This window comes from Ranitomeya variabilis, chromosome 1, assembly GCF_051348905.1.
Source record: "Ranitomeya variabilis isolate aRanVar5 chromosome 1, aRanVar5.hap1, whole genome shotgun sequence".
NCBI lineage: Eukaryota > Metazoa > Chordata > Amphibia > Anura > Dendrobatidae > Ranitomeya > Ranitomeya variabilis.
The window spans coordinates 320,116,945-320,189,033 of record NC_135232.1 but is presented as its reverse complement, the minus strand read 5'-3'; the positions used below and the strand labels follow the sequence as shown (position 1 = coordinate 320,189,033).

The 72,089-nt window shown below is 42.9% G+C and overlaps 3 protein-coding genes across 3 annotated transcripts; 1 reads left to right on the top strand and 2 right to left on the bottom strand.

Moving 5' to 3' along the window:
• Positions 1-28,635: 28,635 nt before the first annotated feature.
• LOC143794976 (olfactory receptor 5V1-like) lies at positions 28,636-29,574 on the bottom strand. The gene has a single exon (XM_077280988.1). The coding sequence runs from the start codon at positions 29,572-29,574 to the stop codon at positions 28,636-28,638; it is 939 nt and encodes a 312-aa protein (XP_077137103.1).
• A 22,569-nt stretch (positions 29,575-52,143) lies between these two features.
• LOC143816925 (uncharacterized) lies at positions 52,144-54,767 on the top strand. The gene is made up of 2 exons (XM_077297918.1): positions 52,144-53,243; positions 53,783-54,767. The coding sequence occupies exons 1-2, from the start codon at positions 53,041-53,043 to the stop codon at positions 54,765-54,767; spliced, it is 1,188 nt and encodes a 395-aa protein (XP_077154033.1). The 5' UTR covers positions 52,144-53,040.
• Positions 54,768-61,655: 6,888 nt separating this feature from the next.
• LOC143794960 (olfactory receptor 5V1-like) lies at positions 61,656-62,594 on the bottom strand. Its single transcript, XM_077280987.1, has one exon. It carries the CDS (start codon positions 62,592-62,594, stop codon positions 61,656-61,658), a length of 939 nt encoding a protein of 312 aa, XP_077137102.1.
• Between the last annotated feature and the right edge of the window lie 9,495 nt (positions 62,595-72,089).

The following is a 72,089-nucleotide window of genomic DNA, read 5'->3' as shown; positions in this document are numbered from 1 at the left end:
CGCCGTAATAAGCATGAGCATCCCCCTAATGCGTCTGCTGATGCAAAGTTTGACGCACATAAAGGAGCAGGCGTCTGCACCAGAGGAAGAGGAAAGCCTTGATGACAGTCAGCCATTGTCTGGTCAGGGCAGTGTACAGGACGAGGTAGCGGGCGAAGAGGAGGTGGAGGACGAGGAGGATGATGGGGATGAGTATATTTTTAATGCCGAACCTTTCCCGGGGGCACAGGAATTTGGTTGCGTGTCACGGCCGGGTTCTGGTTTTTTGAGGGACACAAGTGACGTAGATTTGCCTGCAACTGCCCCTCAACCAATCACAACCGGAGATTTGACAACTGGAACTTTGGCCCACATGGCGGATTATGCCTTACGTATCCTAAAAAGGGACACACGCATTACGAAAATGATGAACGATGACGATTACTGGTTGGCCTGCCTCCTTGATCCACGCTATAAAGGCAAATTGCAAAATATTATGCCACATGAGAACTTGGAACTAATATTAGCAACCAAACAATCAACTCTTGTTGACCGTTTGCTTCAGGCATTCCCAGCACACAGCGCACGTGATCGTTCTCACACGAGCTCCAGGGGGCAGCAGACTAGGAGTGTTAGGGGTGCACACATCAGAAGTGGCATTGGACAGAGGGGTTTTCTGACCAGGTTGTGGAGTGATTTTGCTATGACCGCAGACAGGACAGGTACTGCTGCATCAATTGAAAGTGACAGGAGACAACATTTGTCCAGTATGGTTACTAACTATTTTTCATCCCTTATCGATGTTCTCCCTCAACCGTCATTCCCATTTGATTACTGGGCCTCCAAATTAGACACCTGGCCAGAATTGGCAGAATATGCATTGCAGGAGCTTGCTTGCCCGGCAGCAAGTGTCCTATCAGAAAGAGTATTCAGTGCTGCAGGTTCAATATTAACCGAAAAAAGGACTCGTCTGGCTACCCAAAATGTTGACGATCTAACATTCATTAAAATGAACCACAACTGGATTTCGAAATCTTTTGCCCCACCTTGCCCGGCCGACACCTAGCTTTCCTATGAAAAGCTCTTGCCTGTGAATTACTTTTCTAATGTCTAATTTGCTGCAGCTGATTGTACAGCATACGACATGTTTACACCTCCCTAAATGGCAAAACTCCCCACACGGGGCCGTGGTATCGCGACTTGGCGCAAGCACCCGTGAGACTGCTGTTTGTCTGAAGAGGTGGGTGTGCTCGCTTTTGGTTGACGGCATTGCTACTGGGTCCCTCATAGTACAATGTAGTGTCTCTGGCGGTGGTGGTGCGCACCCAACGTCAGACACACCGTTGTAACATGAGGGGCCCTGGGGCGGTCCCGCCGGCCTCAAGAGAGTTCCCCCCTACCCCAGCTCAAAATGTGCTCTACCACGTGCAAAATTATGTCGCACAGCTCCACCAATCTTTAGTCTATTCGCTGACATCATTCAATGTCTGGCACTGACAATACAAATTTGTAGACATCTATGATGCAACTTAAAGTAGTCTGTGTCTGTGTCCTATATTGGCACCATTAAATAGTTACTGCCAAATTACTATGTCAGAAACTCAGTAGATGAGCCCACCCCTGTACCTAAGTATGCCACCTTTTTTTTTTGTTTTGGTTGTTTTGCGAGACATTAACATCTATTTATATTTTGGGAGTACTGGGACAGACACTCCTTGCACTACTCCTCCACTCACCACCAAGCTGCCTGTGTATCCATGTAACCGCTGTAAAACTGCCATGAGCCTATTGTTTGTTATTTTAGGCCTTTGATAGCCTGTCTGCGGCCCCTACTTGCAATACTCCTCCACTGACCACCAAGCTGCCTGCCCGTGTATCCATGTAACCGCTGTGAAACTGCCATGAGCCTATTGTTTGTTATTTTAGGCCTTTGATAGCCTGTCTGCGGTCCCTACTTTAAATACTCCTCCACTGACCAGACCACTGCTGCCCGTGTACCCCTGGAACCAATTATAAAGTGCCTACAGCCAGCCCATTTTTTTATGTTAGGCCTTTGAAGCCTGTCTGCGGTCCCTACTTGCAATACTCCTCCACTGACCACAATGCTGCCTGGAGTGCCTGCCTGTGTATCCATGTAACCGATGTAAAACTGCCATGACTGCCTACTGTTTGTTATTTTAGGCCTTTGATAGCCTGTCTGCAGCCCCTACTTGCAATACTCCTCCACTGACCACCAAGCTGCCTGCCCGTGTATCCATGTAACCGCTGTGAAACTGCCATGAGCCTATTGTTTGTTATGTTAGGCCTTTGATAGCCTGTCTGCGGTCCCTACTTTAAATACTCCTCCACTGACCAGACCACTGCTGCCCGTGTACCCCTGGAACCAATTATAAAGTGCCTACAGCCAGCCCATTTTCTTATGTTAGGCCTTTGAAGCCTGTCTGCGGTCCCTACTTTAAATACTCCTCCACTGACCACCAAGCTGCCTGCCCGTGTATCCATGTAACCGCTGTAAAACTGCCATGAGCCTATTGTTTGTTATTTTAGGCCTTTGATAGCCTGTCTGCGGCCCCTACTTGCAATACTCCTCCACTGACCACAATGCTGCCTGGAGTGCCTGCCTGTGTATCCATGTAACCGATGTAAAACTGCCATGACTGCCTACTGTTTGTTATTTTAGGCCTTTGATAGCCTGTCTGCAGCCCCTACTTGCAATACTCCTCCACTGACCACCAAGCTGCCTGCCCGTGTATCCATGTAACCGCTGTGAAACTGCCATGAGCCTATTGTTTGTTATGTTAGGCCTTTGATAGCCTGTCTGCGGTCCCTACTTTAAATACTCCTCCACTGACCAGACCACTGCTGCCCGTGTACCCCTGGAACCAATTATAAAGTGCCTACAGCCAGCCCATTTTCTTATGTTAGGCCTTTGAAGCCTGTCTGCGGTCCCTACTTTAAATACTCCTCCACTGACCACACCAATGCTGCCCGTGTACCCCTGGAACCTATTTAAAAGTTCATAGAGCCTAGTTATATATTTTATTTACTATTAATAAGGCCATGATGGACTACGCTGTACCACGCTACAAGCTAACCAGTCGACACTTCTTTTGCGAGAAAAGCCATCCCAACCCTCCACCAGCATGTAGAAGACCGCATTGTCCATGCACTCTGGCAATCTGTGAGTACAAAGGTGCACCTGACAACAGACGCATGGACCTGTAGGCATGGCCACGGAAGATTACGTGTCCATTACGGCGCAATGGGTTAATGTGGTGGATGCATGGTCCACAGGGGACAGCCTACTAAGTCTGTCTGCAGTCCCTAATTCAAATTGTCCTCCACTGTCTAAATCGGAACTTCCACCTTCTGGCTTTCGGCCTATAGTATCAGAAATTAAACTGCATTTGGCCTTCAACTTTGGTTAGGGCCTACTAACGGCTTCTGCCCCTCCCTGGTGTTGCCCTCAACTAAATAAAGCTGAGCTTCAACCTTCCGGCTCTCATTATGTGGTTTAAAAAAAAAAAATGGTGGTTAGGGCCTACTAACGGCTTCTGCCCCTCCCTGGTGTTGCCCTCAACTAAATAAAGCTGAGCTTCAACCTTCCGGCTCTCATTATGTGGTTTAAAAAAAAAAAATGGTGGTTAGGGCCTACTAACGGCTTCTGCCCCTCCCTGGTGTTGCCCTCAACTAAATAAAGCTGAGCTTCAACCTTCTGCTCCAAATTACCATTTTAAAAAATGCAATAGGCTTTTCAGGCCTACTAAAGGTGTCTGTCTGTGTGCCCCTCCCTGGTGTTGTCCTCAACTAAATAAAGCTGAGCTTCAACCTTCCGGCTCTCATTATGTGGTTTTAAAAAAAAAATGGTGGTTAGGGCCTACTAACGGCTTCTGCCCCTCCCTGGTGTTGCCCTCAACTAAATAAAGCTGAGCTTCAACCTTCTGCTCCAAATTACCATTTTGAAAAATGCAATAGGCTTTTCAGGCCTACTAAAGGTGTCTGTCTGTGTGCCCCTCCCTGGTGTTGTCCTCAACTAAATAAAGCTGAGCTTCAACCTTCCGGCTCTCATTATGTGGTTTTAAAAAAAAAAATGGTGGTTAGGGCCTACTAACGGCTTCTGCCCCTCCCTGGTGTTGTCCTCAACTAAATAAAGCTGAGCTTCAACCTTCCGGCTCTCATTATGTGGTTTTAAAAAAAAAAATGGTGGTTAGGGCCTACTAACGGCTTCTGCCCCTCCCTGGTGTTGTCCTCAACTAAATAAAGCTGAGCTTCAACCTTCCGGCTCTCATTATGTGGTTTTAAAAAAAAAATGGTGGTTAGGGCCTACTAACGGCTTCTGCCCCTCCCTGGTGTTGTCCTCAACTAAATAAAGCTGAGCTTCAACCTTCCGGCTCTCATTATGTGGTTTTAAAAAAAAAAATGGTGGTTAGGGCCTACTAACGGCTTCTGCCCCTCCCTGGTGTTGTCCTCAACTAAATAAAGCTGAGCTTCAACCTTCCGGCTCTCATTATGTGGTTTTAAAAAAAAAAATGGTGGTTAGGGCCTACTAACGGCTTCTGCCCCTCCCTGGTGTTGTCCTCAACTAAATAAAGCTGAGCTTCAACCTTCCGGCTCTCATTATGTGGTTTTAAAAAAAAAATGGTGGTTAGGGCCTACTAACGGCTTCTGCCCCTCCCTGGTGTTGTCCTCAACTAAATAAAGCTGAGCTTCAACCTTCCGGCTCTCATTATGTGGTTTTAAAAAAAAAAATGGTGGTTAGGGCCTACTAACGGCTTCTGCCCCTCCCTGGTGTTGTCCTCAACTAAATAAAGCTGAGCTTCAACCTTCCGGCTCTCATTATGTGGTTTTAAAAAAAAAATGGTGGTTAGGGCCTACTAACGGCTTCTGCCCCTCCCTGGTGTTGCCCTCAACTAAATAAAGCTGAGCTTCAACCTTCTGCTCCAAATTACCATTTTGAAAAATGCAATAGGCTTTTCAGGCCTACAAAAGGTGTCTGTCTGTGTGCCCCTCCCTGGTGTTGTCCTCAACTAAATAAAGCTGAGCTTCAACCTTCCGGCTCTCATTATGTGGTTTTAAAAAAAAAATGGTGGTTAGGGCCTACTAACGGCTTCTGCCCCTCCCTGGTGTTGCCCTCAACTAAATAAAGCTGAGCTTCAACCTTCTGCTCCAAATTACCATTTTGAAAAATGCAATAGGCTTTTCAGGCCTACAAAAGGTGTCTGTCTGTGTGCCCCTCCCTGGTGTTGTCCTCAACTAAATAAAGCTGAGCTTCAACCTTCCGGCTCTCATTATGTGGTTTTAAAAAAAAAAATGGTGGTTAGGGCCTACTAACGGCTTCTGCCCCTCCCTGGTGTTGTCCTCAACTAAATAAAGCTGAGCTTCAACCTTCCGGCTCTCATTATGTGGTTTTAAAAAAAAAAATGGTGGTTAGGGCCTACTAACGGCTTCTGCCCCTCCCTGGTGTTGTCCTCAACTAAATAAAGCTGAGCTTCAACCTTCCGGCTCTCATTATGTGGTTTTAAAAAAAAAATGGTGGTTAGGGCCTACTAACGGCTTCTGCCCCTCCCTGGTGTTGCCCTCAACTAAATAAAGCTGAGCTTCAACCTTCTGCTCCAAATTACCATTTTGAAAAATGCAATAGGCTTTTCAGGCCTACTAAAGGTGTCTGTCTGTGTGCCCCTCCCTGGTGTTGTCCTCAACTAAATAAAGCTGAGCTTCAACCTTCCGGCTCTCATTATGTGGTTTAAAAAAAAAAAATGGTGGTTAGGGCCTACTAACGGCTTCTGCCCCTCCCTGGTGTTGTCCTCAACTAAATAAAGCTGAGCTTCAACCTTCCGGCTCTCATTATGTGGTTTTAAAAAAAAAATGGTGGTTAGGGCCTACTAACGGCTTCTGCCCCTCCCTGGTGTTGCCCTCAACTAAATAAAGCTGAGCTTCAACCTTCTGCTCCAAATTACCATTTTGAAAAATGCAATAGGCTTTTCAGGCCTACTAAAGGTGTCTGTCTGTGTGCCCCTCCCTGGTGTTGTCCTCAACTAAATAAAGCTGAGCTTCAACCTTCCGGCTCTCATTATGTGGTTTAAAAAAAAAAAATGGTGGTTAGGGCCTACTAACGGCTTCTGCCCCTCCCTGGTGTTGTCCTCAACTAAATAAAGCTGAGCTTCAACCTTCCGGCTCTCATTATGTGGTTTTAAAAAAAAAATGGTGGTTAGGGCCTACTAACGGCTTCTGCCCCTCCCTGGTGTTGCCCTCAACTAAATAAAGCTGAGCTTCAACCTTCTGCTCCAAATTACCATTTTGAAAAATGCAATAGGCTTTTCAGGCCTACTAAAGGTGTCTGTCTGTGTGCCCCTCCCTGGTGTTGTCCTCAACTAAATAAAGCTGAGCTTCAACCTTCCGGCTCTCATTATGTGGTTTAAAAAAAAAAAATGGTGGTTAGGGCCTACTAACGGCTTCTGCCCCTCCCTGGTGTTGCCCTCAAGTAAATAAAGCTGAGCTTCAACCTTCTGCTCCAAATTACCATTTTAAAAAATGCAATAGGCTTTTCCGGCCTACTAAAGGTGTCTGCCCCTCCCTGGTGTTGTCCTCAACTGAACAAAGCTGAGCTTCCACATTCTGGCTTTCGCCCTATACTATCAGATATTAAACTGCATTTGGCCTACTAGTGTGGTTAGGCCCTTGAAACAGTGTCTGCTGCTCTTGGGTTTGCTACTCCACTGAACAAAGCAATGCCGCCTGTTTAGTCCTGTTACCAATTTTGAACTGCATGTAGCCTACTTTATTCTTTGGCCCTATATCTGTTTCCTCCTCATCCTGCCCATTGCCCAGCCACTGCTAAATGAGTCTGCTGGTACATTGACCTAGACCACTACATTCCCCTTGTACTCTACACAGCCAGAATCTGTCCCTGCTGAAAGTAAGGTTCCCCTTCCCGCATGTTATACCACCTTACACAGGGACAAAGAGGAAGGTGCAGATGAAAGTGCAGGTTCCTTCATCAGGTGGGGGGGCATACTCGTTGGCGACGTCACTGGCACAGGGCCCCTCAGAGTACGCAAAAGTGTCGCTGCTGGTGGGAGGCGCCCCCGCCATGCAAACACACCGCCGTACTTTGAGGGGCCCTGTGCCAGTGGCAATGCGAACGAGTGGGCCCCCCCCCTGCTTGCTCAGGATCACAGCACTTGCAACTTTTAAATACTTACCTTTCCCTGCAACACCGCCGTGACGTAGTCCGCATTTCCTGGGCCCACGAAAAACTTGAGCCAGCCCTACTCCCCCCACAACTTTCACCCAATTCCCTATGCCCAACTATTATTATACAGTTAATTAAGATTGGCAAGCTTCAGAAACAAGAATGGATGTTTTTGGCATTAAAATGGGCACTGTAGGTGTTTTCCTGGCCTCCACTCACTGCCGACTATGCTTCCCCATTGACTTGCATTGGGTTTCGTGTTTCGGTCGATCCCCGACTTTTAGCGATAATCGGCCGACTGCACTCGACTCGACTCTGGACAAAATCGGGTTTCCCAAAACCCTACTCGATCTTAAAAAAATGAAAGTCGCTCAACCCTACTAGTCACTACACCTTTTGATAAATTCCCAAAGGGGTATAATTTACAAAATGGGGTCACTTGGGAGGGGATTCTGCTTTTTTAGCACTTAGGGGCTGTTTATATGGAGTCATCAAACTATTCTAGGAAAATCTGTGCTCCGAGAGGCAAATAGGGCTCTGACCCTCCCGAGTCTCCTCGAGTCTTGCCATGTGGCTAAGCAGTACTGAACATCCACAAATGGACAGCAAAAATTGCGTGAAAAATTTTGGTGCTATTTTTACCCATTTTCCAGTGTGAAAATGTAAAACTTGGGGCTAACACACAATGCTGGTAGTAAAAATGGTAATTATTTTTTCTTCACTGCCTAATGGCATAAAATTTAGTGACACACCTGTGGTGTCAGTATGAGCATTGGACCCATATATGAATTCATTGAGAGGTTTAGTTTGTAAAGTGGGGTCACTTATGGGAGTTTCTGCTGTTTTGGCACATCACATCAGGGATTCTGCCAATGTAACATGGCACCATCAAACCAGCGAAGCAAACTCAGCCCTGTAATAAGGTGCTCCTTCCCTTCAGAGCTTGGCATTGTGCCTCAAAAGAAGTTTTTGCCCACATATGGGGTATCAGTGAACTCAGGAGAAGTTGCATAACAAATTTTGGGGTTCATTTTTTCCTACTATTCTTGAGAAAATAAAAAATTTGGAGCTAAAAACATTTTTGTGCTAAAAATGTGATTTTTTTATTTTCATGACTCATAGTTATAAACTTCTGTGACTCACCTTGGTGTTCAAGGTGTTCAATACACATCTAGATAAGTTCCCAACGGGGCCTAAGGGGCTTTCCAAGCACAACATTGTGTCCACTAATTATGTTAGCAAATTATACATTCAAAAAGTGAAATGGCACTTCCCTTATGAGCCCTGCTGTAAGCCAAAAGTGGTTTTCCCCCACTTATCGGCATGCTCAAGAGCAGAGGTGTCAAACTGCATTCCTCGAGGGCCGCCAACAGGTCATGTTTTCAGGATTTCCTTAGCATTCCACAAGGTGCTGGAATCATTCTGATTAAATTATCACCTGTGCAATACAAGGAAATCCTGAAAACATGACCTGTTGGCGGCCCTCGAGGAATGCAGTTTGACACCTCTGCTCAAGAGAAATTGCACAATAAATCATATAGTCCAATTTCTCCTGTTACCCTTGCAAAAGTGAAAAAATAGTTCTAAGGCTGTGTGCACACGTTGCGCTTTTTTCGCGTTTGTTCATTGTGAAAACGCATAAAAACGCATACATTATGCATCCCATCATTTAGAATGCATTCCGCAATTTTTGTGCTCATGATGTGTTTTTTTCCACGAAAAAAATGCAATGCGGTAAAAAATTAATGTTCAATAATTTTGTGGATTTTTCGCGTTTTCCCCGCTACTCAATGCATTGGGAAGCTCCGGAAAAAATGCGTCAAAAACGCACAAAAAAATGCATCAAAAAACGCAAAAAAAACGCATGCAGATTTCTTGCAGAAAATGTCCGGTTTTGCTCTGGAAATTTCTGCAAGAAATCCTGAATGTGTGCACATAGCCTAAAGGAAAATTTTTGTGAAGGAAATTTAAATGTTTATTTTTTCCCTGCACATTCCATTAATTCCTGTAAAGCACTTGAAAGGCTAATAAACTTCTTTAATGTGGTTTTGAGCACCTTGATGGGCGCAGTTTTTAGAATGGTGTCACTTTTAGGTATTTTCTGTCATGTAGGCCCCTCAAAGTTGCTTCAAATGTAAGGTGGTCCCTAGAAAAAATTGTTTTGCTAATTTTGTTGTAAAAATGAGAATTCGCTGGTCAACTTTTAACCCTTATAACTTCCTAACAAAAAAATTGTTTCAAAAATTGTGCTGATGTAAAGTAAACATTTGTGAAATGTTATTTATTACCGTATTTTCCGGCGTATAAGACGACTGGGCGTATAAGACGACCCCCCAACTTTACCAGTTAAAAAATAAAATCTTCTTAAAAGTTGGGGGTCTTCTTATACACCGTATGTCGTCTTATAGGGCCGGTGAATATGTGCCTTTTGGGGGGGGGGGGGGAGTGATCCTGATGAGGACGAGGGGGCGTCTCACAGGAAAGTGAGTATCCCCCATTACCTTATCATAGCGCTGCAGCGTGGGGTCTCTGTGCTGGGAGCGGCGGCTGCTGTGCTGTGCTGTGCTGTGGCGGCTCCCCGACTGCATGAAGATACGCCGCCGCCACCGCCCCACAGCACCAGAGGCCCCACACTGCAGAAGAGGAGCCGCCACAGCACAGCACAGCAGCCGCCGCTCCCAGCACAGAGACCCCACGCTGCAGCGCTATGATAAGGTAATGGGGGATACTCACTTTCCTGTGAGACGCCCCCTCGTCATCAGGACCACTCCCCCCCCCACCCACCATATACACCGGCGTACAAGGCGATTCCCGGCGTACAAGACGACCCCCGACTTTTAAGAAGATTTTCAGGGGTTAAAAAGTCGTCTTGTACGCCGGAAAATACGGTAACTATTTTGTGTGACATGATTCTCTGATTTAAGGGCATAAAAATTAAAAGTTTGAAAATTGCAAAATTTTGAAAATGTTTGCCAAATATTTGATTATCTCACAAATAAATGCAAGTCATATCAAAGAAATTTTACCACTATCATGAAGTACAATAAGTCTCGAAAAAAACAGTCTCAGAATTAGTGGGATCCATTGAAGTGTTCCAGAGTTATGACCTCATAAAATAACAGTGGTCAGAATTGAAAAAATTTTGCCTGTTCAGGAAGGTGAAAAAAGGCTTCAGATTGAAAGGGTTAAAAGATAGCAAACTCAAGAGCAAGTTCTACCAGCAACTATTTCTATATTTCTAAACATCCAGAGTGCAGAAGTTGAAGGAACAATAAGATTTATTTCCACTTTCAGTGAGTACAGCCATGGCATAACAGAGCTGAGGGAGGTGTCATTCCCTTAGACAGCTAGAAGGAGTGGGATACAAAGGGCATTGTGTTAGACTATTCTGAAGGATAGAGAATAGTGATGAGCTCCGAGTATTCATGACTGCTCGGAGATTTAGTTTTCATCACGGCAGCTGAATGGTTTACAGCTACTTGCCAGCTTGATTACATGTACTAAGCCTGGCTAGTAGCTGTAAATCATTCAGCTGCCGTGATGAAAACTAAATCTCCGAGCACTTAAAAATACTCGGAGGACACCCGAGCGTGCTCGGGAAAACCCGAGCAATGAGTACACTCGCTCATCACTAATAGAGAGTAATGGCCTGGACTGTATCCTGCATAAGGGGATTAAGGGGAGGGCTGCATAACTCAGGAGGTCTGCTAGGCAGTATTTTGTGGTGGTAAGGGGTTAATGTGAGGAATAGAGTTCGAGCAATTTTTTTATCTTCAGGAGGCAGCGATCTGGACATAGGACACGACGTGGGGGCAAACGTCAGAGTATTAAGAAAAAGAACCAACCTTTACAAGGGTCAGAAATCCCCCTTACACTGAACCTACAAAACTCGCAACAGATAAATTTCCTCCCTATTTCATTTTCTCATGGGCAGAACTCATCAACAACCTCGACACAACTACAGGTAAAAGGAGAAATGTGAGTTCCAGCTCCGTAAAATTCAAAACTTTTAATGAGGTCCAATATTAAAATACAGACAAATGACTGTGCTCCCTCCGGTATACATCCCCACGTGTGAGGAGCAAATGGCGACGTGTTTCGATCCGAGGATCTTTCTCAAAGCCATACCTGTAACGGATTGAGTTTCTCTATATATAGAGGTCAACCAATCAAATTCATTTGTTGAGTCACATGACATTTCTTAAGGTCCTGATAAAAACATTATCTACAAATAAATGTACATAAAATATTCACTTTATATTTAACAATAATGCAGCATAGTCTCAGTACGTTTGTTTAGTCCCATTGGGTGTCTAGTATTTAAATGGAATATCCAATACGCCTCTCGTGTTAGGAGATGTCTTCTCATATCCCCGCCCCGCCGAGGAATATTTACTTGCTCTATAGCCTGAATTTGAAAGCTTGCAGTTTTGTGCGCATGACAGGTAACAAAGTGTCTGGATGCTGCTGACATGTTTCTATTGCCACTTGTAATATTATTAATATCGTATAAATGTTCCCGGACACGGGTTTCAGCTTTCTTGATGTGCAGCCGATATATGACAGATTGCACTCCATGCAATTAATTTTGTATACCAAATTAACAGAATTGCAATTGATATACTGTTTAATATTAAAATTTATTGTGCCCTCCGCATTTTGAAAGGTTTTAGCCACTAAGGCATGTTTGCATGTGCTGCAATTGTTTGTGCCGCATCGGAAAAAACCTGGGTAATTTAACCACGTCCTTTTATGTCCCATTGTTTGCGATTGAAATAAGCTAGGGGATATTTGGCTTCCTATGGTTGGAGCCCTTCTTGACACCACATTAATACCCGATTTTAGTATATCATGTAATTGTTGGTCCTCATAGAGGATAGGCAGATATCTATGGATAATATTTTTGATTTCGTTGAACTGTGGACTATATTGGAAACATATATACGTTTTTTTCGCTTGACTAGAATCTGTCCTCCTCTCTGAAGTTATTAGATCTTTACGATCTTTTTTTTCCACTATTTTTTTAGCCCTATTTATTACCCAGTTTGGATATTTTCGATTTTTTAATGTATTTTCAATCTGCCTAATTTCCCCCTGAAGGTCCTCCTCCAGAGAGCAATTTCTCTTAATTCTGGTGAATTCACCCACCGGGATTGCCTTGATTGTATGTTTGCTGTGGCTACTGTCTGCATGTAGGATGGTATTACCACTAACTGGTTTGTGATGGGTTTTTGTAATGATGTTTAGATCGGTGGATCCACTAAGTTCCAAATCCAGAAATGAAATGCTATTTCTATCGAACTTGTATGTAAATCTGATATTGTATTGGTTGTCATTAAGATAATTTACAAAGTGTGGTATGGCAGATACATCCCCCCTCCATATAATGAGGGTATCATCTATGTATCTGCCATACCACACTACCTGCTCCAGAAACGGATTGGCCACCGAAAAAACATATTCCAATTCCCAGAATGACATGACCAAATTTGCTAGGGAGGGTGAGTATTTAGCACCCATGGCCACTCCCGTTTTTTGTAAATAAAATTGGCCATCAAAAGAGAAAAAATTATTGGATAATAAAAATTGAATTACCATCAACAGATAATTAATTAAATCCATGGAAAAATCACTGAATTTGACAAGATGGTATTGTATTGCTTTGAGTGCCACACTGTGAGGAATACATGTATATAAAGAGATAACATCGCAACACACCCATGAATACTCCGCCTGCCATATTTTTGTGTCCATAGCTCTCAATACCTCCTTAGAGTCTTGTATATATCCCGGAGTTCGTTTTACTAATGGTTGGAGGAGAGAATCAACCCACTGGCAGAGTTTCTCATTACATGAACCTACTCCCGACACTATTGGTCGCATAGGAGGAATCCCTTCTTTTTTATGAATTTTGGGTACCCCATATATAATTGGGAGAATCGGGTTTTCTATCATGATGTAATCTATTTGTTTTTTGGTTAATACTCCTAAATTCTGTCCCTCCTTTATAATTAGTTCCCTTTTTTGTACAATTGCACTAGACGGATTTGATTTTAGTTTTTCATATGTACTTTGGTCAGACAGCAATTCTAGCATTTTATTTTGATAGTCTGTTGTATTTAGCACTACTACTACCCCCCCTTTGTCTGACATTTTAATGATAATATCTGTCATACCTTTGAGTTCCTTTAGTGCTTTCTGAAATCTCCTGGGTATATTTTTTTGATTCCTATTGATATTATATTTATTTTCACTATACAATTGTCTGAATTCTCTCTCCACACTCTCCTGAAAGCGATCCATACATTCGGATCTATCTTGTACTGGATAATAGCATGGGTTTTTCGTATCAAAAGCCTGTGAACAATTAACTTTATCTAAATCAGACACCGCATCAGATCTAAGATCCTGCAACACAGCTAATATCATCTGATCTTTAAAGTCCATATTGGAAAATTCATTTCTTACTCTATCAGAGGTAATATTATCCATTTGTTGTCTTGCATCTTCTACAATTTCTCCTTGTAGAAAATGTTTTTTTATAGTCAAATTTCTAATGCACTTATTTGTGTCCATAATGGCTGTAAATAAATCAAAGTTCTGATCTGGCACAAAGTTCAAGCCCAAAGATAAGACTTGAGTCTGGTCTGTAGTCAAAAGTCTAGTTGATAGATTCAACACATTTGTATAACTGTTTATTTCTTGTGAAACTTCTTGTTGCGTGTTGTCATCCCTCCTTCGTTTATGTTTTCTGCCCCCCCGCCTCCTGCGTTTTTTGACTGGCGGTAATTATTTCTTGGGGTAGTCATCCTATTCTCATTAGAAGAAATATCCGATGCATTGCTTTGATTATCAGATGAATCCGGGTCTGAGGACGTAAAACAAACGTGTGATTTAGTTTTTTTTCTAAAGCTTCTGCGTTTTTGGTGAGACTGGCTCTGTTTGAGTATGGACTTAGGAGTTCCATTTTCGTTTATCCATTTTCCCCATTCATAGACCATATTGGCTTGATAGTCATTAGAATCTCTAGTAAATTTTCTTTTCTTACGTTCCATAATTAGATCTTCTAAGGCTGCCACTTTTTCTTTAATTTTTGCCAATGATGGCTCATATTGTGGATCCATTTTATACTCCTCCAACACAAGATTTGTCTTGTTCATCTCTTGTTGGATGTTCTGTAATTTCTTATCCTCACACTTAATAATAAGTTTCATGAGGTTACACGAACAATTACTCAAAATAGAGTTCCATTCCTCAGAAAACTGCTCTGAATAAATCATTGTGGGCAGCTTTTTGATACGCAGTCCTCTCGGGATCATCTCTTTGGCCACGTAGTTTTTTAAAGTGGTCTGATCCCACCAAACTTTAGTCTCCTGCATCATAAGGGTATCCAGTTTGTTCAGATTATCACTAAGGACTTTATTGCCAGTATCGTCCATTTGTTGATTGGAAAACACCTGTGCAGCTTTTCGTAGCCTGTCACTAGACAGGTCCATAGCCATGCTGCTATATAAAGTGAATAAGCGTCCTCACGTATTTGGGGATGTGACCGGTTTGATATAATTTAAAGCACAATAATATGTACAAGGAGCATCAACAGGGGCACGGCAATCCAGCAATAAGATGAAAAGAAAAAGGTAGTAAGCCAGCTCACCGTTGATGAACGCAGGTGCACGGAACTCCGTAGCAGGAAGCCGAGTAGAATCCAAAGGTAAAAGGAGAAATGTGAGTTCCAGCTCCGTAAAATTCAAAACTTTTAATGAGGTCCAATATTAAAATACAGACAAATGACTGTGCTACCTCCGGTATACATCCCCACGTGTGAGGAGCAAATGGCGACGCGTTTCGATCCGAGGATCTTTCTCAAAGCCATACCTGTAACGGATTGAGTTTCTCTATATATAGAGGTCAACCAATCAAATTCATTTGTTGAGTCACATGACATTTCTTAAGGTCCTGATAAAAACATTATCTACAAATAAATGTACATAAAATATTCACTTTATATTTAACAATAATGCAGCATAGTCTCAGTACGTTTGTTTAGTCCCATTGGGTGTCTAGTATTTAAATGGCATATCCAATACGCCTCTCGTGTTAGGAGATGTCTTCTCATATCCCCGCCCCGCCGAGGAATATTTACTTGCTCTATAGCCTGAATTTGAAAGCTTGCAGTTTTGCGCGCATGACAGGTAACAAAGTGTCTGGATGCTGCTGACATGTTTCTATTGCCACTTGTAATATTATTAATATCGTATAAATGTTCCCGGACACGGGTTTTCAGCTTTCTTGATGTGCAGACGATATATGACAGATTGCACTCCATGCAATTAATTTTGTATACCAAATTAACAGAATTGCAATTGATATACTGTTTAATATTAAAATGTATTGTGCCCTCCGCATTTTGAAAGGTTTTAGCCACTAAGGCATGTTTGCATGTGCTGCAATTGTTTGTGCCGCATCGGAAAAAACCTGGGTAATTTAACCACGTCCTTTTATGTCCCATTGTTTGCGATTGAAATAAGCTAGGGGATATTTGGCTTCCTATGGTTGGAGCCCTTCTTGACACCACATTAATACCCGATTTTAGTATATCATGTAATTGTTGGTCCTCATAGAGGATAGGCAGATATCTATGGATAATATTTTTGATTTCGTTGAACTGTGGACAACTACAGGTAATTTACCTTTCTAACAACACTTTATCTACAGCTGAATTATCTGTTTTACAGAAGGGCCTCACTTTCTCCCCTTCCAAAACATTTGATAAATTTATTCTTGATAAGGATTATTTTTGTTCTGCCGGAAATTAGTCTTACAGGGCATTCACCATAAACTTAAAATGGCAAGCAACTTGGGGATGGTAGAAACACAAGCTTTTCAGGATCTTTTTGACCTCTAACAGAAGAATGAGGGCACACAAGGTAGGATTTTATTTCCGTATAGAAATAAATCATTGGCTTCCCCTTCTTTTTCCCTTTTTCCAGCGATAAAAATTTTCTTTGAACTGACCAAGAGGGACATTATGCAACTTCCATCCCTCTCGGGGGTCCCTAACAATCTTACCCCCAATGAGAGAAGGGCACTTATCTCACTTAAAAATAATGAAGATTTTATTATTAAGGAGGCAGATAAGGGAGGAAACGTGGTTTTGTGGCCTGTACATCTTTATATTGAGGAAGCTCTGAAACAGCTTAACAATAAGAAATTCTATGTTAAATTACCTTCAGACCCAACGGAAATATATTCAAATAAATTCAATTCGTTATTGGGTCAAGCTTTTGACTATGGTATTATTAACAACAGTAAATATCTCCCTGTTGAGTTTCCAGTTGTTCCCACCTTTTATCTGCTTCCTAAAGTTCACAATGACCCTGTGACACCGCCAGGACGCCCCATTGTGTCCAATATAGGGACCCTTTGTGAGAAAACCAATGTTTTCATTGATTTCTACCTACAGCCCATTGCCACTGTCTTACCCTTCTACATTAGGGACTAGGCTCATTTCATTCATGTTTGCAGAAATGTTTCTCTGGAAAGATGGACCTTACTGGTAACTTGTGATGTCCAGTCTTTGTACTCGAATATCGGCCATCGTGATGGTTTGGAGGCAGTGGGTCACTTCCTTAGGAGACAGAGTACTATCGATCTTCTTCACGCTTCTTTTTTGATTGATCTTTTGAAATTTATTTTGCAGCATAATTATTTTCTCTTTGACTATTCCTTTTATGGACAGGTATCGGGAGTGGCAATGGGCGCACGCCGTGCGCCAGCCCTGGCTAACATCTTTTTGGGCTGGTGGGAAGAATCTTGTCTACAAATCTGACTCCTTTAGAAAACATGTTCAACAGTGGCACAGGTTCATTGATGATGTCTTCTTCACATGGACCGGTACTGAACAAGAGTGTCTTCAGTTTCTACAGGAATTAAATTGGAGTAAGTTTAACATTGTCTTGACACATACTTTTTCTTTTACATCAGTTACTTTTTTGGACTTGAAGGTCTCCATTCAGGAAGATGGCCTTATCACGGACCTTTTTCGTAAGCCCACAGCAATAAACAGTTTACTCAGGTACGATAGCTTCCACCCCATCACACTAAAAGGGGTATTGCTGTCGGCCAGTTCTAGGTCCCCCAGCAGCAGTAATACTGTATAGACTAAAAAACACATTGGTCAGCTAGTGTAATACTATCAGCCCTAGGTGTCTGCTTTGCCTTAGCTGGTTATTAAAAATAGGGGGCACCACATGTCATTTTTTTGGGGTCCCCAAAATTTTAATAACTAGCAAAGGCAAAACAGAAAGCTGGGGGCAGATATTAATAGACTGGGAAGGTCCGTTGATATTGGTCCTTTCCCAATATAATAAGACCAGCTCACAGCTGTCTGCTTTCCGTTGAATGGTTATTAAAAAAATGGTTAAAAATTGTGGGACTTCACATTGATTTTTCCATTTATTTATTTAACAAGTATAGTAAAATCTACACCCAAGGCAACACACAACATCCAACTCCAACATCTGATACAGTCTGTATTAGCAGGAGGCAGAGTTTCAACAACATGGTGGAAGAGTATGTGTCAACATTAGTGTTGAGCATTCCGATACTGCAAATATCGGGTATCGGCCGATATTCACTGTATCGGAATTCCGATACAGAGTTCCGATATTTCTGCGATATCGGAAATCGGAATCGGAAGTCCCCACAGTGCAAAAATCACTATAATGGAGTGTGGGCGGTGCGTGGGTGGAGACTGCGTGTCTCTGTACGGGAGGGGTCTGTGCGAGTGTGCGTGCCTGCCAGGGGTCTGTGCGGCCTCTCCGGGCACTGTATGGCCTGCCAAGGGGTCTGTGCGGCCTCTCTGGGGTCTGTACGGCCTGCTGGGGGGTCTGTGCGGCCTCTCCGGGGTCTGTATGGCCTGCCGGGGGGTCTGTGCGGCCTCTCCGGGGTCTGTACGGCCTGCCGGGGGGTCTGTGCGGACTGCCGGGGGGTCTGTGTGGCCTGCTGGGGGGTCTGTGCGGACTGCCGGGGGTCTTTGTGTCTGTGCAGGCATTGTCCGATGGGACTACAAGTCCCATTGGAAGATGCATGCTACACTGACAGTGATTGACACATTAGTCAATGATGGGACAGTAGTAGTCCCATCATCCGGCTAATGTGTTGAATATAAAAAAAATACTCCATACATGCTACATACATGCTACATACATAAATACATGCTACATACATGCTACATACATACATACATACATATATGCTACATACATGCTACATACATACTACATACATACATGTTACATACATGCTACATACATACATGCTACATACATGCTACATACATACATACTACATACGTGCTACATACATACTATATACATACATACATGCTACATACATACTACATACATACATGCTACATATATGCTACATACATACTACATACATACATGCTACATACTACATACATACATGCTACATACATATTACATACATGCTACATACATACTATATACATACATACATGCTACATACATACATGCTACATACATACATGCTACATACATGCTACATACTACATACATACATGCTACATACATGCATACCACATACATACTACATACATACATACTACATACATGCTACATACATACATACTACACACATGCTACATACATACATACTACATACATGCTACATACATGCTACATACTACATACATACATGCTACATACATACTACATGCTACATGCCTGCTACATACATGCTACACACATACATACTACATACATGCTACATACATACTGCATACATACATCCATACATACTACACACATGCTACATACATACTAGATGCATACATACTGCATACATTACATACAATACATACATATAGACATACAGTACATTAAACACAGATTACATACTCACCATTACTTGTCATTTTGTTCCCCGAAGCCAGTGTTATCTGTAAAAATATGAAAAAAACAAACAACCAATATACTCCCTGTCCGCAGAAATTCACGAGTGTCCCACGACGATCTCCCGTGGAGAGCAGAAGCAACAGCTGTTGCAGCCGCTCTCCAGGGGCCCCAGGAACACACTGATGGGAGGAAGGTATTCTTCCGCCACTGTATTCCTCCGCCGCTGTAAAAAAAAGTCCCTAGTCTCACTTTATGGCATTGCTGGCTGACAAATTTCCCAGGCAGCAAAAAGGATAGTGCGCACAGCGGTTTTTGTTTTCCATAGGGTAACATTGTACTGTACCCTGCATGGAAAACTGCTGCGGATCCGCAGCTGCAAATCCGCTGCGGATCCGCAGCAAAAACCGCATCATGTGAACATAGCCTTATGCAGTTTTGGTGCAGTTTTTGGTACAGGTTTTTGGTGCTGTTTTTGATGTAGGTTTTTGGTGCAGTTTTTGATGCAGTTTTTGGTGCTGTTTTTGATGTAGGTTTTGGTGCGGTTTTTGATGCTGATTTTGATGCAGTTTTTGGTGCTTTTTTGATGCAGGTTTTTGGTGCGGTTTTTGATGCGGTTTTAGATGCAGTTTTTGGTGCAGGTTTTTGGTGCGGTTTTTAATGCAGTTTTTGGTGCTGTTTTTAATGCAGTTTTTGGTGCAGGTTTTTGGTACAGTTTTTGGTGCAGGTTTTTGATGCAGTTTTTGATGCCGTTTTTGTTGCAGTTTTGGTGCAGTTTTTGGTGCAGGTTTTTGGTGCGGTTTTGATGCAGTTTTTGGTCTGTTTTTGATGTAGGTTTTTGGTGCGGTTTTTGATGCGGTTTTTGATGCAGTTTTTGGTGCTGTTTTTCATGTAGCTTTTTGGTGCGTTTTTTTGATGCTGTTTTTGATGCAGTTTTTGGTGCTTTTTTGATGCAGGTTTTTGGTGCGGTTTTTGATGCAGTTTTTGGTGCAGTTTTGATGCAGGTTTTGATGCGGTTTTTGGAAAATAAATAAACGGAAAATGTGCATGATTTGAATGGAAATATGCATGAAAAAACAGATTCAGAGCCCGGATTCATCATTTCACATCTCAGTTTCATATGTTTTTTGCCGGATCCGTCGCTGTGCGTGTTTTCGCCGGACAGAAAAACCATTCCTATGTGTTTTCCATCCGGCGGAAACAGCTTTTTTGACGGATCCTTCAAAAAACGGATGAAACGTGTGGCCATCAGGCGCAATCCACCGCTAATACAACTCTATGAGAAAAAAACGGATCTGGCAGAAAAAAACGGATCCGTCAGAAAAAAAACAGATCTGGTGGAAAAAACGGATCCGGTGGAAAAAACAGATCTGGCAGAAAAAAACGGATCCGACTGAAAAAAACGGATCCGGCGGAAAAAAACGGATCCTGCAAATGTGCTTGCAGGATGTTTTTTTCCCATAGACTTGTATTAGCGACGGATTGAGACGAATGGCCACACGTCGCATCCGTCGTGCAACGGATCCATCGTGTTTTGGTGGACCATCGGCACGAAAAAACGTTCAAGTGAATTTTTTTTGTCTGTCGCGTCCGCAATTTTGTACCGCGCATGCGTGGCAGAAACTCTGCCCCCTCCTCCCCGGACTTCAGAATGGGCAGCGGATTCATTGAAAAACTGCATCCGCTGCCCACGTCGTGCACAAATTTCACAACGTGCATCGGTACGTCGGCCCGACGCATAGCCACAGACCAGTACCGATGCAAGTGTGAAAGAGGCCTTTATGAGCATTGAATTTAAAAAAAACAAAAAAAATGGAAAAAGATGGCGTGGGCTCCCGCGCAATTTTCTGCGCCAGAGTGGGAAAGCCGACGTTATTAATCCAATAGTAAGAAAGGGTTAATAAAACACGCACACATTAGGAAAAAGTATTTTAATATTCTTCATTTCACCATACTTACCGTACTTCAGCGCCTGCAAAAAACATAAAATAATAAACCGTATACTACCTGTCCGCCATAGTCCAATTAATAACGAGTGTCCCGCGACGATCTCCCCTAAAGAACAGTGACATCGGGTGATGTCACTGCTCTATAGAACCCTCAGTGAAACACTTACAGGAGATAATGGCTTTTGCAGTACATCACTGAGAGGTTACCTGAGTTCAAAGTATCACTTTATGGCAATTGCTGCCTGGGAAAATTTGTCAGCCAGCAATCCCATAAAGTGAGACTAGGGACTTTTTTTTTACAGCGGCGGAGGAATACAGTGGTGGAAGGATATCTTCCTCCCATCATTGTGTTCATGGGGCCCCTGGAGAGTGGTTGCAACAGCTGTTGCTGCTGCTCTCCACGGGAGATCGTCGTGGGACACTCGTGGATTTCTGCGGACAGGGAGTATATTGGTTGTTTGTTTTTTTCACATTTTTTACAGATGAAACTGGCTTCAGGGATCAAAATGACAAGTAATGGTGAGTATGAAATCTATGTTTAATATACTGTATGTCTATATGTATGTATTGTATGTATGTATGCAGTATGTATGCATGTATTATGTATGTAGCATGTATGTAGTATGTATGGATGTATGTAGTATGTATGTATGTATGTAGCATGTATGTAGTATGTATAGATGTATGTATGCAGTATGTATGCAGCATGTATGTATGTAGCATGTATGTAGTATGTATGTATGTAGCATGTATGTAGTATGTAGCATGTATGTATGTAGCATGTATGTAGTGTATATGTATGTAGCAGGTAGCATGTATGTAGCATGTATGTATGTAGCATGTATGTATGTAGTATGTAGCATGTATTTATGTATGTAGAATGTATGTATGTAGCATGTATGTATGTATGTAGTATGTATGGATGGATGTATGCAGTATGTATGTAGCATGTATGTAGTATGTATGCAGTATGTATGTAGCATGTATGTATGTAGCATGTATGTATGTATGTAGCATGTATGTATGTAGCAGGTAGCATGTATGTAGCATGTATGTATGTAGTATGGTGTATGTAGCATGTTTGTATGTATGTAGAATGTATGTATGTAGCATGTATGTATGTATGTATGTATGTAGCATGTATGTATGTAGGTAACATGTATGTATGTAGCATGTATGTATGTATGTAGAATGTATGTATGTATGTAGCATGTATGTATGTATGTAGAATATATGTATGTAGCATGTATTTATGTATGTAGCATGTATGTATGTATGTAGCATGTATGTATGTATGTAGCATGTATGTATGTATGTAGCATGTATGGAGTATTTTTTTTTCATTCAACACATTAGCCAGATGATGGGACTACTACTGTCCCATCATTGGCTAATGTGCCAATCACTGTCAGTGTAGCAGGCATAGCCCGATGGGACTACAAGTCGATGCCCGCATTGAGACCCCCACACCACAGAGACACCCCCACACCACAGAGACCCCCACGCCGCAGAGACCCCCCTGTTGTGAATTCTGCTTTTGGGCTCCCTCCAGTGGTTGTAGGTGGTAATGCAGATGTCCCTGAGTTGCAGTCCTGGTCAGGTGTATCTGCTGATTGCAGTTCTGACTGGGGTATTTAGGCATGCAGGATTCATTAGTCCTTGCCAGTTGTCCATGGTTGTTGGGAGGTGTTGGTCCTGGTTTGGTCCCTTCTGCCTTGCTGCCAATCAGCAAAGATAATTGTCTGGTTTTGTTTCTGTGGCACACATGCTGTGTGCTCAATAATTCAGTGCTATTCATTTTTTTGTCCAGCTTATATTGTGTCAGTATTTTCTCAGTCTTGTTGGATTCTCAGGAGTTGCAGATATACATTCCATGTCTTTAGTTAGATTGTGGAACTTTTTGTATTATCTGCTGTGGATATTTTTGGAAGGGTTTTAATACTGACCGCTTAGTATTCTGTCCTATCTTTCCCTGTTTAGCTAGAGTGGCCTCTTTTGCTGAATTCTGTTTTCTGCCTGCGTGTGTCTTTCCTCTCCTATTCACAGTCAATATTCGTGGGGGGCTGCCTATCCTTTGGGGTTCTGCTCTGAGGCAAGATAGTATTCCTATTTCCATCTATAGGGGTATTTAGTTCTCCGGCTGTGTCGAGGTGTCTAGGGTTTGTTAGGCACACCCCATGGCTACTTCTAGTTGTGGTGTTAGTTCAGGGTTTGTGGTCAGTACAGTTTCCACCTACTCCAGAGAAAGTTTCATGCGGCTCCAAAGTCACCGGATCATAACACCCCCCACGCCGCAGAGACACCCCCAACGCCGCAGAGACATCCCCCTCGCCCCACAGAGACCCCCACGCTGCAGAGACCCCCCCATGCCGCATCGAGCCCCGGCACGCTGCATAGAGCCTGGGTAGCACGGATACAGCGCCACATAGAATTAGATCCCTGGCAGGCCCGCACAGACCCCGCCCGCACACACAGACACTCACAGTGTCCGCCCACGCACCGCCCACGCACCGCCCACACTCTTCCCCCCTCCAGAACAGCATATAGAAGGGCAGAAAGGGCTGATTTACGTTCCGATATTTGTGTCCCATTCACTTGCATTGGTATCAGGTATCGGTATCGGCGATATCCGATATTTTTGGGATATCGGCCGATCCAATACGATACCGATACTTTTGAATATCGGAAGGTATCGCTCAACACTAGTCAACATGTGTCAACATGTCTCCACATACTGAGTGGTGGGTTTGCCCCATTTAACTTCTGGGTCTCCAAATTGGACACATGGTCTGAGCTTGCCCTTTACACCTGCAGCAAATGTACTGTCAGAACATGTGTTTTGCACAGCAGGGGGTGTGATCAAAAATAGGTGCGTCTGTCTGTCCACAGACAACATGGGAAAGCTCACATTCATTAAAATGAACCAGGCGTAGATCTCACAGGACTTGTCCATACCTTTGACTGAATAAATAAATATTCCAGCCGCACCCAGCCATTGTTAGGCCACTTGGAGTATTTGGTGAGATTTTACCTCAGTATTTTTAAGTCAAAACCAAGAATGGAACAGTCAGAGAAAAAGTATAATAGAAACACATGTACCACTTCTGCATTTTTACCAACTCCTGGTTTTGGCTTACGAATACTGATGTAAACTACTCATTAAATACTCAACATGTGCACATCGCCTTATACTCCACCGCACTTTGTTCATTCTATTTGCCATCCCTAATGTTTTAGGGGTTCTCCAAATTAAAAATAAACCACAAAAAAGTGTTGGCTACCTACTCCTCTGCCTCTTCCACCTACACTGCCACAACCTCCTTTTACAGCACCAAAGTTCAGGTCCCCATTGACTTATATTGGGTTCGGGTTCAAGATTGGGTAGAGTTCTGGTACCTGAATCGAACTTGAATTACAGCTTGATCGAACTCGACGAACTCGAACATCCATGGGTCTGCTCATATTTCAATCTGGGCATGCCAGTGAGGTTGCAGTTCTGGAATATGACAGCACTGGAGGATAATGACTTCCTGGTCCCTTCCTGGCAGTTAATGCGGGACTTTTTTCATCAAATTCTTTTTTTGCCAACCCGTTAACTATTTGCAACAAAACATTTGATGGTTCTTTAATTACACCCCAACATCAAGGGTATGTGCACACGTTGCGGATTTCCTGCGGATCTTTGCACCTGTGTGTTTGCCATCATTAATCGGGTCCGCTGCGCCCTGCTTGTGCATTTGGTTGGAGGCTTCAGCAGGTAATCATCTCTGCATTTTTCTCTGTGACTTTTTTCAATTTTTTGGAGGATTTCTAAGTCTTCTTTTTGTGTCGGTGAGCTTTTATTCTATGTTTAGCGTTAGAACTGCCAAAATGTAAAGATTCAATTCCATATAGATGGGAGGAGGGAGGAGTCAAAGGCAGCGCTCCACCCTCCTCCTCTCCCTCCTATCAACATAGGATCTTATTGGTAGCAGTGAAAAAAAAGCATAAAAGCAAACCTGTCATCAGATTATATACCCCCCAAATTAATGACATGCATGTAAAGGCAGTGTAATGCTCAATAAATCCATTCTTTCCTCTCACCCTATTTCCCACCTGGTGCCTGCCTTTTGTCCTTAATTCACAGGTCATTCTTCTTTGAATGACCTAATTTTCCTATCAAGATCTCATGCAAGCACTGTCATTGTTTTGGTGATGGAGCCATACTATCAATTTATACATTTGATGTCCCAGGCAATGATGATCCTGGGTAAATATCTTGCTAAGAAAAACACGTCATTGAAAGAAGAGTGACCTATCATGGAGAGACAGAAGGCTGGTAGCAGGCTAGGAATAAGGAGTGAGGCAAGTGCATTATCCCACCCCACTGAACTTCTGACCCATCTACATAACATTTAAATGATTGCTTTCTCCAAAACAGCAAAATAGATTTCTATACTCAAGGATTTAGTCAGTATTACAGAATCTTTACATGCCTTTCCTTAGTAAGGTGTTTAAAATCTTTATGACAGGTTTACTTTGGACTGTAAAGTGGGCAGTATGGACAGGGTTTAGCACTTTGACTTGAAGCACTAGGGAAGTGCTAGTCAAACTGTGAGGTGATCATACCAATGAGGTGCCCTCTAGTTGTTGGTGAGGCCCAACTGGACAGCTACGATAGCTATCACAGAAGTTACTTTATGCCACACAGCCCTTTCTTATTGCTGCAATCTCTGGTTTGACAACACAATCAACTCATTTTCTATTAATTGCAATGTTAGGCAGAGCTTAGGAGACAAATGAAAGATAATTTACTCAATGTTTACAATTTTGACATGAATTTCACAGATGATTATTTGACGGCATGATCTTGTTTGTGAGTTTTGTTCCTCCCCACTAAAAAATGATAAAATAAATTACTTTAGATTGTGAGCCCCAATGGGGAAAGGACTGATTTAAATGGATAAAAAAAAACAAATTGCACACCTATGCTTGAAATATGACTAAAAGTTTTAATAAAAGATCCCACTGAACATTGGGTGAGTCCATGCTTGAGTAGATTTACATGTAAATATTAAAGGTTCAGTTCTTTAAAAGATAGAATCGCAAAGTCCTTAAAATACAAGCATATTTGCAATTCACTTCTCATTAAAACCCACTCCATTCTTAAGAATGGAGGGATTTTTAATTCTATTGCATGCAGCTCAGTTATGGTTGTTCCCCAATCAAAGGAGCACAGCGCTTGCACCTTTATCTATACATGAAGTTAGCTTCAGTGCCATTGGGCTCCTCCGATGCTGCAGAGTCAAAAGTTCAACAATGCCAGTCCGAACTGTCAATGAATCTAGAGCGCATAACTCCATGGTAAGCAGGAAGCCAAAAGGAAGCCAAGCAGGAAGCCAAAAGGAAGCCAAGCAGCAATATATTTACTGATAAGGGATTATAAAGACCTTTCTATGCAACAGAAGAAAGGTATGTGTTTTCTTGGAGGAAACCATGGTTAACAGAGTAAGACAATGATTTCAGGCGCCAGGATGTTCTTGTATTTCAATCAGCACAACAGACTGATATCAGATGCCTTGTACTCAATAACACTTTCTCTTGAGCTGACATAAATATCACTGAAATGTTGTAAACAGGTCATTTTGTGACAAAGCGGAAAATTCTCTGGAACTGGGGATTTTGCTATTAAATTAATTTTCATGGCAACAAATGTTTTTGCAATTGTTTGCAATTCATCTGGGCACTCTTCACAATAATCTAGCAAATTGGCAATATAAAACCTTAAGTAAAAGTAATTTGTGAAAACCAAAATTTGTGTTAGTCTAAATTTTTTTTTCCATAACTATATAGTGGGAATTTGATCATAGAAGTATGCAATATTTATCCCCACATGCAATTAATCTCATGCAATATTATCACTAAGGAAAACTAATTCTTTAAAAATTCTCCTCATCTATAGATCTCAAACTTCACCCGCAGTACTTAAAAAATAACTTTTCCTATCAACTGAATCTCTAAGGCCCCTTTCACACATCCGTTTTTTTTCAGAATCCGACGGATTGCAACTGATGGCAGTTAACTAATGTGTGAAAGGGGCCTTAAAGTAACAGCTGTTACTGGAAATCCAACCTAGCTTTTTGTGGCTAAATTGTATAGTCAGGAGATAGTGTATCTTGATGTTACATTTCAAGGGGATCATAAATAGGAATCACAAAGTAGCAGCAATTTAATTTCAAAATGTCATAAGGGTGACTGATTATCAATGGACTTTATGAATATGACGCAAATGCAACAATGACAAATTATTTCCATTGGGCTACTGTTCTGACAAAACATAAATGTTAATACTTAAATTTTTATAACTTTTTTTTAACATCGCATTGACTTTGCTGCAGTCAATCATTGGTCTCAGTGGTGTCATGTTCATGTGCAGCATGTGACCACAGAGGCTAGTGATTGGCTGCAATCGTCAAGTGAATGATTGATGTAATGTCATGACAGATCGACTGGTAAGGACCACCAGAACAATGTCTATGCTCATTTGGGATACTAACTTATAATGGAATTTTGAATAAAAAAGAAAAATGTTTTACTAGAACAAAGTAGATGTGCCATCTTATTTATGTTGTTACCAGAACAAATCATGTTAAAGATTTTTAGCATTTATCTAGTCTTTTTTAAAATAACTAATAACTCCTTCTAGCTAAATAAATCTATTCATGTAAGGGCTCAGAGTGGGTGTGTTTCTGATCCTTACTGGGTCCCCAATGATCTCAGTATTTTGGTCTCATCCTCAACAGAGTGATATTTCAATACTGATAGAAGGAATCTCAGACCAGCAAAGACTGGGTAATCTCCAGAATGAAACCTGTATGTAACACTCAGCATGAATATTACTTTATTAATTATTTTTAACCAATTTGTCAATTTTCATGGAAAAATTTAAGGATATAAAAACACCTTTAAAATATAATGTAGAAATACTTCTTCCTAATCCAAAAGTAAACTCTCCGATGTCCTCCCTTTAACTCCCTTGCACCTATTTTAATATAAGCCGAACCCTCTCCTTTCGGAGAAACTAACCCTAACCCTGTTTTTTCCCTTCTTTCTCTCTCTCTCTCTTCTATCATATGTTTGTTGCATTAATGTCGCATTAATGTGGGGCCGCCTCCTGCTTCGGGAATAGTCCTTAGGGAGATCCAAGACATCGAGACCAAATTTTTTTTTTTTTTGAAGGATACATTCTAATGAAATCTTATTTTTTATTCTACGGTCATTACTATTGTTACTTGAACTTAATGGACTAGCTCCCCCGAGGCTTTGTTGAATGTATCACTGTTATATTTTCAAAACAACTTATTACTTATTATCTATATGTAATGTGTGTAAAAACTAATAAAAAGAAATTTAAAACAAAACAAAATATAATGTAGAAATAAGACAGCTTGGTAAATTTCTTTTTCCAAGAATCCTAGCTGTGGTGAGAAGCTGAGATAATGTCACACATAAATCTAATATTGTTTCTAATGATGCATATTTGTTTAGCTAGATGATATTCTTTGTCTGAAAGACAAATTAATGTATCTAACATTGTATCTTGTCCATGGTAAAAATTTTAATGAGGACTATGTTTTCTAAGAATGACTTTTGTTAGAGCTCCATGAACTTCTTTATTTCTCAAGCTGTAAATTATTGGATTTAACATAGGAGTAATGATTCCATAAAGAATAGGAACAACACGATCCTGGTCAAGGGAATAAGTAGAAGTAGGCCGAATATAAGTAAACACAATTGTTCCATAGTACAGTATGACCACTACCAGATGAGAGGCACAAGTTGAAAATGCTTTCTGTCTTCCTGTTGTTGTCCTTATTTTCAAAATTGATTTAACAATAAAAATATAAGACAAAATAGTTAACATGAAAGATCCTACAATCACGGACCCTCCAGCAGTATATACGACAACTTCATTAATAGTAGTATCAGCACAAGATAGGGCGAGAAGAGGTGGTATGTCACAGAAAAAGTGGTTAAGAGACCTAGACCTGCAAAATGGTAATCGGAATGTGAAGACTGTATGAGCGAGAGAATTCAGTAGGCCAATAATCCAACATAGTGCAGCAAGTATCATGCACAGTTTCCAACTCATGACTTCAGTGTAGCGCAGTGGCATGCAAATAGCTACATAACGATCACCAGCCATAGCAGCAAGCAGGAGACATTCAATCCCACCAAAAGATATAAAGGAATATAACTGAGCCACACAACCAAAGAAAGAGATTCTTTTCACATCAGACAAAAAATCTAAAAGAAGTTTAGGAACAGTGGAAGTTGTATAGCACACATCTACAATGGAGAGATTACGCAAGAAGAAGTACATTGGAGAGTGGAGAGTTGAAGACAGCGTGATAGTAATGACCATCAAAGAATTGCCTAGAACTGTAACTACATAAACTACTAAGAAGAACACAAATAGGATTAATTCATTTTTAGCATTGTTAGTCAATCCAAGCAAGGTAAAGTTCTTGAGCCATATGGTCTGGTTGTTTGCCATGCATTTGTCTGAATATTTCTGTAGGAACAGATACAGTCCAGTGATACTGATATTAAAAATGGTTTTGACATAAATTCAACCAATTAAGAGAGGATTATTAGATAGTCATATATCCTTTTTCTGCAAGAATGAATAATACATTTTTTGAGTCAGTGTAATATTGTTCATATGTATGGACTTGATAGTTATGTTTTATTACCTGATAAAAGAGACCAACAATCTAGAATAACATATATGCTGTGCTTTTCCAGTTCTGCAGATCTGCAGTATATGTTGATAGCAATGCAACGACTAAATATCAGTGAAGCGTACAGTATTTATAAGCATCTATTTTTCCCAGGAGGGATAACCCTTGAATATACCTTTGAGAATGAGCTTCACATTGAAGCAATCTTTTAACCAAGTTTTCTTTAAAGTTGTATAATACTTAGATTTTTGAGGTTTCAGTCAAAACTATTCAACCCCCATTGGAAATTAAGTTAATTAGCAAACTTTACAAAGTTTCTTCTTTTTGCAATAGAACATTCAAACTTTTATTAATTACTCTTAAAAATATGATTATCTATCCAATCTTATACATGTAGGACTATCACCACACAAAACAAATAACAAAGGTTGAATCTGGTCAGGGAAAGGATGTATCATCCCAATAAAGGACTATCATAACCTGCCTTGCTGAGGAGGTTGGCACCCTATATTACACAATTGGTGCCCCAACTCACCGATATCTGACAATGGAGAACCCTATTATGTTCTAGGTAACCAAAATCTCAGCTCCCATTTAAAAAAAACCCACAACATCAGAATAATTGTATCCAAAGGTATAAGGTGCAAAGGGTATAATATGGATGTATAAATAAAACCACCAACCTAGTACCAGTACCAGTCAAGTTAATCTTAGCATGAAAGAGGTTGTCCGGTCCAAATCAATAAGTCTGCAGTCACTCTATGTGTATTAATTATGGGTATTAATGTAATGCTTTGACTTCGTTTTTCATGTGTTTTATCTATTTTGGGCATGCAACAGTTGGTTATCCTCTGGATGGGGTTAACTGTTAGGGGTCAGTCCCTTGTGGGAGGAGATAAATGGGCATGTAGAAACTTAGTTCTTGTTTGTTAGTTGAGAGTTAGAGTGCAACTTCTGAACTAGTAAGAAGCAGTGCTGAATGCTAGTAGGGAAATGGCCACACGTTGGAGAGTATGTTTAATGACAGAAGAAATACACCACTTTCTGATATGCGCCATACACGTACGGCAATGTGGGAGCTACGTTCTCGCACAGTGCAGTACATGTATGGTGCCGCAATTGTGGGGGCTCACACTGAGCACTGCCGATCGGGTGTGAGTGTCAGCTCTATATGAAAGCTGACACCCTCCAGCAACGCCCAAGATTGGGGCTAGCACTGATCATGGGTGATTATCCACTCTCATGCCACTGTCAATAGCGATATGATCACATTGTCCTGATGGTCTCCATGGAGAACCCTGGCCGCAAGATGGCCGAGGGGTCCTTCAGGGTAGGTGACTTCTCACTGCCTGCTCAGAGCAGGAGCTGATAAGCCTCCTTCCATGCCTGTCAGACACTGGTCTGATGCTCTGTACTGCAGAAGCATTGTGGAGTATCAGATCAGCGAACTGTCACGATACAGTGAAGTCCCATCCTGGGACAATGTAAAATAGTAAAAGAAAAATATTAAAAAGTGTAAAAATATATATTAAAAAATCCCCAAGTAAAGAACAAAAAAGAAAAACTTCCAATTAGAGTTGAGCGACTTTTACTTTTTTCGGATCGAGTCGGGTTTCGCGAAACCCGACTTTGTGAAAATTCGGGTCGGGTGAAATCGGCTGATTATTGCGAAAAGTCAGGGGCCGACTGAAACACAAAACCCAATGCAAATCAAAGGGGAATCAAAGTCGGCAGTAAGTGGAGGACAGGAAAACACCTACAGTGCCCATTTTAATGCCAAAAACATCAATTCTTATTACTTAAGCTTGTCAATCTTAATTTACTTTATAATAATAGTTAGGCATTGAAAACTGGGGGTCATTTGGCTAAAGTTTTGGGGGGTAGGGCTGGCTCAAGATTTTCGTGGGCCCAGGAAACGCGGAATACGTCACAGTGGTGGAGCAGGGAGAGGTAAGTATTTCAACTTTGCAAGTGCTGTGATCCTGAGCAAGCAGGGGGGGCCCACTCATTGGCACTGGCACAGGGCCCCTTATGGTACAATGGTGTGTTTCATGGCAGGTGGCACCTCCCACTAGCAGAGACACTTTTGCGTACTATGAGGGGCCCTGTGCCAGTGACGTCGCCAATGAGTATGCCCCTCCACCTGATGAAGGAACCTGCACTTTCATCTGCAACTTCCTCTTTGTCCCCGTGCAAGGTGGTATAGTATGCGGGAAGGGGAACCTGACTTTCAGCAGGGTCAGATTCTGGCTGTGTAGAGTGCAAGGGGAATGTAGTGGTCTGGATCAATGTACCAGCAGACTCATCTAGCAGTGGCTGGGCAATGGGCAGGATGAGGAGGAAACACAGATACAGTGGGGCAAAAAAGTATTTAGTCAGTCAGCAATAGTGCAAGTTCCACCACTTAAAAAGATGAGAGGCGTCTGTAATTTACATCATAGGTAGACCTCAACTATGGGAGACAAACTGAGACAAAAAAATCCAGAAAATCACATTGTCTGTTTTTTTATCATTTTATTTGCATATTATGGTGGAAAATAAGTATTTGGTCAGAAACAAAATTTCATCTCAATACTTTGTAATATATCCTTTGTTGGCAATGACAGAGGTCAAACGTTTTCTGTAAGTCTTCACAAGGTTGCCACACACTGTTGTTGGTATGTTGGCCCATTCCTCCATGCAGATCTCCTCTAGAGCAGTGATGTTTTTGGCTTTTCGCTTGGCAACACGGACTTTCAACTCCCTCCAAAGGTTTTCTATAGGGATGAGATCTGGAGACTGGCTAGGCCACTCCAGGACCTTGAAATGCTTCTTACGAAGCCACTCCTTCGTTGCCCTGGTGGTGTGCTTTGGATCATTGTCATGTTGAAAGACCCAGCCTCGTTTCATCATCAATGCCCTTGCTGATGGAAGGAGGTTTGCACTCAAAATCTCACGATACATGGCCCCATTCATTCTTTCATGTACCCGGATCAGTCGTCCTGGCCCCTTTGCAGAGAAACAGCCCCAAAGCATGATGTTTTCACCACCATGCTTTACAGTAGGTATGGTGTTTGATGGATGCAACTCAGTATTCTTTTTCCTCCAAACATGACAAGTTGTGTTTCTACCAAACAGTTCCAGTTTGGTTTCATCAGACCATAGGACATTCTCCCAAAACTCCTCTGGATCATCCAAATGCTCTCTAGCAAACTTCAGACGGGCCCGGACATGTACTGGCTTAAGCAGTGGGACACGTCTGGCACTGCAGGATCTGAGTCCATGGTGGCGTAGTGTGTTACTTATGGTAGGCCTTGTTACATTGGTCCCAGCTCTCTGCAGTTCATTCACTAGGTCCCCCCGCGTGGTTCTGGGATTTTTGCTCACCGTTCTTGTGATCATTCTGACCCCACGGGGTGGGATTTTGCGTGGAGCCCCAGATCGAGGGAGATTATCAGTGGTCTTGAATGTCTTCCATTTTCTAATTATTGCTCCCACTGTTGATTTCTTCACTCCAAGCTGGTTGGCTATTGCAGATTCAGTCTTCCCAGCCTGGTGCAGGGCTACAATTTTGTTTCTGGTGTCCTTTGACAGCTCTTTGGTCTTCACCATAGTGGAGTTTGGAGTCAGACTGTTTGAGGGTGTGCACAGGTGTCTTTTTATACTGATAACAAGTTTAAACAGGTGCCATTACTACAGGTAATGAGTGGAGGAAAGAGGAGACTCTTAAAGAAGAAGTTACAGGTCTGTGAGAGCCAGAAATCTTGATTGTTTGTTTCTGACCAAATACTTATTTTCCACCATAATATGCAAATAAAATGATAAAAAAACAGACAATGTGATTTTCTGGATTTTTTTGTCTCAGTTTGTCTCCCATAGTTGAGGTCTACCTATGATGTAAATTACAGACACCTCTCATCTTTTTAAGTGGTGGAACTTGCACTATTGCTGACTGACTAAATACTTTTTTGCCCCACTGTATATGCCCAAATAATAAAGTAGGCTAAATGCAGATAAAAATTGGTAACAGGACTAAACAGGCGGTATTGCTTTGTTCAGTGGAGGAAAACTGAAATGAGTGGCAGACACAGTTAGTAGGCCCAAATAATAAAGTGGGCTAAATGCAGTTCAAATGTGGTAACAGAACTAAACAGGCGGCATTGCTTTGTTCAGTGGAGGAAAACTGTAATGAGTGGCAGACACAGTTAGTAGGCCCAAATAATAAAGTAGGCTTAATGCAGTTCAAATGTGCTAACAGGACTAAACAGGCGGCATTGCTTTGTTCAGTGGAGGAAAACTGTAATGAGTGGCAGACAAAGTTATTAGGCCCAAATAATAAAGTGGGCTAAATGCAGTTCAAATGTGGTAAAAGGACTAAACAGGCGGCATTGCTTTGTTCAGTGGAGGAAAACTGTAATGAGTGGCAGACACAGTTAGTAGGCCCAAATAATAAAGTGGGCTAAATGCAGTTCAAATGTGGTAACAGGACTAAACAGGCGGCATTGCTTTGTTCAGTGGAGGAAAACTGTAATGAGTGGCAGACACAGTTAGTGGGCCCAAATAATAAAGTGGGCTAAATGCAGTTCAAATGTGGCAACAGGACTAAACAGGGGGCATTGCTTTGTTCAGTGGAGGAAAACTGTAATGAGTGGCAGACTAAGTTAGTAGGCCCAAATGATAAAGTGGGCTAAATGTCTGCCAAAAAATTGTTCATAAATAAACAGGTGGCATAGCTAGGTACAGGGGTGGGCTCCTATGCTGAGTAGCAGACAGTGGTAGTAGGCGCAAAGTATTAACTGGTCTAAATGGAGGCTAGGGCCCCTGTATATTTTAATTATCATCTATCATTTCAACAAATTTGCATTGGCAGTGCCATTGAAGGATTTAACAGCACAGGCTAGACAGTGGTGGAGCAGGGAGAGGTAAGTATTGCAAGTGGTAGAGCAATGCTCGTGCTAAAAAAGTAGGCTCAATGCAGTTCAAAACGTGTTACAGGAGTGAACTGACGGCATAGCGTTGTTCAGCGGAGGACAATTGTAAGGAGTGGCAGACACAGTTAGTAGGCCCAAAAAAGTAAGTAGGCTAAATGCAGTTCAAAATTGGTAACAGCAGTAAACTGGCAGCATAGCTTTGTTCAGTGGAGGATAACTGTAAGGAGTGGCTGACACAGTTAGTAGGCCAAAATAATAAAGTAAGGTAAATGTCTGCCAAAAAGATTTTCCAAATTAAACAGGTGGCATAGCTACGTACAGGGGTGGGCTCCTTTGCTGAGTAGCAGACAGTTGTAGTTGGCGCAAAGTATTAAATGGTCTAAGTGGAGGCCAGGGCCCCTTTATATTTTAACTATCAGCTATCATTAAAACAAATTTGTATTGGCAGTGCCATTGAAGGATTTATCAGCACAGACAACACTGTGGTGGAGCAGGGAGAGGTAAGTATTGCAAGTGGTAGAGCACTGTTCGACCAGGGGGGGAACACTCTCTCGTGGGCAGTGGTACTGGCACAGGGCCCCTCATATTACAACGGTGTGTCTGACGTTGGTTGTGCACCACCACCGTCAGAGATACTTCATTGTACTATGAGGGACCCTGTGCCAGTGCCGTCGCCCAAGAGTGGGACCACCCACCTATCCAGGCAAATGGCACTCGCACGGGTGCTTGCGCCAGGTGGTGACCACGGCCCTGTGGGGGGAGTCTGCCCATTTTGAGAGGTATAAAAATGGCCTATGGTGGACATTCAGCAGCTGCAAATGGAGGAATTGGAGAAGTCAGTAAGAGGAGGCCAAAAGCAAGACATTTTTCAGGCAAGCTACGTGTCAGCAGGGGAAGGTGGGGCAAAAGAATTTGAAATCCATGATTGGTTCATTTTAATGAAGGTTAGATCATCAATATTTTGGGTAGCCAGACGTTTCCTTTTTTCGGTCAGTATTGAACCCGCAGCACTGAAGACTCTTTCTGATAGCACACTAGCAGCAGGGCAAGCGAGCTCCTGTAATGCATATTCTGCCAATTCAGGCCAGGTGTCTATTTTAGATTCCCAATTATCAAAGGGGAATAACCTGTGAGGGAGAACATCGATAAAGGAAGAAAAGTAGTTCGTAACCATACTGGACAAATGTTGTCTTCTGTCACTTTGAATCGATGCAGCAGTACCTGTTGTGTGAGCGGTCATTGTGAAATCACTTCACAACCTGGTTATGAAACCCCTCTGTCCAACGCCACTTCGGATTTGTGCACCTCTAACACCTCTGCCATGTTGCCCCCTACGGCTTGTGTGAGGACCATCACCACCGCTGTGTGCTGGGAATGCCTGAACCAAACGGTCTACAAGAGTTACTTGTTTGGTAGCAAATACTGTATTTGCTCAAGGTTCTCATGTGGTAAGATATTTTGTAATTCTCCTTTATATCGTGGATCCAGGAGGCAGGCCAACCAGTAATCATCATCGGTCATCATTTTGATAATACGGGGGTCCCTCTTTAGGATACGCAAGGCATACTCAGCCATGTGGGCCAATGTTCCAGGTGTCAATTCACTGCTTGTGCAGGGTTGAGGAGCATTTTCTTGCAAATCAACATCACTTGTGTCCCGCAAAAACCCTGTACCTGACCTTGCAACGCCACCAGTTTCTATTGCCCCCTGAGAAGCATCCTCCTCCCATAAATATTCATCCCCATCATCCTCCTCCTCCTCCTCCTCTTCGTCTGCCACCTCATCCAGGAGAGTTCCCTGAGCAGACAATGGCTGACTGTCATCAAGGCTTCCCTCCTCCTCGGCTGCAGATGCCTGCTCCTTAATGTGCTTTGCACCAGCAGACGCATTAGTGGGATGCTCATGCTTATGATGGCGTCATCTGCACTTACCAGCCATGTGCATTCCTCAAAACACTGAAGGACTTGACAGAGGTCTTGCAGCTTCGACCACTGCACACCAGACAACTCCATGTCTGCCATCCAAGTGCCTGCCCGTGTATGTGTATCCTCCCACAAATTAATTACAGCACGCCTCTGTTCGCACAGCCTCTGAACCATGTGTCCACCTTGTTGCAACATCGATTATTAGGCGGTGCTGCGGAAGATTCAGTGATCGCTGATGGTTCAGCATATGGCTGGAGTGTACGGCGACCAGCAGATGTGCGAGCAAAGTCTTCGCACCTTCAGGAGCAGGGTTGGTAACTCCGGATAATTTTTGAGGAAGCACTGCAGCACCACGTTCAAGGTGTGAGCCAGGCAAGGTATGTGTTTTAGTTCTGAAAGGGCTATGGCAGCCATAAAATTCCTTCGGTTATCACTGATTACCTTGCCTGCCTCAAGATGTACACTGCCCAGCCATGACTGAGTTTCTTGCTGCAAGTACATGGCCAGTACTTCTGCGGTGTGTCTGTTGTCGCCCAAACACTTCATTTATAACACTGCCTGCTGACTCTTACCACTAGCTGTTCGATAATGGGACACCTCGTGTGCAACACTGGCAGCTGCGGATGGAGTGGTCGTGCGACTGCACTCTGTGGATGAGCTTTCGCTTCTAGAGGAGGAGGAGGGGTGGTGAACGCCTACAGCCAACTGTTTCCCAGACCGTGGGCTAGGCAGAACTGTCCCACTATGGCTGTCCCCTGTGGACCCTGCATCCACCACATTAACCCAGTGCGCCGTGAAGGACACGTAATGTCCCTGGCCATGCCTACTGGTCCATGCATCTGTTGTGAGGTGCATCTTTCTACTGACAGATTGCCTGAGTGCATGGACAATGCGGTATTTGACATGCTGGTGGAGGGCTGGGATGGCTTTTCTCACAAAGAAGTGCCGACTGGGTAGGTCATAGTGTGGTACTGCGTAGGCCATCAGGTCTTTAAAAGCTTCGCTTTCAACCAGCCGGTAGGGCATCATCTCTAACGAGATTATTATAGCAATGTGGGCATTCAAACCCTGTGTACATGGATGAGAGGATGAGTACTTTCTTTTCCTAACAAGAGTCTCTTGTAGGGTGAGCTGGACTGGAGAGCTGCATATGGTGGAACTAGCGGTGGTGGTGGACATGGCGGATTGAGAGAGGGTTGCTGATGGTATTCTTGATGTTGGCCTACATACAGTGTTTCCTACCAATAACCTTGTGATTCCCTGACTGCTTTGGCCTTGCAACGATACCTCCACATTTGCTGCTGGTGGTGTCCTAACCGGTGGGCTTACAGTGAGGGAAGCAATGTAGCGTTGCTGACTACCTTCATTCTGAGCAGGTGCACCAACGGTACGGGACGTTTGGTAGTTAGTCCAGGCTTGCAAGTGCATGCAGGTTAAATGTCTAAGCATGCACGTTGTATTTAAATTTTGAAGATTCTTCCTCTGCTAAAGGTCTTTGAGCATTTCTTACAGATAACTTTTGACTGATCATTCGGATCTTGGTTAAAAAATTGCCGCACTACACTATTCCTATTATGGAATACCTTTTTAGGCATTGCACGCTGTGCTACTTTCACCGGATGGCCACGCTGTCCTAAAACTGTTTTTGTTTTTGACAAACGTTTTTGGCCTGATACGGGCCTGCCAGATGACAGCTGATGCGATGTAGATGGCTGCTGCGGATCATCCTCCTCCGCTTCTGAGCTACTGGCAGTTGCACCCTCTTCCCCCAATGGCTGCCAATCTGGGTCAACAGCTGGGTCATCTATCACCTCCTCTTAAATGTCATGTGCACCTTCCCCTGTGTCACCGTGTAAGGTGCTATAGCGTTCGGGACAGGGCACCATAATCTCATCAGGGTCAGATTCTGGCTCAGTATACTGCGAGGGCAATGTAGTGATCTGAGTCAATGGAACAGCATAATAATATAGCTGTGGCTGTGCATCAGTGCACTCCATGTCCGATTCATCTTGTAATGGGCAGTTAACAATTTCCCTTTCTAACCAAGGCACGGTATGTGTTAAGAGCTCCATGGAGTAACCTGTAGTGTTGCCTGACGCATCTTTCACTTTTGCTTTGGGTGAAGGACACAAGGAAACGTCTTGTTCCTGACCAGGAGCATCCACTGACGACTCGCTGCTTTTATATTTCGAACTTTCTGAAGAGGAGGCGAAAGAGCTAGAGGCTGAGTCAGCAAGGAAAGCCAAAACTTTTTCCTGCTTCTTTGGCTTTAAAAGCTGTTTTCCTACTCCCAGATAAGGGAGCCTTCGAGGCCTTGTGTAGCCAGATGATGACGCTGGATCAACACCTCCAGCCTTAGGTGGTATTGTGCTTTTGCCACTACCACCAGATGCACCACCACCATCAGTACCAGCTGGCAACCACCACCCACGAGCTCTTCCACCAGACTTCCTCATTTTTTGGAAAATCTAACCAAAATAACAACCGTTATATAGTACTGTAAAACAAGGTAGAAGGTGTATATAAACTTGTTGAGAATTTAAATCTCCCTTTTTTTGGGGAGACTGAACCAAAACTCAGGCCCTGTGCATAAAACAACACAATGTAAGTGGCAGAAAGTGGCTGGCTGATATACGACAAACTAACAGGACTGAAGTATATCCACTTTGTGAGAATTTGAATCTCACTTTTTTGTGAGACTGAACCAAAACTCAGGCCCTGTGCATAAAACAACACAATGTAAGTGGCAGAAAGTGGCTGGCTGATACACGACACACTAACAGGACTGAAGTATATCCACTTTGTGAGAATTTGAATCTCACTTTTTCTTTGGGAGACTGAACCAAAACTCAGGCCCTGTGCATAAAACAACACAACATAAGTGGCAAAAAGTGGCTGGCTGATATACGACAAACTAACAGGACTGAAGTATATCCACTTTGTGAGAATTTGAATCTCACTTTTTTGTGAGACTGAACCAAAACTCAGGCCCTGTGCATAAAACAACACAATGTAAGTGGCAGAAAGTGGCTGGCTGATATACAACAAACTAACAGGACTGAAGTATATCCACTTTGTGAGAATTTGAATCTCCCTTTTTTGGGGGAAACTGAACCAAATCTCAGGCCCAGTGTATATAACAATGCAATCTAAGTGGCAGAAAGTGTCTGGCTGACATACGACAAACTAACAGGACTGAAGTATATCCACTTTGTGAGAATTTGAATCTCCCTTTTTTTTGGGGAGACTGAACCAAAAATCAGGCCCTGTGCATAAAACAACACAATGTAAGTGGCAAGAAGTGGCTGGCTGATATACGACAAACTAACAGGACTGAAGTATATCCACTTTGTGAGAATTTGAATCTCACTTTTTTGTGAGACTGAACAAAAACTCAGGCCCTGTGCATAAAACAAAGAAATGTAAGTGGCAGAAAGTGGCTGGCTGATATACGACAAACTAACAGGACTGAAGTATATCCACTTTGAGAGAATTTGAATCTCACTTTTTTTCTTTGGAAGGCTGAACAAAAACTCAAGCCCTGTGCATAAAACAAAGCAATGTAAGTGGCATAAAGTGGCTGGCTGATATACGACAAACTAACAGGACTGAAGTATATCCACTTTGAGAGAATTTGAATCTCCCTTTTTTTCTTTGGAAGGCTGAACCAAAACTCAGGCCCTGTGCATAAAACAACACAATGTAAGTGGCAGAAAGTGGCTGGCTGATATACGACAAACTAACAGGACTGAAGTATATCCACTTTGTGAGAATTTGAATCTCCCTTTTTTTTGGGAGACTGAACCAAAACTCAGGCCCAGTGTATAAAACAACACAATGTAAGTGGCAGAAAGTGGCTGGAAGATATATGAAAAAATACAAGGACTGTAGTACAATTTCAATCTCCCTACAATGATCTCAGGACAGGTATGGCAGCAATAAAAAGGACTGCTGCACACAAAAGTGTTGACTAATACACAAGATAACTGTGCAGAAAGGAGCAACAGGATTTTTTCTTTTAAAAAAGCAGTTGGTTTGCACAGCAGCGTGCAAACAGCAATGCAGCTATCAGGGAGCCTTATAAGGCAGCCTAATAAGCTACAGAGCTGATGCACAAAAATATAGCCTCCACTGTCCCTGCAAAAAAAAGGTGGTGTTGGACAGTGGAAATCGCTACAGCACAAGCAGTTTGGGGGTTAATCTTCCCTTCTTCTGATGAAGCTGCAGCAAACTCTCCCTATGCTAAGATCGGCAGAAGTAAGATGACGGTCGGTGTGCACGCCCCTTTATAGCCCCTGTGACGCCGCAGAAAGCAAGCCAATCACTGTCATGCCCTTCTCTAAGATGGTGGGGACCGAGACCTATGTCATCACGCTGCCCACACTCTGCATCCTCCTTCATTGGCTGAAAAATGGCGCTGAAAGCGTCATATGAAACACGACTTTTGCGCACAGATTGGCGACCTCATGGCCAATGCCACACTAGGATCGAGTCGGGCCGAAAGTCGGCGATTTTTGAATTTACATTTATTTATGTAAAAAAATTATTTAAAAAGTACACATATTTGGTATTGCCGCATCCAGAATGACCCGCTCTATAAAACTGTCCCTCTAGTTAACCCCTTCAGTGAATACTGTAAAATAAATAAAGAACAAGGCAAAAAACAATGCTTTATCATCATACCGCCAAACAAAAAGTGCAACAAAACAAGATTAAAAAGACGAATGTAAATAAACATGGTACAACTGAAAATGCAATCTTGTCCTGCAAATAACAAGCTGTCACTCACCTCCATCAGTACAAAAATATAAAAGTTATAGCCCTCATAGAAAAGCTATGCAAAACTAATATTTTTTTCAATAAAACAGTTTTAATTGTGTAAAAATGCCAAAACATAAAAAAAGATATAAATGGGGGTATCGCTGTAATCGTACTGACCCAATGAATAAAAGGTTCCTTATCAATTTTACCACTCGCGGAACGGTATATAAAAAAAGAAAAATCCTGAATTGCTGTTTTTTATTGATTCTATCTCCCAAAAATCGGAATAGAAAACAATCAAAAAATTTCATGTGCCCAAAAATGCTACCAATAAAGATGTCAAATCATCCTGCAAAAACAAGCCATCGCATGACTCTGTCAGCTGAAATATGGAAAAATTATATCCCTCAAAATGTGGTGTTCCAAAAACTAGTTTTAGCAGTAAAAAGTATCTTTTAGTGTGTGACGACAGCCAAACATAAAAATCGGATATAAATCTTGTATCATTGTAATCGCGCATACCCGAAGAATAAATTTGCCATATCACTTATACTGCAAGGAATGATGTAAAAATAAATAAAACCAGTTCACCTGCTGTTGATCTTTTCTTTCTGCCTACCAAATATCGCAATAAGGCTTGATGCACATTTATCCTGCACTCTACGCTGAGCGCTTACACCAGAGTTTCCATATAAATCTTTGAAATAAGTGATTCAGATGGAATCCCTGGTGAAAGATTCCCTTTAATGAGTCAGAAGGAGGCACTGTGGACCCGTCTGGCCTGTGATCTGGTGGTGTCAGTCTTTTTAGACGAGTATAAAAGCGCGATCGATCACAGTTTTGTGCATTTCTGAAAAGAAGTATAATGCTGAACAGAGGCCAGGCAACGTCCACAGTAAATCTGCTACCTGATTATCGTGGATCCCTAGGGAGTTATGTAAAATAAATGTTATGACAAATGTTCCCAAAAAAGCTTCTACTCAATACACAAAAAACTCCCCACCGAGTTCTATCATCTGTTAACAGAAATGTAGCAGGCTTCCACATTACTGGTAGCACAAAGGCTCTCAAAAAGTAAAATGGCTCCCCGACCTCAAAATAAATTCAGCAAATTCTGTGCTCCCAAATCAAAATGCCTGCTACCTTCTGAACCCCAGTGTGTCTAAACTACATTTAGCGTCCTCATGTTTGGCATTTCTGTAGTGATGAGAGCCCACCTAAATTACAGGGGCGTGTCACCCGAAACATGAGCTGTGAGTAATATACGGGTCACTACAACATACTGGTCACTACAGTATACTTGTCACTATTACGGCAGTCTATAATTTTCTCTCAGCATTATCCATTGCTGCTTGTTTTTGGAAAATACCCATGGAGTCAAAATCGTCACTACACCTTTTGATAAATTCCCAAAGGGGTATAATTTACAAAATGGGGTCACTTGGGAGGGGATTCTGCTTTTTTAGCACTTAGCGGCTGATTATATTGAGTCATCAAACTATTCTAGGAAAATCTGTGCTCCAGGAGGCAAATAGGGCTCTGACCCTCCCGAGTCTCCCTGAGTCTCGCCATGTGGCTAAGCAGTACTGAACATCCATAAATGGACAGCAGAAATCGTGTGACAAATTTTGGTGCCATTTTTACCCATTTTCCAGTGTGAAAATGTAAAACTTGGGGTTAACACACAATCCTGGTAGTAAAATTGTTAATTATTTTTTCTTCACTGCCCAATGGTATAAAATTTAGTGACACACCTGTGGTGTCAGTATGAGCATTGGACCCCTAGATGAATTCATTGAGAGGTTTAGTTTGTAAAGTGAGGTCATTTATGGGAGTTTCTTCTGTTTTGGCACATCAGGCGTTCTGCCAATGTAACATGGCACCATTAAACCAGCGACGCAAACTCTGCCCTGTAATAAGGTGCTCCTTCCCTTCAGAGCTTTGCATTGTGCCTCAAAAGAAGTTTTTGCCCACATATGGGGTATCAGTGAACTCAGGAGAAGTTGCATAACAAATTTTGGGGTCCATTTTTTCCTACTATTCTTGTGAAAACACAAAATTTGGAGCTAAAAACATTTTTGTGCTAAAAATGTGATTTTTTTATTTTTATGGCTCATAGTTATAAACTTCTGTGATGCACCTTGGTGTTCAAGGTGCTCAATACACATCTAGATAAGTTCCCAACGGGGTCTAAGGGACTTTCTAGCACAACATTGTGTCCACTAATTATGCTAGCAAATTATACATTCAAAAAGTGAAATGGCACTCCTTCCCTTATGAGCCCTGCTGTAAGCCAAAAGTGTTTTTCCACCACATATCGGCATGCTCAAGAGAAATTGCACAATAAATTGTATAGTCCAATTTCTCCTGTTACCCTTGCAAAAGTAAAAAAATAGGTCTAATGCTGTGTGCACACGTTGCGCTTTTTTTGCGTTTGTTCGCTATAAAAACGCATAAAAAACGCATACATTATGCATCACATCATTTAAAATGCATTCCGCAATTTTTGTGCTCATGATGCATTTTTTTCCGCAAAAAAACGCATTGCGGTAAAAAACGCATCATGTTCATTAATTTTGCGGATTTTTCGCATTTTCCCCACTATTTAATGCATTGGGAAGCTCCGGAAAAAACTTGCAAAAAACGCATCAAAAACGTGAAAAAAAACGCATGTGGATTTCTTGCAGAAAATGTCCGGTTTTGCTCTGGAAATTTCTGCACGAAATCCTGAACGTGTGCACATAGCCTAAAGGAAAATTTTTGTGAAGGAAATTTAAATGTTTATTTTTTCCCTTCAAGTGCTTTACAGGAATTAATGGAATGTGAAGGGTTAATAAACTTCTTTAATGTGGTTTTGAGCACCTTGAAGGGTGCAGTTTTTAGAATGGTGTCACTTTTAGGTATTTTCTGTCGTGTAGGCCCCTCAAAGTTGCTTCAAATGTAAGATCGTCCCTAGAAAAAATTGTTTTGCTAATTTTGTTGTAAAAATGAGAATTCGCTGGTCAACTTTTAACCCTTATAACTTCCTAACAAAAAAAATTTCAAAAATTGTGCTGATGTAAAGTAAACATTTGTGAAATGTTATTTATTAACTATTTTGAGTGACATGATTCTCTGATATAAGGGCATAAAAATTAAAAGTTTGAAAATTGCAAAATTTTGAAAATGTTCGCCAAATTTTTGATTATCTCACAAATAAATGCAAGTCATACCAAATAAATTTTACCACTATCATGAAGTACAATAAGTCACAAAAAGCAGTCTCAGAATCAGTTGGATTCATTGAAGTGTTCCAGAGTTATGACCTCATAAAAAAACAGTGGTCAGAATTGAAAACATTTTGCCTGTTCAGGAAGGTGAAAACAGGCTTCAGATTGAAAGGGTTAAAAGATAGCAAACTCAAGAGCAAGTTCTACCAGCAACTATTTCTATATTTCTAAACATCCAGAGTGCAGAAGTTTAAGGAACAATAAGATTTATTTCCACTTTCAGTGAGTACAGCCATGGCATAACAGAGCTGAGGGAGGTGTCATTCCCTTAGACAGCTAGAAGGAGTGGGATACAAAGGGTATTGTGTTAGACTATTCTGAAGGATAGAGAGTAGTGATGAGCTCGGGTGACCTCCGAGTATTTGACTGCTCGGAGATTTAGTTTTCATCCTGGCAGCTGAATGATTTACAGCTACTAGCCAGCTTGATTACATGTGGGGATTCCCTAGCAACCAGGCAACCCCCACATGTACTAAGCCTGGCTAGTAGCTGTAAATCATTCAGCTGCCGTGATGAAAATTAAATCTCCGAGCACTAAAAAATACTCGGAAGACACCCGAGCGTGCTCTGGAAAACCCGAGCAATGAGTACACTCGCTCATCACTAATAGAGAGTAATGGCCTGGACTGTATCCTGCATAAGGGGATTAAGGGGAGGGCCGCATAACTCAGGAGGTCTGCTAGGCAGTATTTTGTGCTGGTAAGGGGTTAACATGAGGAATAGAGTTTGGGCCTGAATTTATGGGGAAGGAGTATAGGGACAGGGGGATAATGTGTGATTATTTAATTGGCTAGTGGGAGGGATCCCTGTGGGGGATACATAAGGGAGGGGCAGTTGGGGATAGTTAATTCGGGATAGTCTTAGTGTACCTTGAATATCCCACCCGCTTACCCTACTTGCTTTGCAATCTTGCATTTTAAGTTATTTATTAAATTGTCACAGCAGTTGGCGGAAAAGGACGGGTTTTGAAGGATGTTGCATATACCAAAGGAGGATGGGGGAGCCCACTGCAGGGATGGGTGACTCCAATCAGTATTAAGCGGGTGTTAAAATTGGAAACGGGTCCCTACTGAGAGACGTCTCAGTGGAACATTTTTGGTATGGGCAAAAGTCAGATGGGTCTCCCTGGGCTGGTTGAGGTGCAGCTGGGGGTGGCATGGTGGAGCTGTTTGTTGTTAAAATAGAAAATGGTTCCTACTGGGAGAGATATCAGCAGGACATTTTTGGTATGGGCAACAGTCAGCTGGGTCCCTCTGGGTCAGTAGTGGTGTGGCTGGGGGTGGCATGGTGGAGCTGTTTGTTGCAGTTTTCAAAATAGTTGAACCTTCAATTACCCTCCTCCTTTTCAGAGTCAAGTTAATGTTGTTTAATGTTCTTTATGTTTATAGATTATTTCATAAACGAGGTTGCTGTTGCCATTATTTCCAATGTCATGCAGTCTGGTGTTTTATATTTATAGTTAAGTGTGGGTTTCAGTGGGCTTTGTACAGAATGCCGTATAGTCATATATTCTGAAGTGAAGTTTCTATTATGACTAGGACAAGATGCAAAGGTACACCTATAATTAGTGGAGGATAAATATTTTTTTGTATGAAATACTAAACAAATTTATGTAAGGAAAGACAAATAGCACATGAATATAAAAACACTTAAGACATCCCAAAAAGGGGTTATATAAACAGAATAAACTGACATTCTCATAATAGAGTTATTGTCTAACCTCTATTGCCCTAGAAACATAATAAATGCTTAATGTAAGTAGTTCTCCAATACATAAACAATGAAGTTTGCTGGAGCTAAGCCCTCTTTCACACATCAGTTTTTTTAGAATCAGTCACAAACCGTAAAAGTCTTGAAAATAAGTGGCAATGCTGGATCTCAAAGCATGTGGTGATTAAAATCTATACCCACAGAGTTCCATAAGCCCAAATTAAGTGATGGCAAAAACATGTAAACACATGGACTATATTTATGCTGAGAAATCACTATGCATACATATAAATTATCAATATGAAGCATCTACAAATAAAAAAAATCCCAAAAATTGTATTGCAGTGATAATAAACTAACAGCACAATGCTCTCAGTGGGAAAAACAAAATAATCTTGTAGTTATGATACCTTTTAATGGCTAACAAAAATAAAATAAATGATGTTACAAAGCAAGCTTTCGAGACTTTGTAGGTCCCTTCCTCGGGTATGATATAACAAAGTTTCTGAAGAAACACAAATATATGCTCAAAAAAAAACCCAGAGGCATGCCATACCTTTGCATTTCTGTGCATATAATTGTGCATTTACACATATAATTGTATTTAATTGTGCATTTGGGGCATCAATTGACCCACAGTAGAAAATATATAATGGTGCAGCATGGATGGATGTAACGGGGTCTGACCCATCATTTCTATTACAAATTGATCAGTAAGAGTTGGATGAGTGACAGGTGTAGACCTGGTGCGCTGAGACCCTTTCTACTACAGGCAATCAACCAGATGGAGACCCAACTTGGAGTCTCCACATTTCAAAAACTAGAAATATCAGCAGCAGTAGTAATGAAAATGGTGTCACAGACTGTAATAATGCAAGATCAATGAAGTACACACTAAAAGCTACACCATCGCCTAGTCTGTGATGGGGGTGCAAAAGTCATTGGAGATCCATTACTTGTTCATCTTCCTGAAAGTTAAGTGGTCTACACTTTCAGAGAACAGCCGGATGCGCTTATCCATCAGGACATCTCCAGCAGCACTGTAGACACATTCTGTGAAAACGCTGGCTGTCAGGCATGGCAAAACCTCCAAGGTGTGACAGACGAGCTCAGGCCACCCTTCCATTTTTGAAGACCAAAATGCAAAAGAGTTCAACCTCCTCCCTGATGTCATTGATACTGAGCCCGAGATATTCCTGCACCATCCTCTCCTGTCATTCACTCTGTGTCAGACTCGTAACTCTGTTTTGTTAGTGATCTAAAAATTATGTGAAACGACTCACAGAAATTGCGTATGCCACTTACACTGCTTCTGCTGCTGCAACATGGAGGTGCTTATGTGTTGGGCACTTACATGAGGTTTAAGTCCATGGTGTGTTGGTGGCGGGGTAACACTTAAGCTTGCTTCCTCCATCCCCTTATACCAACCAAGGGCAACAGAGAGGGGAGCAGTATCCTCTTCATCTACTGACTGTTGCGCGCCCATCACCTCTTCTTCCTCGTCCTACTCTATTTGTTCCTCAGCTCCTGCACCTTCACTAACAGTTTGTCTGGTATCATGAACCCCCCTCGATTGCTGTAATCCGCCCTCCCAGGGCACACGCTTGTGCAATGAAAATTCGGACCTTAGAGATATTGTTATTCCTTACGCATCCTCCTCTGCTTCCACCTCTTCCTGGGACAACAGCTACTTCAGCAAACTATTGAAAGTGTGTTCCACCATGCAGATGACCGGAATTTGGGCCATGGCTCACCAGAAAAAAAAAACGAAACAGTTGGTTATAATGTCATGATGTGACTGTCCTGGTGTAACACGACCTGGCGGGTCGGTCACAAAATGGCGAAACACACAAGGGTACACCGGGGACACTTTAACAATGGAGAACTCCTCCGAAATGCTTTCTTTGCCTGATAAACCAAAAAATCCTTAGTAAAATCCCTGCAACCAAGAAGTTTAAAAAAAAGCCAAACCTGCTAACTTACTCACTACCACAGAAAAAGACAAGCCCTCCTGACATGCTTTGCCAATCATAAACAACAATAAATATGAACGATCAGATTCCATCACATGCTCACCAACTGATTCCTCAAGCCCTCGCCAAAGACGCCATGCAGAAAGATACAGGGACCATGTACAGGGGTTAACCGAATGCATCACCAGATTCAACGCTGAATGGACACTCTCTCCCACAACCGCTGAGGCCGATTGGTCTCCAACTGCTCCTCATCCGGTGCCAAATCCTGAAAACGATCCCACTGGAAGTGAAACAATGCATCAGCTATTGAATTCTGAACTCCTGGTACATGGTCAGCACAAAACCAGACATTAAAGACCAAACACCTGAGCGCTAGATAGCGTAGCAGAGACTAAACTGGCAAAGAACCAACCGACACGTTATTAACACAGTGCACGACACTCAGATTGTCACAAAAGAAACGCACTTTCTTGTTCCTCAGCTCAGTACCCTAAACCTCTAAAGCTACTACAATAGGAAACTTTCCAGCAGTGCCAAGTTCCTTGTCAGACAGCCGCTTTCCATGAATCCCGGCTACTCTCCCACACACCATTTCCCACCAGAATAAGCTTCGAAACCACATGAACCAGATGCGTCCATGAACAAAACGAGATCCACATTAGACACAACTCGATCCAGCCATACTGACCTGCTGTTATAAGACTGAAAAAATCCACCCAAAGAGACAAGTCCACCTTGTGTTCTGAATTCAATCTTACAACGGATGTGTAACGCCAGCCGTCACCTGAGCTAAACGCTGTGAAAAAACTCATCCCAAAATTGTGCATTCAAAATTTAGCTTACCCAATTGGCGCAGGTGCATTTTTTTTGCCCTCAAAGCCTCCTCCACACAAAAGAATTCAAGTCTATCAACTTGTCCTCTGGCAAGCGGCATCCCATCTTAACTAAATCCAATTCAATTCCTAAACATTTCAAAACCGTTGAGGGACCCTGCGTCTTCTCCAGGGCCAATGGAATACTAAAATGAGAAGCTACCTGTTCAACCGTCCAAAGCAGTAAGGAACAAACAGTGGACCCAGCCGCCCGAAGACACAAAAAATCATCCAAATAGTGCAAAACTGAATCCAAGCCAGTTAGGACTGGCGGAACGCACCAAATAATATTTAGAGAGGATATGAGGTGCATTCACAGTCCGGGGTCCACCGTGCAGAAAGGACACCTGCTGCTCGGTAATGGCGGACTAGATGGCGGTATATTGTGAATACACACACGGGATAGCTTTACCCGGTATGAAGGAAGCGAACCCTGTTGCGTCACAGGGCCGTGATACCGCACAGAGAGCTCAAGTAAATGGTCAAAGAAGTCTGTCCCAAGACATGGGGAAAGAGTTCCTCTAGACCTCTTTCGCTTGACACCGTTACTGTGGTGTCAGGGGTAGAACTGTATTAATAACACAGGTCAACAAAAAAAAAATTTTTTTCTGGTGTCCAAAATATTTTAATGAATTTGGGGTATTTTTGGGGTGCTGATTCTGAATATGCAATCAGTTTTGCCAGATTGGCTCAAGTTTTTGACATTTTTGGTATCTTATTTATAGCACTTGTTGGTAAATGCGACGCATCATCTCATTAATTTCTTTGGATTAGTACTTGAACTGAGCAGTTCTCAATATAGTTTTGTGTTAATTAGTGTTCTAAAAGTTTGTTCCTAGCTTGATTTTTGCACTAACTTTATGTTGTTGTCTGTTTTCCAGTGAAAAGCATGAACTCATCAAGAAGAAGTTGTCTTAACGATCCAGACTCATTCTGTTACATTTGTGGTGAATACACACTGCCAAAACATAGAAGAAACATAACAGACTTCATAAAAAAAGTGTATTTTGCCTATTTTGGGGTTATGCTTGGGGACCAAGACAAGTTTTGGGCACCACACATAGTGTGCAAAGCATGTATCGAATTATTACGAAAATGGAGCAAAGGACAAAGAAAAAGCTTCAAATTTGGTGTTCCAATGGTGTGGAGAGAGCCAAAAAATCATCATGATGACTGTTATTTCTGTGCAGTGCAAGTGCAAGGATTCAATAAGCATAAGAAACGAAAATGGGAGTAACATGGAATCTGCAAGAAGGCCTGTCCCTCATTGTGAAGATGTGCCTGTACCTGTGTTTACCATAAATAACAGTCATCATGATGATTTTTTGGCTCTCTCCACACCATTGGAACACCAAATTTGAAGCTTTTTCTTTGTCCTTTGCTCCATTTTCGTAATAATTCGATACATGCTTTGCACACTATGTGTGGTGCCCAAAACTTGTCTTGGTCCCCAAGCATAACCCCAAAATAGGCAAAATACACTTTTTTTACGAAGTCTGTTATGTTTCTTCTATGTTTTGGCAGTGTGTATTCACCACAAATGTAACAGAATGAGTCTGGATCGTTAAGACAACTTCTTCTTGATGAGTTCATGCTTTTCACTGGAAAACAGACAACAACATAAAGTTAGTGCAAAAATCAAGCTGGGAACAAACTTTTAGAACACTAATTAACACAAAACTATATTGAGAACTGCTCAGTTCAAGTACTAATCCAAAGAAATTAATGAGATGATGCGTCGCATTTACCAACAAGTGCTATAAATAAGATACCAAAAATCTCAAAAACTTGAGCCAATCTGGCAAAAATGATGACATATTCAGAATCAGCACCCCAAAAATACCCTAAATTCGATGAAATATCTTTGGCACCAAAAATGCTGTTGACCAGTGCAATAATTTATTGCAAAAGAGTGCATTTAACGCCGCTCTGGTGGATGCCACTAACCACCCTAATCAGGGCCTAGAAAGAGCACTAAGCGCACGGCACTGCACTGGCGGTCACTGCTGAGAGACGCTGAATTGTGTGCTGGATGTGCAGAGTAGCACTGTCTAGAGCTAGGTAGCTTCCACCATTCGCGAGCAGGCAACAACACTAGGGATGGGAATGATTCAGAGCTTTCATCCATCGACAGGCATTCATCTACACACAAGTAAATAAGTTTACACTAGCGTATGGCCGAGCGGCCATGCAAACCTTTTATAGCAGTAGCGCTCCAGGACCTTCCTGATGGTCCAATGGGAGCCGCAACAGGACCTGAGCATGTGACCCCCGACCTCCAATGGGAGGTCGTCCCGTGGGCATGCTCAGTATGGGAAAGGACTTAGTCCCAGAAAGGCCTGCTCACTGCTGATCAGTGCTGGCTGCAAAGGCAGAGCCTGGAAAGGCAGCAGTAACCATTCACACAGTATCAACTTGAGCCAGACGCTGGGACCGATGCCTCCGCTGAGCAGGTTCCACTGCGACTGGAGGAGAATGGGAGACCGCAGCAGACATGGTTCCAGATTCCCCCTGTGCAGCAGCGGGAACTTGACACCCAACAACCCATTCAACAAAGCAACTAAACTTTTCAAAATAAGAACACAAAATCAAGCAACCCATGCAAAATGTTGCATTTTGTTGTGGTCAGTGCAGCACCAAAATGGAAGAAGTGCTGCAGTGGGCAGGGCTTAATACCCTCCCGTACGCAAGTGTGAAACCAGCCTAAAACTGAACATTTGCTACACTTGGACCGTGATCCCTCAGTCATTTCCTCTAGTGGGTCTTATGTACCCCAGTCTAAGGCCGGCCTCACACTAGCGAGTTTTACGGACGTATGAGCGCATAAACTACGTCCGTAAAATACGCATTAAACATGGCCCAATGATTCCCTATGTCCCAGCTCCTATCTGCCGTATTTTACGGATCCGTAATATACGGTCTTGTACGGCCATAGAAAATCGCAGCATGCTGCGTTTGTCACCGTGTTGCGCAAAAAAATCGCCAATGAAAGTCTATGGGTGCGTGAAAAATACGGATTACACACGGACCAGCAGTGTGACTTGCGAGAAATACGCCAGCCAACGCCAGGTGCAAGGAATTGAGCCAAGCTCTCAATCATGAATCCCAGACATGCTAATTAGCTGAAAACGCCACACAGACATCCCGGAAGTCTGGGGCTCGCCTCCACAGAGTTGCATGCATCATGGCCAGTCTAATTAATGTGGACATGCTCCTCATCCTGGTCCAAGAAAGGCCAGAAATATGGGACCAGCGGGATCCAAACTACTCCAACCGGGCCAGGAAAGAGGCAGCTTGGAGGGCCATCTGTGGCCTCCTATTCCCTGATTATGCCCAACGGCCACGTGCGGACCAGACAAGACTAAGTAAGTACACTCATGTATTCCCCAGATTTGACTTTACAAGATGCTTTCCCTACATGATGACTTGAAGAATCATTTTTAGATATCTGTGTCATTTATGTCCATTTTGTCAAATCCCAAAGCTGATTAACAAGGCCAAGTGTTTATGTACATAGGTAATCTTGATGTTGCGCGGATAAATATTTCTTGGTACTCATACCTCGCCCAGAGGGGTGTTGCCCCTTGTCTTTATTTGTCCTAAATTGTCACATTAGGCTAATTCTTGCAGAAGGCATTTTTATTTCACATTCACAATCCGACCTAATGTATGTTTGCAAGAACAGGGTTCTCTCCCCTCCCAGTCTGTGACTGTAAAGTTTCCAACTGTGACCGATATATAGACCACTGCATGTAACCCCTTTCACATCTGCTGCACCATGTAAATAATGGTGCAAGAAACCCCCCCCCAAAAAAAACAAACAAAAAAACAAAAACAATGACAACTGTAAGAAGCTATGTTCCTACTGATCTTGCTCAATATTTTTGAACATGTAATTGCAGTGGATGATGTAATGACACGATGGCGCAGCATCCGGGACCAATACCGGCGTGAAAGACAGCAGCGGGCAAGAAGTGGGTCATCAGCCCCACTCAAGAAGCGGAAATATATCTACTATGACCGTCTTTCATTTTTGGATGTCAGTATGAATCTGAGGCAGTAAGTAATAACCTCTCCACACATTTTGATTGATAATCAATCTTATCTTGTTATTTTTACGGTTCTTACATTGCCAATTACATGTAAGGATGTGTAAATATAGTGCAAAATATAATGTAAACAAGGCTAAATTCAAAAAGGATCCTGGATGAGAGAGGACTCTGCCCGCCAAACATCACTACCTACTACAAGGGATGGATGAGAAGGTAGTAGGCGAGATTAGAAATGTTCATGCAGTGGTTTGTTAGTTGGTTTGTTACTGGATGTTCTGTGATTGTTTGAAGATGTGGGTCTTCCTGTTTTTGTTTGAGCTTGAAATGTTAGGCCACATTATGATGTGTTGTGATAGTGTTGTTAACCTTTGGTGTGATCCCACAGAAAAATCTGGTATATTCATGTGTGAATTTGAGATAAGAGTGGAGTAGATGTTGGTCTGATATGAGGTTGTGTGTATGTTTTTTGACACAATATAGCTCACAGATGTGTAATTAAACAATGGGCAAAAACTAATCCCTTTTTTTTTGGCTTTTTATTAACAGAACACAGTCTAACCTCACAGAGAGGGAGACCGGGTCGGAATCGGAGGCTCTGATCGATCCTGTAAGTGTTGATGAAGAGGTGGCAGGCCCATCTTTCCAAGCTTCAGCATCCATCCTTGAGGACCCATCAGCATCATCATCACAGCAGGCAGCAGCAAGTGAGGAAGATGCAGCAGCACCACCACCCTCAGCACCACATGATGCTGAAAGGCCTGAGGAACATGCCCAGAGCAGCAGCCCTCCACACCCACTGGTGTCATCCCCACAGGCAGCTGGGCCTTTACGGAGAGCCCGCCGAAGGAGAGAGCTGCAAGCAACAAGAAATGATGTTGACGCTGGGGTCCTCAATTATTTGGCCAGGGCAGCAACGGATGATGGAGAGGAGGCCTTTGCCCGCAGCCTTGCCCGTTACCTTAGACCCCTTCCCCGTGAGGTGAGGCTACGTGTGAGAGGGTGTATGCAAATCCTGATTGATTTAAGCACAGCTCCAAATAACCCCTATGAGGTGTTTGAATATCTTGAGCGAAGGCAGCTTTCCCAAACCAACCTCTTGCGCCTTCAATTCCCTCAACAGGAGCAAGATCAATCAGGATTTGCAGCACCTCCTCCACGTATGCCTCCACCTCAACCCCTCCCACCACCAAATATACAAAGGCCATCAGTCTACCAAATGGCAGCCTACAACCCCCAATCCCAATATGGCAACTTTTCCAGACCCAGTGATGTAGGCTGGTCCCAACCTGGGTTTGGACAACATGGCCATTTTGGGCTTGGGTATGATGCAAGCCAATATGTCCGTCAGCATGAGGCACAGAGACAATTGGCTTATGGACACCACCCAACTGGCCAATATGGACAAGGCCAGTATTCTGTGCCACAAGCCAGTGCATCCTCACAGGATGAAGTCACATTGGCCCAACAAAGGCCCCCTGACCAGGACCCAGAGCAGGCACCATCTCCCCCGCCAACTTACAGGGATTTGTAATGTATTGTTGTTTTGTGGCCTAATCTTTATATTTGTGAGCTGCCTACCATGGTTTTGTGTTATTTTTGGCACCATTTAACCTTTTCTGTTTTTTCTGGTTTTAAACTTCACCCTAAAAAAGGAAAACTAACATATGAAAAAAATATGTTAACAGGGAAACCAAAAAAGGCTGGTTCTTTAAGTAAAATGTTTTTGAAAAAGCTAAATGATGTTTTGGTCAAAATCATTATTGCATCACACACATATTCTAGAAACATAAACATAGGGTCAATAAGGAAACACAACACACACAGTACTTTTTCTGGGGCATAAAAAATTATATTTCACAAAGACATCAAGAAAATAAGAAAATTACAACTGAGAAACAGCATAATCTTGCCAGGGAGTAGAACCCTGAGGAGATACAAAATAATTTGTCAAAACATCCCTAACTTTGACTCCAGAAAGGGGACGGCGCGGAGGAGGGCCATGTGGTGTTGGCCTAATTACACTACGCAACATGTGTTCATCATTACCATCTGCAAAGCAATCATGTATGCGGGTAAAGTTGTGCAAAATGACTGATGCTTTGATAACTTCAGTGACGGTAGCCTCACTGAGCTGTATGGCAGTCTGGAGGACACGCCATTTTGCCACCAGAATACCAAATGCACACTCAACCAGTCTCCGCGCCCTAGAAAGGCGCAAATTAAATATCCTCCGACGGTGGTCCAGGTTGCGCCGGGGATAAGGCCTCATGAGGTGTCTGGTCAGTTGGAACGCCTCATCACCCACCAAAAAAAAAGGCATTGGTTCTGCAGTGGAGCCTGGGAGTGGTTGTGGTGGTGGGAGATGTAACTGGTTGTCACGTAGCCGCCGACCCATTATAGACGAATTGAATACCCTAGAGTCTCCAGTTCGGCCATAGGCCCCAATGTCTACAATTATAAACCTGTAGTTACTGTCAACTACAGCTAACAGTACTACAGAGAAAAACTGCTTATAGTTGTAGAATTGGGAGCCCGAGTTCGGCGGCTTACGTACCCGGATATGTTTCCCATCCACCGCTCCAATGCAGTTTGGGAAGTCACAATTCACCTGGAACCCATGGGCTATTTTGAGCCAATCAGCCTGTTTTGGCTCAGGCATCACAAGGTCCTTGAGTCTATCCCATATTTGCCGACATGTTAAACGCACAATGCCAGAAATGGTTGATTGGCCAATCAAAAACTCCAGGTGGAGTCCCGCAAATGACAATCCAGTGGCCAGGAATCTGAAAGAGAAACACATACCAAAAAATTACATATGGGTCAAGAGTGCACACAAAACATTTCTCATAAAAAAATCCCAAACAATGCTGGGACAAACCAAAATTACAAAGGGAGCTTAACTAAAATATTTTATGATCTTTGTCACATCTGCTTGTGACCTAATGTACACATATTCTGGGTCAAAAATAAAGGAAACCCATAAATACAACAAAAGGTATGTGAGGATGTAGAATACATACCGTAATGTAAGGAGAAGACGTTCCTCGGCGGAGATGGCTTTGCGCATCATTGTGTCCTGAAATGTTATTCCTGGGCGTAATATCTCCAACAATCTGTCAAATGTTTGGATTGTCATGCGGCAGTAGAGATAGAACTTTTCTGGATGTGCCCGCAGAGCTGTATATAGCCGATGAAAATGGCCTTTAGTGAGGCGTTGGGTCAACAGAGGATGCACCCACATTCTTCTGCTCCTCCTTCGCGGATCCACAATCACAGGGTATGGCTGGCCAAACCGACGCGACAAGACCCAGTTAAACAAAACCCGCTGTGTTGGGGTGAACTGCAGGTGGTCAGACATGGTACAAATGTTAACCCAACACTCCAACAGATGGCAAACCACAAAATGACCATATGGGAGGGAGACACCTGTTGTAGGGGCCTTAAATAGGGTTGATGATGGTAATTTAAATCAAGTTCAGCCTCAAAAACCGTTAATTGTCCATTTTGTCAAGTTGCGTGAAAAAAACGCAATACGGTGGACATACGGATTACATACGCAACATTACCTGCGCAAAATACGCCACCACACCTTGCCTACGGAGTTCGTACGGATCACCGTATTTCGAAGCTTGAGGCGTATTACGGCCGTAAAAAACGGACCGTAATTTTATACGCTGAGTGTGAGGCCGGCCTAATACAGATGAATTCACCAGATGTGTACTAGTACGTATCTGTACTATATGACCTCTCAGTGGTCTGTTTGTTTCAGTTATTTCCTCAGTAATAAGGATAAAGAACATTCGGTAATAGTTGCTGTATGTCCCAAGAAAACAATTCATTTTCTCACAATATCCAAGTGCTGAATGATTCTGCTAAAAGCTGAAATCTGCAACACAATTGATATGAGTATTAAAAACTGTCATACATTATTTGAGAAGCGCACATAAGTAGTTTTGTTAGGTTTTGCAATAAGCTAGCTTCTGTCCAACACCAACAAGAAAACATCGGAAGGCGGTTAAACTTTAACCTCTTAACGACCACCGATACGCCTTTTAACTGCGGCAATTAATTAATGGCGCTGAGGAAAAAGTGAATAGCACCCCCCCCAGAGTTGGATTTTCTCTGGGGTCTCGGTTGACGGGGGTAGCCAAGACCCCAGAGAACATGATTTTTGGTTGGTTTTTTTACCGACCCCCAGGTTGCGATCGCTGGTAATAAACCGTTTACCGGCGGTCGCAAAAACCCCCCCACGATTTCCCATTTAATTTCTCTGTCCTCCGATGTGATCGCACATCAGAGGACAGAGAAATGGGGTCCCCGATCGCCCCCAATACTCACCTATCTTCCCCGGTGCTCCTCGTGGCTCCCGATGGGCGCCGCCATCTTGTTCCGGCCAAAAAATGGTGGGCACATGCGCAGTGCGCCCGCCGGCCGGCAACCGGAAGATCTTTGGGGTCTCGGCTGCTGAGGGTAGCCGAGACCCCAAAGAACATGATCGGGGTTGGTATTTACCGACCCCTGTTTTGCGATCGCCGGTAATTAACTGTTTACCGGCGCCCGCAAAAAAAAAAGCTATGTGTCATTCTCTGCCCTCTGATGTGATCGCACATCAGAGGACAGAGAAATAGGGGGATTCGGGGACCCTGTTATACTTACAGGTGTCCCTGGGTCCTCCTGTGTCCCCTCCTGCCCGCCGGCTTCTTCATCCAGTAAGAAAATGGTGTGCACATGCGCAGTGCGCCCGCCATGATCTGTCGGCCGGCAGCTAGAGAAGTTGGGGCTAAATTTAGGGTTAGGGTTGGGGCTAAATTTAGGGTTAGGGTTAGGGTTGGGGCTAAATTTAGGGTTAGTGCTAGGGTTAGAACAAGGGCTAGAGTTAGGCTTCTTTCACACTTGCATCGGTACGGGGCCGTCGCAATGCGTCGGCCCGACGTACCGACGCACGTTGTGAAAATTGTGCACAACGTGGGCAGCGGATGAAGTTTTTCAACGTATCTGCTGCCCAGTCTATGTCCTGGGGGGAGGGGGCGGAGTTACGGCTGCGCATGCACGCTCGGAAATGGTGGACGCGATGTACAAAAAAAGTTACCATTGAACCTTTTTTTGTGACTACGGTCTGCCAAAACACAACGGATCCAGTGCACGATGGACGCGACGTGTGGCCATCCGTCATGATCCGTCAGCAATACAAGTCTATGGGCAAAAAACGCATCCTGCGGGCACATTTGCAGGATCTGTTTTTTGTCCAAAACGAGGGATTGTGACGGATGCCACATGACGCAAGTGTAAAAGTAGCCTTAGGGCTAGGGTTAGGGCAAGGGTTAGGGATGGGGCTAAAGTTAGGGCTAGGGTTAGGGTTGGGCTAGTGTTAGGGCTAGGGTTAGGGTTGGGGCTAAAGTTAGGGCTAGGGTTAGGGTTGGGGCTAAATTTAGGGTTAGGGCTAGGGTTAGGGTTGGGGCTAAAGTTAGGATTAGGGCTAGGGTTAGGGCTAAAGTTAGGGCTAGGATTGTGGCTAAAGTTAGGGTTAGAGTTGGGATTAGGGTTAGGGTTTGGATTAGGGTTGGTATTAGGGTTAGGTTTGGCATTAGGGTTACGTTTGGGATTAGGGTTAGGTTTGGGATTAGGTTTAAGGTTAGAGTTGGGATTAGGGTTTGGGGTGTATTGGGATTAGGGTTAGGTTTCAGTTTAGGGTTGACATTAGGATTAGGGGTGTGTTGGATTTAGGGTTTTGATTAGGGTTATGGTTAGGGTTGAGATTAGGGTTGTTTTGGGGTTAGGGTTGTGATTATCGTTAGGGTTGTGATTAAGATTATGGATCGGGTTGGGATTAAGGTTAGGGGTGTGTTGGGTTCAGGGTTGGAGTTAGAATTGGGGGGTTTCCACTGTTTAGGTACATCAGGGAGTCTCAAAACACGAAAGCCAATTTTGCGCTCAAAAAGTCAAATGGTGCTCCCTCCCTTCTGAGCTCTGCTTTGTGCCCAAACAGTGGTTTACACCAACATATGGGGGATCAGCGTACTCAGGATAAATTGGACAACAACTTTTGGGGTCCAATTTCTCTTGTTACCCTTGTGAAAATAAAAACTTGGAGGCTAAAAAATCTTTTTTGTGGAAAATAAAATATTTTTTATTTTCACGACTCTGCATTATAAACTTCTGTGAAGCACTTGGGCATTCAGAGTTCTCACCACACATCTAGATAAGTTCCTTGGGGGGTCTAGTTTCCAAAATGGGGTCACTTTTGGGGGGTTTCTACTATTTAGGTACATCAGGGGCTCTGCAAATGCAACATAACGCCCGCAGACCATTCTATCAAAGTCTGCATTCCAAACCGTCGCTCCTTCCCTTCTGAGCTATGCAATGCGCCCAAACAGTGGTCCCCCCACATATGGGGTATCAGCCTACTCATCATAAATTGCACAATAACGTTTGGGGTCCAATTTCTCCTGTTACCCTTGTGAAAGTAAAAATTTGGGGGTGAAAAGATCATTTTTGAGAAAAAAATATGATTTTTTTGTTTTTCATGGCTCTACATTATAAACTTCTGTGAATCAGTTGGGGGTTCATAGTGCTCACCACACATCTAGATAAGCTCTTTGGGGGGTCTAGTTTCCAAAATGGGGTCACTTGTGGGGGGTTTCTACTGTTTAGGTACATCAGGAGGTCTGCAAATGCAACATGACACCCGCAGACCATCCCATCAAAGTCTGCATTCCAAGCGTCCCTCCTTCCCTTCCGAGCCCCGATGGGTGCCCAAACAGTGCCCCCCCACATATGGGGTATCAGCATACTCAGGACAAAGTGGTTAACAGATTTTGCGGTCCAATGTCTCCTGTTACCCTTGAGAAAATAAAAAATTGTAGGCTAAAAAATCATTTTTGAGGAAAAAAAAAAGGATTTTTTATTTCCACGACTCTACTTTATAAATTTCTGTGAAGCACTTGGAGGTTTAAAGTGCTCACCACACATCTAGTTAAGTTCCTTATGTGGTCTAGTTTCCAAAATGGGGTCACTTGTGGGGGGTTTCTACTGTTTAGGCACATCAGGGGCTCTCCAAACGCGACATAGCGTCCGATCTCAATTCCAGCCAATTCTACATTGAAAAAGTAAAACGGCACTCCTTCTCTTCCAAGCTCCGCGGTGCGCCCAAACAATGGTTTATCCCCACGTATGGGGTATCGACGTACTCAGGAGAAATTGCACAACAACTTTTGTGGTCTAATTTCTTCTGTTACCCTTGTGAAAATAAAAATTTGGGGGCAAAAACATAATTTTTGTAGAAAAAATGTGATTTTTTTATTTTCACAGCTCTACGTTATAAACTTCCCTGAAGCACATGGGGGTTTAAAGGGCTCACCACACATCAAGATATGTTCCGTAAGGGGTCTAGTTTCCAAAATGGTGTCACTTGTGGAGCATTTCCACTGTTTAGGCACAACAGGGGCTCTCTAAATGTGACATGGCATCCAATCTCAATTCCAGCCAATTCTGCATTGAAAAAGTCAAACGGCGCTCCTTCTCTTCCAAGCTCTGCGGTGCGCCCAAACAGTGGTTTACCCCCAAATATGGGGTATCAGCGTATTCAGAAGAAATTGAACAACAAAATTTATGGTTACATTTCTGTTTTTACACTTGTGAAAATAAAAAAAAATGGTTCTGAAATAAAATGTTTGCAAAAAAAAGTTAAATGTTCATTTTTTCCATCCACATTTTTTCAGTTCCTGTGAAGCACATAAAGGGTTAATAAACTTCTTGAATGTGGTTTTGAGCACCTTGAGGGGTGCAGTTTTTAGAATGGTGTCACACTTGGTTATTTTCTATCATATAGACCCCTCAAAATGACTTCAAATGTGATGTGGTCCCTAAAAAAAAATGGTGTTGTAAAAATGAGAAATTGCTGGTCAATTTTAAACCCTTATAACTCCCTAACAAAAAAAAATTTGTTTCTAAAATTGTGCTGATGTAAAGTAGACATGTGGAAGATGTTATTTATCAACTATTTTTTTGACATATCACTCTGATTTAAGGGCATAAAAATACAAAATTTGAAAATTGCAACATTTTAAAAATTTTCGCCATATTTCCATTTTTTTCATAAATAATCACAAGTAATATCAAAGAAATGTTACCACTATCAGGAAGTACAGTATGTCACGAAAAAACAGTCTCTGAATTAGCGGGATCTGTTAAAGCGTTTCAGAGTTATAACCTCATAAAGTGACAGTGGTCAGAATTGTAAAAATTGGCTCAGTCATTAAGTACCAAATTGGCTCTGTCACTAAGGGGTTAATATAACTTCAGGAAAAAAAAAACATTCAATGTTGATTATTCTGTAAGGAAAATGGTTATCTAATGTAATAAAAATATACTCTTTTAATATTAAAAAATAAACACTGACATTGTGGCTGAAGACCACTATCTAGTATTGTCTTTTCCCCAGTACTCCCTTAACAAGTTTTGCAAATGCTCTTTGGATTTCTTTGTTTCGTAAGCTGTATATGAGGGGATTTAAGAGAGGAGTAATACAGGTGTAGAACAGTGACAGAAACCATTCCTTATCAGCCAAAAGATTTGATTTTGGACGCATATACATGAAGCTACCACTTCCATAAAAAAGCAGTACAACAATAAGGTGGGATATACATGTAGAAAAAGGTTTGCTTCTCCCATGTCCTTTAGGAATGTTCAAGACTGAAACTAGAATGTGCAAATAGGAGCCACAAATTAACAAGAAGCAGCCAAGCATTAGAAAGCCCCCCACAACAATAACGGTAACTTCATTAGAGAATGTGTTGATGCAGGAGATTTTCAACAATGGGGGAATATCACAAAAGTAATGATTGAGAACATTAGAACCACAAAAAGGTAATCTGAAAGTATTTGCAGTATGAATTGCTCCATAAATGCCCCCAATTACCAAAGTCCCAGCAACCATCTGGAGACAAGCTTCTTTACTCATGATGACTGAATATCTCAATGGATTGCATATAGCAACGTATCGATCATAAGCCATTGTGGCCAGTAAGAAAGACTCAGAGGCTGCTAACGAGAGGAAAACAAAAAGCTGGAAAATACAAGCAGGCAGAGAAATGGCTAAATGCTCTATTAACAAATTGACAAGCATCTGTGGCAGTGTTGTAGAAGTATAGCAAATGTCCAAATAAGAAAGATTTTGAAGAAGGAAGTACATTGGTGTCTGAAGATGATGATCCATTTTTGTGAGAATAATAATGATCACATTGCCTATTAGTGTTAACAGATAAATAATCAAGAAGACAGTGAATAACAAACTTTTAAGTTTCACACTGTTGGCAAAGGCACTCAAGTAGAAGACACTAAATGTAGTGGAGTTATCCATGAGTAGAGCTTTTTATCAAAATGTCATTAAATGACAAATATGTAAAATATTTAATTGCTTAGTCGTTTGAGAAATTGGGCTAGTTAGTTAAAGTCCAGATCTATTATGTATCAGATGCAAATCGCTTATTCTAATATATCATTCCAAAAATGAGCTCATCTCTGGAATATGCACATAATAACTTTATGCCATGAAAATAAACTTTTGTCAAGATAAATATATATGCATTGAATTATTAGTAATAGTTTAGTGGTTACTGAAAATCACATATACTATTCAGCAACAAGTTGTTATATATATATATATATATATATATATATATATATATATATATATATATATATATATAAGCTATAACAGATGCATCACATATATGTGGAAAATTCATTAATTAATGTGTCCTGATCCCCATAGGCTTGACCTCAAGGGATTTCTTAGCACAAATGTGCAGCAAATCAGTGAATACACAAAATAACTGAATATTAAAATAACTATATGATTACCCGTTACTAGTTTGAGGTTTGTTGTAATTGTAGAATCCTCTTTCTACTAATAGCATGCAGTGAATGATTAAAAATTACCTCAAAGTGGTATAAAACTAGTTACCACCAATAAATTTGATTTTTTTGTAATAAAAAGTAATATTTTATGTATCAATTTTTTATGGCTTACTAGGTCTTTCAAAAGTGACCATACCATTTTCAAGAATAGTCACTCTACTTTGTGCCCTTTGTTTTTACGCTGCTGCCACATCTACTAAAACCTGTGTTCTTTTCTGATTGTATTTAACATACAGTACAGACCAAAAGTTTGGACACACCTTCTTATTTAAAGATTTTTCTGTATTTTAATGACTATAAAAATTGTACATTCACACTGAAGGCATCAAAACTATGAATTAACGCATGTGGAATTATATACTTAACAAAAAAGTGGGAAATGACTGAAAATATGTCTTATATTCTAGGTTCTTCAAAGTAGGCACCTTTTGCTTTGATGACTGCTTTGCACACTCTTAGCATTCTCTTGATAAGCTTCAAGAGGTAGTCACCGGGAATGGATTTCACTTCACAGGTGTGCCCTGTCAGGTTTAATAAGTGGAATTTCTTGCCTTATAAATGGGGTTTGGACAATCAGTTGTGTTGAGCAGAAGTCTGTTGGATACACAGCTGAGAGTCCTACTGAATAGACTGCTGGAATTTGTATTATGGCAAGAAAAAAGCAGCTAAGTAAGGAAACTTCATTACATTAAGAAATGAAGGTCAGTCAGTCTGAAAAATTGGGAAAACTTTGAAAGTGTCTCCAAGTGCAGTTGCAAAAACCATCAAGCACTACAAAGAAATTGGCTCACATGAGGACGGCCCCAGGAAAGGAAGACCAAGAGTCACCTCTGCTTCTGAGGATAAGTTTATCCGAGTCACCAGCCTCAGAAATCGCAGGTTAACAGCAGCTCAGATTAGAGACCAGGTCAATGCCACACAGAGTTCTAGCAGCAGACACATCTCTACAACAGCTGTTAAGAGGAGACTTTGTGCAGTAGGCCTTCTTGGTAAAATAGCTGCTAGGAAACCACTGCTAAGGACAGGCAACAAGCAGAAGAGACTTGTTTGGGCTAAAGAACATAAGGAATGGACATTAGACCAGTGGAAATCTGTGCTTTGGTCTGATGAGTCCAAATTTGAGATCTTTGGTTCCAACCACCGTGTCTTTGTGCGACGCAGAAAAGGTGAACGGATGGACTCTACATGCTTGGTTCCCATCGTGAAGTTGGACCATCATTTATTTTTCAACAGGACAAAGACCCCAAACACACCTCCAGGCTGTGTAAGGGCTATTTGACCAAGAGGGAGAGTGATGGGGTGCTAAGCCAGATGACCTGGCCTCCACAGTCACCAGACCTGAACCCAATCGAGATGGTTTGCGGTAGCTGGACCGCAAAGTGAAGGCAAAAGGGCCAACAAGTGCTAAGCATCTCTGGGAACACCTTCAAAATTGTTGGAAGACCATTCCCGGTGACTACCTCTTGAAGCTCATCAAGAGAATGCCAAGAGTGTGCAAAGCAGTCATCTGTTATGACCTGGTGGTTAAGAGGCCACACTGATATGACCTGGTGGCTAAAACGCAACATGGGACGAGCTCTGAGGAGGTGGTATCTCTACTGACCGCAGTTCCTAATCCTAACAACAACACTAGTAATAGCCGTGGGATGTTCCTGACTCTCCCTAGACACCTCGTCACAGCCTAAGAGCTAACTACTCCTAAAGTAGGAAATAGAAAGCTATCTTGCCTCAGAGAAAACCCCCAAAGGAAAGACAGCCCCCCACAAATATTGACTGTGAGTGGAGAGGGAAATGACGTACACAGAAATGAAATCAGATTTCAGCAAAGGAGGCCAATACTAAACTTGATAGACAGAGAGAAAAGGATACTGTGCGGTCAGTATTAACCCCTTCCCAACCTTTGACGCCACGTAGGCGTCATGAAAGTCGGTGCCAATCCGACCCATGACTCCTATGTGGCGTCATGGAATGATCGCGTCCCTGCAGATCGGGTGAAAGGGTTAACTCCAATTTCACCCGATCTGCAGGGACAGTGGGAGTGGTACTTCAGCCCAGGGGGGGTGGCTTCACCCCCCCGTGGCTACGATCGCTCTGATTGGCTGTTGAAAGTGAAACAGCCAATCAGAGCGATTTGTAATATTTCACCTAAAAAACTGGTGAAATATTACAATCCAGCCATGGCCGATGCTGCAATATCATCGGCCATGGCTGGAAACACTGATGTGATCCCCCCCCACCCCACCGATCGCCCCCCCAAGCCACCGATCTGTGCTCCGCTCCCCTCCATCTGGTGCTCCGCTCCCACGTCCTCCTGTCCGCTCCCCCCGTGCACCTATGCCACCCCCCCGTGCTCCGACGCCCCCCCGTGCCCCGATCTCCCTCCCCTTATACTTACCGAGGCTCCCGGTGTGCATCCGTCTTCTCCATGGGCGCCGCCATCTTCCAAAATGGCGGGCGCATGCGCAGTGCGCCCGCCGAATCTGCCGGCCGGCAGATTCGTTGCAAGTACATTTTGATCGCTGTGATAGGTTCTATCACAGCAATCAAAATAAAAAAAATTATAAATAAACCCCCCCTTTATCACCCCCATAGGTAGGGACAATAATAAAATAAAGAAAATATTTTTTTTTCTTTTTCCACTAGGGTTAGGGTTAGAACTAGGGTTAGAACTAGGGGTAGGGTTAGGGGTAGGGTTAGGGGTAGGGTTAGGGTTAGGGGTAGGGTTAGGGTTATGGCATGTGCACACAGTGCGGATTTGGCCACGGATCCACAGCGGATTGGCCGCTGCGAATTCGTAGCAGTTTTCCATCAGGTTTACAGTACCATGTACACCTATGGAAAACCAAATCCGCTGTGCCCATGGTGCGGAAAATTGCATGCAGAAACGCTGCGTTGTATCTTCCGCAGCATGTCAATTCTTTGTGCGGATTCCGCAGCGTTTTACACCTGTTCCTCAATAGGAATCTGCAGGTGAAATCCGCACAAAAAAACACTTGAAATCCGCTGTAAATCCGCAGGTAAAACGCAGTGCCTTTTACCTGCAGATTTTTCAAAAATCGTGCGGAAAAATCTCACACGAATCCGCAACGTGGGCACATAGCCTTAGGGTTAGGGTTGGAATTAAAGTTAGGGTTGGAATTAGGGCTAGGGTTGGAAATAGTGTTAAGATTAGGCTTGTGATTAGGGTTATGGATAGGGTTAGGGGTGTGTTGGGGTTACAGTTGTGGTTAGGGTTGGGATTAGGGTTAGGATTAGGGTTAGGGTTGGAATTAGGGTTACGGGTGTGTTGCGGTTAGGGTTGTGGTTAGGGGTGTGTTGGGGTTAGGGTTGTGATTAGGGTTATGGCTACAGTTAGGATTAGGATTAGGGGTGTGTTGGGGTTAGTATTGAAGTTAGAATTGAGGGGTTTCCACTGTTTAGGCACATCAGGGGTCTCCAAACGCAACATGGCGCCACCATTGATTCCAGCCAATCTTGCGTTCAAAAAGTCAAATGGTGCTCCCTCCCTTCCAAGCCCCGACGTACGCCCAAACAGTGGTTTACCCCCACATATGGGGTACCAGCGTACTCAGGACAAACTGGGCAACAACTGTTGGGGTCCAATTTCTCCTGTTACCCTTGCAAAAATAAAAAATTACTTGCTAAAACATAATTTTTTGAGGAAAGAACAATTATTTTTTATTTTCACGGCTCTGCGTTATAAACTTCTGTGAAGCACTTGGGGGTTGAAAGTGCTCACTGTTGTGGATTCTGTTTTTGGGCTCCCTCTGGTGGTTACAGCTGGTACTGGGTGACTTTGGTGGGTTGCGGTCTCTGGTTTCCACCTGTCCATCAGAGGCTGGGTGTTTCCTATTTAACCTGGCTTTCCTGTCATTCCCTTGCCGGCTATCAATGTATCAGTGTGTCTCTGTTACCTTTGCTACCTGCTCCTAGGCCTTCAGACAAGCTAAGTCTGGATTTCCCTGTTTCATGTTTGCTTTCATGTTTTTAGTCCAGCTTGCAGATATGTAATTCTCTGCTGCTGGTTGCTCTAGTGGGCTGAAATTACCACTCATGTACCATGAGTTGGCACATGAGTTCAAGTAATTTCAGGATGGTATTTTGAAGGGTTTTAAGCTGACCGCGCAGTTCACCTTTTGTATCCTCTGCTATCTAGCTTAAGCGGGCCTCATTTTGCTGAATCTGTTTTCATAACTACGTTTGTGCCTTCCTCTCATTTCACCGTCATTATATGTGGGGGGCTGCTATTTCTGTGGGAATATTTCTCTGGAGGCAAGATAGGTCTGTGATTCTTCTGATAGGGGTAGCTAGATCTCCGGCTGGCGCGAGATGTCTAGAGTCCCCCCAGGAACGTTCCCCGGCTGCTGTTAGTTGAGTGTTGAGGTTCAGGATCGCGGTCAGCTCAGGTTCCATCACCCTAGAGCTCGTCCTGTTTTTGCACGTGTTATGTGTTTAATTCCCTGCCATTGGGAACATGACAGTATAGCCGGCCCACAAAGTGTTAATTGTTTGGGCTGAAGCAGGAGAAAAAGAAGTGTTGAAGGGAAATTTTTTATTTTTTTTTCCCTCAGAGTTTTGCTGCCTAGCCCTTAATTGCTGTCTAGCTGCTTCTTACCTCCTCTTAACCCTTGAATGGCTCTGACCTTAGCTGTTTATCATGGATGTCCAGAGTTTGGCTTCCAGCCTGAATAATCTTGCTGCAAAAGTTCAAAACATACAGGATTTTGTTGTTCACACTCCTATGTCTGAACCTAGAATTCCTATTCCAGAGGGTTTTTCTGGAGATAGATCTACCTTCCTGAATTTCAGGAACAATTGCAAATTGTTTCTTTCTTTAAAATCTCGCTCCTCTGGAGACCCTGCTCAGCAGGTCAAGATTGTAATATCTTTCCTGCGGGGCGACCCTCAGAATTGGGCATTTGCATTGGCACCAGGGGATCCTGCATTGCTCAGTGTGGATGCATTTTTTCTGGCACTGGGATTGCTCTATGAGGAACCTAACCTGGAGATTCAGACTGAAAAGGCTTTATTAGCCCTCTCTCAGGGGCATGATGAAGCGGAAGTATATTGTCAAAAATTTCGGAAATGGTCGGTGCTTACTCAGTGGAATGAGTGCGCCCTGGCTGCAAACTTCAGAGATGGTCTTTCTGAGGCCATTAAGGATATTATGGTGGGGTTCCCTGCGCCTACAGGTCTGAATGAGTCTATGGCTATGGCCATTCAGATTGATCGGCGTTTACGGGAGCGCAAACCTGTGCACCAGTTGGCGGTGTCTTCTGAACAGGCACCTGAGACTATGCAATGTGATAGAATTCAGTCCAGAAGTGAACGGCAAAATTATAGGCGGAAAAATGGATTGTGTTTTTATTGTGGTGATTCAGCTCATGTTATATCAGCATGCTCTAAACGCACAAAAAAGGTTGATAAATCTTTTGCCATTAGTACTCTGCAGTCTAAGTTCATTTTGTCTGTAACTCTGATTTGTTCACTGTCATCCATTTCCGTCGATGCCTATGTGGATTCGGGCGCTGCCCTGAGTCTTATGGATTGGTTATTTGCCAAACGCTGCGGTTTTAGTCTGGAGCCTCTGGAAGTTCCTATTCCTTTGAAGGGAATTGACTCTACACCATTGGCTATGAATAAACCGCAGTACTGGACACAAGTGACCATGCGCATGACTCCCATTCATCAGGAGGTGATTCGCTTCCTTGTACTGTATAATTTACATGATGTACTAGTGCTTGGTCTGCCATGGTTACAAACTCATAATCCAGTCCTGGATTGGAAAACAATGTCTGTGTTAAGCTGGGGATGTCAGGGGGTTCATGATGATGCACCTCTGATTTCAATCGCTTCATCTACTCCTTCTGAGGTCCCTGCGTTTTTGTCTGACTATCGGGATGTTTTTGAGGAGCCTAAGCTCAATTCGCTCCCTCCTCATAGGGATTGTGACTATGCTATAGAATTAATTCCTGGCAGTAAGTTCCCTAAGGGTCGTTTATTTAATCTGTCAGTGCCAGAGCATACTGCTATGCGGAATTATATTAAGGAGTCCTTGCAAAAAGGGACATATTCTGTTATGACCCCAATGGCGAGGGTCTCAGAGGAACGTGGAAGTCTGCAGAATACAAAAATCCAGCTCATAGGGCAGTGGTAACTGGGTTGACCATATATCTACTCCTAACGCCAACACTAGAAGTAGCCGGGGATCATTCCTACGTTGATTCTAGATGACACGCGCCAGCCGGAGAATCTAGCTACCCCTAGTAGAGGAAAACAAAGACCTTTCTTGCCTCCAGAGAAGGGGACCCCAAAGCTGGATAGAAGCCCCCCACAAATAATGACGGTGAGGTAAGAGGAAATGACAAACACAGAAATGAACCAGGTTTAGCACAGAGAGGCCCGCTTACTGATAGCAGAATAAAGAAAGGTAACTTATATGGTCAACAAAAACCCTATCAAAATCCACACTGGAAATTCAAGAACCCCCGAACCGTCTAACGGTCCGGGGGGAGAACACCAGCCCCCCTAGAGCTTCCAGCAAAGGTCAGGATATAGTTTTGGAACAAGCTGGACAAAAATACAAAACCAAAACAAATAGCAAAAAGCAAAAGGCAGACTTAGCTGATATAACTGGAACCAGGATCAGTAGACAAGAGCACAGCAGACTAGCTCTGATAACTACGTTGCCAGGCATTGAACTGAAGGTCCAGGGAGCTTATATAGCAACACCCCTAACTAACGACCCAGGTGCGGATAAAAGGAATGACAGAAAAACCAGAGTCAAAAAACTAGTAACCACTAGAGGGAGCAAAAAGCAAATTCACAACAGTACCCCCCCCTTAGTGAGGGGTCACCGAACCCTCACCACGACCACCAGGGCGATCAGGATGAGCGGCATGAAAGGCACGAACTAAATCGGCCGCATGAACATCAGAGGCGACCACCCAGGAATTATCCTCCTGACCATAGCCCTTCCACTTGACCAGGTACTGAAGCCTCCGCCTGGAGAGGCGAGAATCCAAGATCTTCTCCACCACGTACTCCAACTCGCCCTCAACCAACACCGGAGCAGGAGGCTCAGCAGAAGGAACTACAGGCACAATGTACCGCCGCAACAAGGACCTATGAAATACATTGTGAATAGCAAACGACACAGGAAGATCCAGACGAAAAGATACAGGATTAAGGATTTCCAATATCTTGTAAGGCCCAATAAAACGAGGTTTAAATTTGGGAGAGGAGACCTTCATAGGAACAAAGCGGGAAGAAAGCCATACCAAATCCCCAACGCGTAGTCGGGGACCCACACCGCGGCGGCGGTTGGCAAAGCGCTGAGCCTTCTCCTGTGACAACTTCAAGTTGTCCACCACATGATTCCAGATCTGCTGCAACCTATCCACCACAGAATCCACCCCAGGACAGTCAGAAGGCTCCACATGACCCGAAGAAAAGCGAGGATGGAAACCAGAGTTGCAGAAAAAAGGTGAAACCAAGGTGGCGGAACTAGCCCGATTATTAAGGGCAAACTCAGCCAACGGCAAGAATGTCACCCAATCGTCCTGATCAGCAGAGACAAAACACCTCAAATAAGCCTCCAAAGTCTGATTGGTTCGCTCCGTCTGTCCATTAGTCTGAGGATGGAAAGCAGACGTAAACGACAAATCAATGCCCATCCTACTACAAAAGGATCGCCAGAACCTGGAAACGAACTGGGATCCTCTGTCAGACACAATATTCTCAGGGATGCCGTGCAAACGAACCACGTTCTGGAAAAACACAGGAACCAGATCGGAAGAGGAAGGCAGCTTAGGCAAAGGAACCAAATGGACCATCTTGGAGAAGCGATCACATATCACCCAGATAACGGACATGCCCTGAGATAGCGGAAGATCAGAAATGAAATCCATGGAGATATGTGTCCAAGGTCTCTTCGGGACAGGCAAGGGCAAGAGCAAACCGCTGGCACGAGAACAGCAAGGCTTAGCTCGAGCACAAGTCCCACAGGACTGCACAAATGACCGCACATCCCTTGACAAGGAAGGCCACCAAAAGGACCTGGCCACCAGATCTCTGGTGCCAAAAATTCCCGGGTGACCTGCCAACACCGAGGAATGAACCTCGGAAATGACTCTGCTGGTCCACTTATCCGGGACAAACAGTCTGTCAGGTGGACAAGACTCAGGCCTATCAGCCTGAAATCTCTGCAACACACGTCGCAGATCCGGAGAAATAGCTGACAAGATAACTCCATCTTTAAGAATACCAACAGGATCAGCGACTCCAGGAGCATCAGGCACAAAGCTCCTAGAAAGAGCATCGGCCTTCACATTCTTTGAACCTGGTAAATACGAGACAACAAAATCAAAGCGGGAGAAAAACAATGACCAGCGGGCCTGTCTCGGATTAAGGCGTTTAGCAGACTCGAGATACATCAGATTTTTGTGATCAGTCAAGACCACCACACGATGCTTAGCACCCTCGAGCCAATGACGCCACTCCTCAAATGCCCATTTCATGGCCAACAACTCCCGATTGCCCACATCATAATTTCGCTCGGCAGGCGAAAACTTCCTAGAGAAAAAGGCACAAGGTTTCATAACAGAGCAACCAGGGCCTCTCTGCGACAAAACGGCCCCTGCCCCAATCTCCGAAGCATCCACCTCAACCTGAAAGGGAAGTGAGACGTCAGGCTGGCACAAAACAGGCGCCGAAGTAAACCGGCGTTTCAACTCCTGGAAAGCCTCCACGGCAGCAGGAGCCCAGTTAGCTACATCGGAGCCCTTCTTGGTCATATCCGTCAAAGGTTTCACAATGCTAGAAAAATTAGCGATAAAACGACGGTAGAAGTTAGCGAAGCCCAAGAACTTCTGAAGACTCTTAACTGACGAGGGCTGAGTCCAATCAAGAATAGCTCGGACCTTGACTGGGTCCA

Coding starts and splice junctions, on each gene's coding strand:
- LOC143794976 (XM_077280988.1), bottom strand. CDS start 29,574: ATGGCAAACAACCAGACCATATGGCTCAAGAACTTTACCTTGCTTGGA.
- LOC143816925 (XM_077297918.1), top strand. CDS start 53,041: ATGTTCCTACTGATCTTGCTCAATATTTTTGAACATGTAATTGCAGTG. Junction 53,244..53,782: donor GTCAGTATGAATCTGAGGCA/GTAAGTAATAAC, acceptor TTTTATTAACAG/AACACAGTCTAACCTCACAG.
- LOC143794960 (XM_077280987.1), bottom strand. CDS start 62,594: ATGGATAACTCCACTACATTTAGTGTCTTCTACTTGAGTGCCTTTGCC.